Source organism: Pseudorca crassidens, chromosome 2 (assembly GCF_039906515.1).
Source record: "Pseudorca crassidens isolate mPseCra1 chromosome 2, mPseCra1.hap1, whole genome shotgun sequence".
Classification (NCBI taxonomy): domain Eukaryota; kingdom Metazoa; phylum Chordata; class Mammalia; order Artiodactyla; family Delphinidae; genus Pseudorca; species Pseudorca crassidens.
This window is the reverse complement of record NC_090297.1, coordinates 29,823,715-29,895,205: the sequence shown is the minus strand read 5'-3', so window position 1 is coordinate 29,895,205 and position 71,491 is coordinate 29,823,715.

Below are 71,491 nucleotides of genomic sequence, written 5' to 3'. Positions count from 1 at the left end.
GAGAAAAAAAAAAAAAGAGAAATCACTTTGCTCGATGCCTGGCCTATATTACTGAGTATTGTTGATGTGATAGTTCTGGACTTGGACTTCAGTCTGCCTTGCGTTAGAATTATTTATGTCTGTCTTGATTATAGTTAAGGTTATCAAGGGTTGGGGCATAGGGTTGGGGCAGACTTAGCCCAACTCAGGTGCCTCAAATACTCAGTAATTGCGGTTTGAATTTAATTTCTTTTTTAAACCAGTCACTTCTGCCCTATTCTGTGCCTTCCTTTTGTGAAGGGTGGCTCTGCCTGGCGGTGGGGGTGGGGGTGGGGGTGGGTGGGTCCATGTTGGCTGCGTTTTCCTTTTAGTATACTCTTCCTGCAATATGTACTTATTACCACCAGGTGGCAGAAGAGTCCCAGGCCGCTTTTGGAAACCAGAACACAGCAGAGGATTTTCATCCTTGGGAGACATTTAAAAATGGATTTCTATGGGCTTCCCTGGTGGCACAGTGGTTAAGAATCCACCTGCCAATGCAGGGGACAGGGGTTCAAGCCCTGGTCCGGGAAGATCCCACATGCCGTGGAGCAACTAAGGCCGTGTGCCACAACTACTGAGCTTGTGCTCTAGAGCCCATGAGCCACAACTACTGAGCCCACGTGCCTGGAGCCTGTGCCCGCGCACTGCAACGAAGAGTAGTACCCGCTCGCCACAACTAGAGGAAGCCCACGCGCAGCAACGAAGACCCAACACAGCCAAAAATAAATAAATAAAATAAATAAATTTAAAATGGATTTCTATTTATTAAATCAGTTCAGTGAGATTAACCTACTCACCACCCCAACTTTAAGGACGGCAAGGTAGTTAGACAAAATACAAAGTGTTTGGTGCACTCAATTATCCTTTCTTTATTTTTATTATTATTATTTTTTTGCGGTACGCGGACCTCTCACCGCTGTGGCCTCTTCTGTTGCGGAGCACAGGCTCCGGACGCGCAGGCTCAGCGGCCATGGCTCACGGGCCCAGCCGCTCCGCGGCATGTGGGATCTTCCCAGACCGGGGCACGACCCCGTGTCCCCTGCATCGGCAGGCGGACCCTCAACCACTGCGCCGCCAGTGAAGCCCTATCTTTTCTTAACTAATCCTTAAAGAGCGTCTGATCGAGTGCTTCCATTCCTTTAGGCAAGGCTTTCTCCTCCTTACACACAAGTTTGCTCCACTTGGTCTTACCACTCCCTGGAGTTTCCTCCAGTTCTTGCTTATATTCACTCACTCAGCCAACATTTACTGTTCCTCTTCTCTGCACCAGGCCCCATGAGGGTTGCTCTGACCTCAGGAAGCTCACGGCCTTGGGGGGAGGGCAGGGTTATGGAAATAGCAGGAGGTCACAAGCCCAAATGCTCACAGTGTCCAGGCAGGTAACAGGGATGAGTGAAGCAGGTCTGGAGTAAGAAGAACAGGGAGTTGGGGGTCTTTGGCCATCTGGAGACTTGAGGCTCATCTAAAGAGGGGCACCTACCACTCAGCTCCACCTGATTGTTGCCAGATCTTCCTATTCTTCAAGAGAAATTACTGTATTGATTTTTTTTGTGTGTGTGTGTGGTACGCGGGCCTCTCACTGCTGTGGTCTCTTCCGTTGCGGAGCACAGGCTCCGGACGTGCAGGCTCAGCGGTCATGGCTCACGGGCCCAGCCGCTCCGCGGCATGCGGGATCCTCCCGGACCGAGGCACGAACCCATGTCCCCTGCATCGGCAGGCGGACTCTCAACCACTGCGCCACCAGGGAAGCCCTACTGTATTGATTTTTAAAATACAAAATTACTTACTTTAAATCTGTTGCTGAGCCAGACTTGGCTCTTGAGCTGTGAGTTTGAGACTGTGAAAGAGAGACGTGAGTATGGGGTGATAGGGCAGTGAGGACGTTATGTCCAGGGGGCTACAGGGGCCCAGAGGAGGGTGCCCCAGCTCTGCCCAGAGCATACGTTCATTCATTCATTCAGCAATTACTGGTTGCCTTCCTATCATGTGCAGAGCTCTGTGCTGAATGCTGGGGATTCATGATAAGCCCAGCTCCCCTTTCATGGGGCACAGTAGGGGGGACAGATGTCCAACACTGTGTCACACTATTTATGGTTTGGCTGTAAACTGGTGTTATCTGAAGGACTGGTGTGCCGTGCAATCAGAGTCTGAGGATGAGTCAGGGAGGGCTTCCCTGAGGAAGTGATGTTTAGTCTGAGATCTGGAGGATAACTAGGAGTTTAACTTATTCATTTACCAGGCCAGCCATTTCTTCTTCTAGAGGTGAACTAAATGTCCATTGGGGGAGGGTCATGGTCTTGAGAAAGGGCCATTTCTCAGGCAGGAGTCCCAGATGGTCAGTGTTGGATCCTTTTCCTCCCCTGGAATGTGCTGGACAGAGCAGCAATCCACTGGGGATGAGAAGAGGGACGAGAGAGGTTTCTCCTGCGCTGATCTGGGGCACGTACTGTGGAGGAGGGCACCTGGGAGAGGCTGGGAGGAGCAACCAGCTCCTTCAAAGAACCGAGAGAGGGTCCCTGGTCAGTGTTTTGGGAAGGAGGACAGGGCAGAGATGGAAGCATTGACCCCTGGCTCCCAGGGCAAGGAGATTTCAGGTTCTGTGATGAGTGGCGCTTGTAATGGAGCCGAAAGCTGAGGACAGGGAGGGTAAGGATGCTCAGGGCCCACAGCTGCACCAAGAGGGCTCAGAAGTGGGGTACACAGTACCCCCAAGTTTGACATACGGGAGAAAGAACCCACCAGATCTGGCTGCGTATCCTGTTTCCCCGCTGCCGAGTTGTGCGATCTGGGGTAAATCACTTCAGCTTCCTGAGTCTCAGTGTCCTCATTTACGATGGACATTTTATGCTCTGGGTGGTGGAGTAGGGTGATACCGTAGGATCTTCCGTATGAGGGCCTTGCCCCGGGCCTGGCCCACAGCTGGTGGTCAGTATATCTGCGTTCTCCCCTTCTTCCCTTCTCAGTGGTACCACTGTTGGCAGGAAGTTCCTGCCTTCTGCTGTCCTCACATCCACCAATCCAGAACTTGTGTTTCTACCCCCAAGTCCTCAAGGTCACAAGGGACATCCTCAAGGTCAAAGGTCTCCACTCCCACCCATACCTCCTCTCCACCCCCAGCCTCATCCGGACCTTATCCTGACCACGTTTTTTGCACACATCTCTTTAGAAAACAGACTAAACATTCAAGAGATGACACAACCATACATTTTCCAGTACGTTCTCTTCAGAACTGAGAAAAATAAGTCCATGCTCACTCCCAGCCTGGGATGTCTGGCACAGTGCGTGGTAGAAGGAGGTTCAGCCTCACCCTGGCTCTGACATCCCCTCTCTGTGTGACCTTGGCAGGAAAAAAACTTATGAAAGTGAAACGCTTTGGGAATGCTACTGTTTGTATTGTGTAGAATATAAGGATCAGGAGCTTTTCCTTGGCATTTTCCTACTTTTCTCGGTTGACGCGGAGGACTCGGGTCATTTCCACCCATCTGATTGTTTAATGAGCACAGTCTCCATCAGTCCGTGAACCAGCGCCCTAAGCTTCACCTTCTGCTCGGCTGTGTAAGGCTCCAGGGTGAAGGCAGGAACAGGAGATGATCCTGCTGGAATACTTGCCTCAAGGACGTTCCTTGAAGAACCGCCAGAGTTCAGTGTCGGGTCCTCAGCTTGTTGCTTGTGGGACCGGGGGGCATTCAGCTGCCCTGCCCTGCCCCTCACCCCTCAGCGAGGTTTTAAGATTATTGTAGGTACAAAGCCTCGTGCCTGGCATGTGGGAAGCTCCCCTCAGGCCCTCAGTGGGCCACTGTAATCACTAGGAATTGTTATTTATAAATGAGACTGTGCGTGTGAAGCACATGCCCATGCCTGACCCACAGCAGCTATTTATCATCGTCCTGCTGTGGTCATCATAAATAATGCACACCACACGCTTGGGGGTTCAGAGCTGGTCCTCAGTAAAGATCTGTAGGAAGTCCTGGGAGATTCTGACTGTAAACCAGTCTCTGAGGGCCTCTGCATGCCGAGGGCTGAGCGCGCAGTGGTGTGGACGCTACTGACGGTGTGGCTGGCCCGGGGCTGGGCATGTGCTGATGCCCAGGGCACATTTCCTCCCATTGTTGCCCTCCAGCACATTCTTCAGATCAGAAAACTGGGGAGCCCCAAGCTGTAGTGTCCCTTTTAGTAACTCCTGGGCATGCAGCTGCCGTCCTCTCCACCATCCGAGCTCCCTCCTCCTCCGTGGCTCCTCCGAGCCCTGGGTCTGGGCTGCTGCTGGGCTGCTGCATGGCTCCAGCGTGGCCGACTTCTCTGGGCTGTCCTCCAAGCCTCCTTACTCCTCCCGCCCCATGGCCGTCTGCAGATGCACAAACTCTTGCAGCCTCTGGTTTCAATCTGGAACAGAGCGCACCTGAGGCCCTGACTTTGCATCCAGAATCTAGGCTTGGGGAGGGCCCCTCTGGTCTCTGAAAGCACCCCCGTCCGTCCCTGTCCCCCAACCCTGGCTCAGACTGAATCCCCAGCTTCCAGGTGTTGGAACAGTCTTGGCCTGAAATCTGAAGACTTAAGGGTGTGTGCTCAGGGCCCCTGTTTGTCTTCCCAGGAGGCCCCGGGCAAGCTGGTCGTGCTGTTAGACCGCGCCCTGACCCTCTTCAGGTGGACGCACGCAGGCTCACACACACCTATGCTCCCTATCATGTGCCCAGGAATTCGAGCACGCACACACACGGGTCCTCACCCAGGCACACCCATACGCAGGGCTACTGTTGCACACTGTGGGAGCTCCAGGTCCGATGCACATATGTGAACACACACCCCTGGGCGCTTATCCTTCCTTACACACTGCAGGTTTCATACACCTCCTGCCCTTACTCGGGGACACACATTTGCAGTCACACCCATGCACACACCAAGGGCTGAGTCCCCCCGGGCACCGCTCTCCACACGCTCCCCAAGCACAGACACATGAAAATATGACTTGCGCGTCTGTGTGACCCTCCCCACTCACCCCAGAAGCAAGCAACCCCAGCACACCCCCTCCGCCCAAACTCAGCTCTGGACTGGCAGAACACCCCGTAAGTGCTCAGACATCCCAGCCACGCACTGCTGTTCGGCCCCTCCCTCGGGGACCCCTCACGAGCACGCTTATGAAAACATTCCTCCCGTGATGGAGTGCTTCCTTTGGGCCTCTTCGGCTTGTAACAGATTAAAAGCAAACAGGTATTTGTCACGGGGAAGTGTACCCAGTTGTGCTGGAAAATGGACTATTTGATGAGTGTGAGAACTTGAGCATGTCACAGAGGGGAGAACCTGTGTTATTGCAGACTGCCAGGCCGAAGTGGCCGCCGGCAGCGTTATCGGCTGTGGCAGGCATCACCTGCAACTGAAAGGATCCCATTACGGCAAGTAATGGCTTAATCACAGCCAGTTTGTAATGGAGATGACCTCTCTGTGTCCCGCTGGCCTCCCCCAATGGATGGTACCGCTCTACACCGTGACTAACAGCGCTCCGTTCTGCTCTCCTGCCAAAGGGCTACTGGGCCCAGCCGGGACACTGAACCAGGCAGCTATCAGGGGAGGCTGCAGGCAGGAGCGAGGGCAAGAGCGGGGAGAGGAGAAGGGTGCTGAGACCATGGGCCCCATCGGCTTGGACAGGCGGGGAAACTGAGACCCGGAGAGGATGCCTCACAAGGCCCCGTCTTACCTCTTTTCCCAGAACCTTGCATTTAAAGCAGAAAGCTAGTGAGCAACAGCTTCCATCTGCGGGGCGCTAGAACCTGTGTTTGGCACTTTCCACACCTTATCGTGCTCCAGCGCTAGGAGGTATGGTATTATCATCGTCCCACTTTACAGATGAGGAAACGGAGGCTCAGAAGAACACTTGACTAGCCCAAGGTCACAGAGCAGGTAAATAACAAGACTGGGAATTGGCCTCAGGCTGTGAGCCCTGAAGTCAGCGTTCTTAGCCATTACGTCCGGAGAGCCTCCCATCAGCCTTTGGGGGTCCCAGCACCGTCCCCCTTCCCAAGCAGGGCAGGAGCTGTGTGTTCTGCACCCACGTGTTCACATGCCAGGGAGACTTCTGTTTTCTGCCTGGAGGCTGTGTGTGCCAGGCGTTCACCACCCACCCACAGCTTCCCTGAACATCTCTTAAGTTCAGCCCTTGTCCCTCCAGCTCCCCGCAGCCCCTCACCACTGCCCTGAACAGGAATGGTGAGCACACTGGCGCGCAGAGGCCATGGGGAGGTGTTCCCATTATAGCTTTTTTTTTTTGGCGGTACATGGGCCTCTCACTGCTGTGGCCTCTCCCGTTGCGGAGCACAGGCTCTGGACGTGCAGGGTTAGCGGCCGTGGCTCACGGGCCTAGCCGCTCCGCAGCATGTGGGATCCTCCCGGACCGGGGCACGAACCCGCGTCCCCTGTATCGGCAGGCGGACTCTCAACCACTGCACCACCAGGGCAGCCCCCCCATTCTATCTTGAAGGCAAAGAGGTCAGGCTGGCTGTGGGGCTTTCCAAATGTCCCCAACGTGGTAGCCAGCTGTAGTGGGGCCCTGAAGGTCACTTCAGCTGCAGCCCAAGGTCAGGAAGTCCCTGGTGAGCACAGGAGGCTGCTCTTTGCTTCTGCCCAGACTCTGTGTCCCTGGGGCTGACTCTAGGGGAATCCTGGGGTTCAGGATTCCAGGGCACCACCCCCTTTCCTTCAAGGGGTCCCGCCTGTGCCACTGGGGCAGTTACCAAGCAGAGTCCGGGTTGGACCATCTGGAGACTCGAGCAGGAGGATCAAAGGGCCCTTCCTTCCCTGCCTTCGCTTAGGTCTTCAGCGTCACATCCAGTGCCTGGAGAAGAGGCTGGGGCTTAGGCAGATTTGGGGTTGAGACCTGGTTCCATCACTTACCTGGACAGGTTTCCTTATCTCCCTGAGCCTCAGTCTGCTCACCTGTACAACACCTAAACCTGCCTCGTAGAGGTGTGAGGATTAAAGGACATCACATGTGTGTAGTATCGAAAGCGAGCCTGTGACCTGGTCAGGACTAGCTAAGATGTGAAAGACTTTCAGCAAAGCTCCCTGGAGGGAGGCCAGATGGTGGCTGAGTCGGACCCCAAGAGTGTGGTCTGCGTGCTCTTGATAACCCACAATGAGATGGTGGTGACAATGGTAGTTAACACTTGTTGAACTCGTACTGTGTGACGGGCACTAGTGCCTCCCACAGATTTCTCGTTTAATCCTCCCAAACTCTAAGCCATAAGTAACCTATTATTGTTTCCACTTTAGAGATGAGGCAAATGAGGTTAGGGGCCTGGTCAGTGTCACATAGCTAGAAAGTGGAGCTCCTGGATCCAGACATAGGCTGTCTGGCTGAGAGTCTCTGCCTTAACTGGTGCTCTCTACCACGTTGGGGACATTTGGAAAGCCCCACAGCCAGCCTGACCTCTTTGCCTGCGAGATATAATGGGCATACCTCCCCGTTATATCTGGTGAGCGCACCAGTGTGCTCACCTTTCCCGTTCAGGGCAGGGGTGAGGGGCTGCGGGCAGTTGGAGGGACAAGGGCTGAAGGTAAGTGATGTTCAGGAAAGCTCTGGGGCCACTGAGAGGTGGGGGCATGGTGGGAGGCCCTGACGCTGAGAAGCTGGCGGAGGGGCAGCAGAGAGAGCAGGTTGGGAGAGTCAAGAAGTGGGGCTACTGGGAATGTAAATGGGTACAGCCACCATGGAAAACAATAGGGTGGTTCCTTAAAAGACTGAAAATAGAGGTACCATGTGATCCAGCAATCCCACTCCTGAGCATGTATCCGGAAAAGACAAAAGCTCTAATTAGAAAAGATGCACGTATCCCAACATTCATAGCAGCACTATTTACAATGGCCAAGACATGGATGCAACCTAGGTGTCCATAACAGATGAACGGGTAAAGAAGATGTGATATATATATATATACACACATACACACACAGAAGGAAATGTTACTCAGCCATAAAAAGAATGTAATAATGGCCTTTGCAGCAACATGGATGGGCCTAGACATTATCACGCTAAGTGAAGTCAGAAGAGAAAGACAAATACCATGTGATATCGCTTACATGTGGAATCTAAAAAAATGATACAAATGAACTTATTTACAAAACAGAAACAGACTCACAGACATAGAAAACAAACTTATGGTTACCAAAGGGGAAGGGGGTGTGTGTTGAATATATTAGGAGTAGGGGATTAGCAGACGTGCACTACCACATATAAAATAGATAAACAACAGGGATTTACTGTAGAGCACAAGGAACTCTATTCAATATCTTGTAATAAACCATAATGGAATAGAATCGAAAAATAAGAATACAGATATATACATATATATGTATAACTGAATCATTTTGCTGTACACCTGAAACTAACATAATATTGTAAATCAACTATACTTCAATTAAAAAAAAAAGAAATGGGGTTGCAGAGGTGCTTTTTTTCGCAGGCTGGTCCCAGCCAGTATGCTTGTCTGCAAGGTTCCCTGAGACAAGGCTGCTGCTACCAACAGCAGGGAAGCAGCCACTGAGTTTCATTCACTTAGCAACATTGATTCAACAAATATTTATCAAGTGCCCACTATGTACTGGCTGGATGCAGTGGTGAGCTAGACAGACATCATTCCTTCCTTCCCGGAGGTGAGCCCTGGAGATGCAAAGAAATTCTGGCTCAGCGCCCTCAGGAGTGTTCGCTGAGGACGTACTCTTGTGCCAAGGACGGACGCATCCCCTCCCGTCATCCTCCTAACGACTCCATGAGGAGATATTAGAGTGTTGCCTGTGTTTTCAAATGAGGAAGCAGAGTCTCAGAGACCCTAAGTGACTTGCCCAAGGTTGCACAGCTGGTAAGTGATGGAGCTGAGCCTTGAGCGCAGATCTGCCGGAAGCTTGTGCTTTTCACAGCTACCTGCGTGGCTCTGCTCTCTTGTCTACTGGCAATGCTCCTGCCCATCTGGGGCCCCACTGGGCAGTGGGGTTGGGATTGGGGGCAGCCCTGCCCTCTCCACCTGGAGAGCTGCTTTCTTCCCTCCCTCCCACCTCTCCCCCCATCCCCCAGCTTCCCCCAGCTCCCACTGTCTGGACCTTGCCTGCTCTGCAGTGGGGGAGAGCTTATTCTCATGCTAATTGCAAAACTAATTGTTCTTATTGCAAAATCCATTATATAGTATATTTATATTGCAGATAATGAGCTGTTTGGATTAAATAGCTCACTAAAAGTCAATAAAAAGAAATTTGCTTCACTGTTCCTCCCCTCATTTTTCACCGGCACCGTTAACACAGCCGTCCTTCTCCCTGAAGGCTGGAATTCATTAAAATGCCTGGAGCGGCAAGGGGGTGTCGCTCTTGTCGCTGTGTGGTTTTCCCCTTCTCTTTGAAAAGGCATTGGGAGGAGAGGGTTGGAAGACAAGAAGCAGGTTCTTTCCCTGGTTTTAGTGACAGGGGTGACTAACCAGGGAAAGTGCATTGTAATTTCTAGCAGCATCGAAGAGCGTGGTATCTTCAGAACAAAACTTGGGGCTTGATGGGGTGGGGTGTGTGCTGCGGATGGGTGGGGACTGAGGAATGAGCTGTCAGTCACTGCCACCCCTCAAAGGGGTGGAGGAAATAACCAAAGGCCTCAGTGCTGGGTTCTGCAGGTTGAAGCCCGTCTACGGGGCCTGGCTTGGGGACAGGAATGAGAGTGAGAGAAGACAGCCTGGGTCATGTTTTGAGAGGGTGAATATCAGGTTTGAAATCAAGGGTCTGGATTTCTAGGTTCTGGTCCCTCTTAGCACCACAACATCTCTGTGACTTCCAGAATTTTCCTAGTCTATTTTTCTGGCCTTGGTTCTAAACCTGAAGCTGGCTTGTTTAAGTTGAGTCCTACCAGGAGGTGGGCTGGTCTGTGAGGTTCCGGGATTGTTAGCTCTGGGGCTTCTGCAGTCATTGTGTTTCATGTCGTAAAGGGTGCATTGCTCAGGAATCCAGTCTCACACCCAGGCCCTTGCCCTTGACATTCTATGGCACTGAGCAATCAAAGTGGGGCTGCAAGGAAGGGTCTGTTTCTTATTTCTTTTCCCAGGAGCCACGCTCCCATTTGGTCTGATAAAATGGCATGATCTGAGAACTGGGATGGCCTGGAAGGAAGCTGCCGGCCCCCTCATACCCGCAGAAATGAGCATCTTCTCAACCATCCATCCATCCGTCCATCCAATAAATGTGTACTGAGAGCCCATAATGGTCAAGACATTGTGTTAGGTCTTGGTGATGACTCTGAGTAAAAACACACAAAGTCTTTATTCTCATGGAACTTACAGTCTATTGGGAATGTAAGGGCAGGTACTAGTCAAATAGTCACAGAAATGAGTGATTAATTAAAACCAAGGCAAGTGCTTAGAAAGAAAGAACAATTCTAAGACAGCAATCCTAGGAGGACCTAGCCTGGATGGTGGGACCAGAGAAGACTTCCTAGAGAATGCAACACAGGAGCCGAGCTCTGTAAGGTGAATGTGTTAGACAAAGAAGGGGAGGGGCAAGTTTGGACAAAGACCCACCCCAGGGAAGGCCAAGGGATGGTAGCAGGACAGCAAAAAGCCAGTAGGGGTGAGGCTGGGATGGTGGTCTAGGACCAGTGCATGCGCGGCCTTGTACGTCAAGAAATTAAGGAATTTAATGTTTACTGTAGGAGCAAAGGGAAGCCACTGTGTGTTTACAGCAGTGGGGTGACATGACTTGCATTCTGAAAACTTCACTCTGCTGCCACTGACAGACTTACCACTGGAAGGTTTGAGCTGCAGGGAAGGATGGCAGGGCCAATACAGAGAGCAGGATGGAAGACAGAAGCTTGGTAAGGGTAGGGGAGAGGAAATTTGCCCAAAGGAAGTCAAATTTGTACTAGCAAGGGAGGTGAGGTGCTGGCCATCTTCCCACAGTGCAGTGCTGAGCAGACCCTAACCAGGAGGCTGATTTTAAACTCTCAGATGACGGAGGTGTGGAACCTGTCTTCAGCGCCACAGAGGGCTCCCCAAGCCATTCTTGGGAGCCCATGTTGGGGACCTTGACAGCATCTCCACAGATGCCCAGCTCGGTGCTCACAGGGCCTGTAAAGTCATTGCAAAGTTTCCTGGGAGGATGGTAAACAAAGAGATGCCTAGTCATTCCTGCACAAATGCACATGACTTGTGGGAGGGAGAAGGCCTGGTGTTGGCCAACCTGGAGCAGGGACTTCAGACTCCCTTCCCCCCCAACAGAGCAACAGGCTAATACCAAAAGGGGAGGCAGCCTGAGAAGTTTCCACTCCAGGCAGCTGAAATGGCTGTAATCTACAGCCATCTTTATTTAACGACTTCAGAGGGAGATGGGAAGAGAGAGGCAGCAGGCAGGATGCTGAAACAACTTGAGTGTGACTGAGATGAAAAGCAGTGGAATCTGGTGCCACGTACCCCCCTTCTGGACCTCAGCGTCCACAGAGGTGCTGGAATGAAAGGGCTCTCCAGGGAGGAAATAGAGGCTCCAGGAAACTGAGTCCAGTAGCAGGGGCACCAGAAGCCCCTTTCAGCCCAGCCCAGACCAGCCCAGCTCAGCCTCTCTGGGAGAGGCAGGGTCTGCGGAGCTCAGGGTCCCTGCATTTTAATGCTTGTAAAGCCCCTGGCAACGAACAGGCATCCCCTGGAGGAAATAACTATCTCTGTGCGCCTCAGTGGAGCCCTCTGTGTGGGTCTGTGTCTGCTCTTTGTTCTCATCCAGTCCTTCAGAAAGTTAAGAAGCTGGTGTGTCATTTGGTACGCAGAGTGTAAGCAGGGACCAAACAGACAAGGTCAGGAAGGGCTGATTCTTTCTGCTGCATCTCTGGGGTTGCAGTTGGAGATCGCCCCCCTCTGCATGGCAGGTTTGTGATCCACCACGCTTGGGAGCGGGGGCAGAACTCGTTTGCCATTTTGTTGTAAGAAAGCTCTTCTTCGTAAGTCTTGAAGGGGACCCCGGACCTGGGCCGAGGTCGTTGCCTGCTGACTTGCAGCCAGCAGTGCCCTCCTCCTGCTCTGAGCTATCTCCCTGCGCTTGGACTTGGCTCTTCTGAGTGTCTGGGTCTCTGTGGATGGCAAGCTCCATGGGCCGGGCCCTTGGTAGAGGTACTGCCCATCCTTTCGGGCACAGTGCAGAGCGAGCAGTGATGTGTTTGCTTAGTAAACAAATGAGGGAATAAGTGAATGGATACAATAACTGACATTCCTGTTGGGCTGTGACCAGTGCAGTGAAGTGGCCCCTACTGGGAGTAGGCGGAGACCCGGGTGTCTGGGTCTTTGGGCTTTGGGGAGGGTGGGGCATGTAAGGGGTTTAGTTTCCAATAACAAGAAGTCAGGATGGTAGATTGGAAGAGGGCCAAGAGCCATGTTCCCTGGCAGCACAGGGTGAAACCTCAGTGTTTCTGCAGATGACCAGCACAGGGAGTGTGGGGAAACCTGAGAGTTAAGAGGGCCTCAGAGTGACTAGGACACGGCTGAGTGTCTTCAAGTGTTGTTGAGACAGAGGGAGCCCCAAGATGACCCTATGGGCTTCAGGGAACTCAGAGCACTTACATGGCTGGTGGGTATGGAGCTTGGGGGAGTGTGTGTGTGTGTGTGTGTGTGTGTGTGTGAAATAACTACTCTATAGTTTGGAGAGATGCATGAAGACGCTGGGTCTGTGGCCCCAGGAGGCATTTGCGGGGGTGGTCTTTGGGAGGTGTTGGAGTAGAGGGTGTGGCCCTGAGAAGGGAGGAGATACCTCGGGCCCTGGGTGCCAGGGGAGGGACCTCTGGGACAGCAGGTACAGGGCCTATTGGATGTTGAGGGGAGCGATGTCCTTTGACCCTTATCTTCCCTGCAGTAAGCAGACTGGCTGGCCAGGGAGAGGCTGGGGCTCTTCCCTCTTCATTTGGGATGAAAGAGAGTCTGTCCCTTTTCAATTTCTTCCTCAGCAACTCTGCATAAGACAGGAAGCAACTCACAAGGCACATGTAACCCACACGGCGAGTGGAGAAAACCAGGGGCTTCACTCTGAGTCTACCTGCCTTCTCCTCTGTCCTTCACCTATGATGTAGGGGATTTGATGTGAGGATACAGGACACAGTTCTGGAGGGGACTGCTGGGGAGCAGCCCAGTGGCTTGGATAGCTGGGTCTCGGGGGTGCCCAGAGAGGTGATGTCTGTGTTCTCCCCTGGAGAAAAAAGAGAGAGGGCTCAGTGCCCCAGCCTCAGTCCCAGAGGGACTCTGTAAGGAAGACAGAGGGGAGCTTGGAATAAGGTGAAGACAGTAAGGGCAATGAGAGAAGATTTGTGAGTGTGTGTGTGGCACCGTAAGTGTGCACTTCTCGCGCGCGTGTGTGTGTGTGTGTGTGTGTGTCCTAGGTGGCAGGGAAGCTGTGAATTAAGATTCGGTGCAGAGTGTGTGTCTGAATTTGTGTGTTTGAGGGGTTTCGTGATGGACACACTTGCGTGATGTGTCTCTCTGCATGTGTTTATGTTGCTGTGTGTGTGTGTTATGAGTGTGTGTGCCCCTGTTGCAAGGTCCAAGGCCAGGATGAGTTGTGCTTCTTCATGGGAACGGGGAGGTCCGGGGAGGGGAGGAGTGTGTGTGTACGAGTGTGCCGAGTGGCAGGGATGACAAATGATTAATCTATAGAAATCTATACTCTATTCTTCCACGCATCCACTATGCCCTTCTCGTGCTCCCATGCATCACCTCTGGAAATCCATCACCCGACTCCCAGTCAAGGACAGGCTGTGAGGAGCGAATGCTTGCCTTATTGATGGACTTGCCTGGGCTTTTTGGACATTTGGATATACGGAGGAGAGCCCCTTCTGGCCTCATCGTTCATTCTCTCATTCATTCATTCATTACATCAATCATTGGCCCAGCAAATAGTTCTTGTGTGCCTACTGTGTGCCAGGAATGGTCCTGGGTGCTCAGGGTACAATGATGAATAAGGTAGACACAGTCCTCAATTTCTCTAAGTTCTGGGCCATTGGGGTCCCCGACAACATGCTAGTGATTTCAGTAGATGTGATGCAGGAGAGAATAGAGGGGCGTGGGAAATTAGCGTGAGCTGGGGCTCACAGAAGGCTCCTAAACGAGGTGACACCTCAGGGTGATGGAACCAGATAAAAGGGAAGGGAGAGGGTGTACCAGGCAGAGGGAACAGCGTGGGCAAAGGGCCAGAAGCAAAGAGAATTTGCCCCTTGGGGAAAACGAAGAGTGGTTCTGATGGCTGAGGCTGGAGTGTGAAGATGAAACAGCAAGAGATGAAGGTGTATGGAAGTGGGTGGAGACTGGAGAGAGCCTGGAGTACCTTGTTAAGGTGGCTGGGTTTCACCTGGAGGGAAACATGGAGCCAACGATGCGTTTAGGTGGGGCTAATGCGATATTGCATCTTATAAGTCAGTCTCTGGTTGATGGTGGGGAGACTAGACTGGAGGCAGGGTGGCCAGCCAGGAGGCTCCTGTAGCAGTTCCAGGAAGGATGGTGGCGTCTTGGATTAAGGCGGTGGTTAGGATAGAGGGATGTGGGCTGAGTCCAGAGACTCAGAGCTTGATGATAGATTGGATATTGTGGTGAGACAGTGGCAAGCATGGGCCTACGTTTCTGGGCAAGGTATTCTATCTCTCTCAGCCTCAGTTTTCCATCTCTAAAAGGGGGGCGACAGTTCCTGCTTCGTAGGGTTGATGTGAGGCTGTCTGACTCATTCTCCGTTTCTGGCCAGCATTAGGATCTCCTTTGGCAATGGCACGTCTATTTTTCCTCTCCCACTGGATGAGCCATCTCCTGATTTGCTCTTTTCTAGGAGGTTTTGGGCTGATCCACCCCAGGTGGGTGTTTCTTAACCCAAACCCCAGGCCATCCTTGCACTATGGTGCCTGTCCCAGAAGCCCGCTCCTTTTAGCCCCTGAGCTCCTCCAGACCACAGATGGGCAAACAGGCACTCAGAGAGGAAAGGACCTGTCATCGACCCTTGTTGGTGTCCAAGAGGCCACAGACACATCCTCAGGCAGGCTGACTCTCTACAAGTCACCACGTCCCACCCCCGCCTTCAGACCCAAAGCATCTCTGCTCAGCAGGCCACTTCCTGTTCTTAGAGATTATCAGGGAGACGAGCTTCCTTGGCCGAGGCATGAGGTTCTAGGCCCTCCTGGGGGAGAGGGCGCTGGTCAGGCCCTGAGGAGTCCCTGAGGGCCTGCTAATGTTTCACCTGACCCTTGTGTGGTGCGACGAAACATCTAAAGAAGAGCTTTTCCTCTGTTGCCCCCCGGGGACAGCCAAACAATTTCTGATCTGGGAAAACTTGCTCCACTGTACAGCTTCCGTACGTTTGGATAATGATGCATTTTGCAAACAACAGTCCTCTTAAGGTACTGGCAGAGTTGACGCTTATCACAGCAAAAACATTTTTTTTCTCTTTCCTCTGTCTCCCTTCTGAGCCAGCATCGTAATGATACTGTAAAAATCTGCAGAACGAAGGCCTCTCCTCTGGGGAGTGGCAGCAAGAGGGGCTGTGTGATGGGAGAGCCCGGCGGGGCAGGGAGGAGAGGCAGGAGGGCGTCTGGGCTTGTGTGTCCACCTGGGTCTCTGATGCATTGCTGTATGTGCTGTATTTGCAGAGGAAATGAGATTGTGGACCAAAGGGATTGAGGCGCTTCTCAGGCAAAGCTGGCAAGTGCCAAGGAGAAGGCCCCGAGCACTTAGAATATTTTCAAAATTAAGTGACAGTGGGCACAACACGATGGGAGAGACGGCTTGTGTTTCTTTGGAGCGTTCAGTCACAATTTATCATTATCCAATTTTTTTTCCCTTGGGTTTTTCTCTCTCACACATTTTTTATCCTGATCTGACAGCTAAATGAGGAATCGCACTGCCTACGTTATCTGTTTTGTTCAGGAATTAATCCCGTTGTCGAACACGAACTGTCAAGCGGTTAGCGGGGGCCGGCTGGTTGTGTCAGCCCAGGACAGCGCAGTGTCCGTGGGGCCCTTCTGGCTGGTGGTCCTGAGGACCTTGCGTGGGAAAGGCTTCCTCTGGGAGACACACAAGCTTCTGGAGAAGCTCTACGTGTCCCTGAGCACTGGCCATAGGCTCCTTGGCCGGAAGGGCGCCCTGCGGTGGTTCTGCCGCAGTCTCTTGTCAAGTTCACGGAGTCGTTAGATATAAAGTCAATGGTTGGAGGTCATGGTGTCCCTCCCTCTGCCTCTGGCAGCTTTGGGAAGAGAGGCGTGGACCCCAGACCTCTGCAAAGGGGTTAATTCCCAGTTGTCCTCTTGGGAAACCCATGGAAGACCTAACTCTTTCCTACTGCAGCTGGTCTCCTGCTGTTACCATCTTGGCCAGTTCCTGGCAACCAGGTCAAACTTCAGCCCAGGATGAGAGGAGAGCGTAGGGTCTCTGGGGGTGCATCTGGTCTTTCAAAAGTGGCCCAAGTTTCTTCCCCTTCTCCCCATTTCTCCCCTTATTCTTTCTTTCTCCTCCGATTTCACCTTCTCTCCCTTCCTTTCCCTCTCCTGTCCTTTCTCCCTTCCTCCCTGCCTTCCTTCTTTCCTCCTCCCTCAACTTTATTCTCTCCTGCAGTGACGCCTAAGATGCGATGGTGAATAAGACAGACCTGGTCTCTGCAACCCAGTCGTTGCGAGCAGAGCGGGGTGAGTTCTTGGAAGGGGAGGCACAGGGCAGTCCCAGAGCCCATAGCACGGTGCCTCGGCTGAAGGGCGAGCTGCAGGAAGCTAGGTGACCAACAGGGGGGGCTCAGGGATGAAAAGAGGGCGCCAGGCAGAGGCACGCTGTACCAGGACCCTCGGCTGTGTCTGCAGACACACCTCCATGGTGTCACTGTTTGATGTCAGTCTCGCCTGTAACACAGTTCGTCGTATGAGGGAGGGACCGTGCCGGGTTTTGCTCATCCGTGCAGCCCAGCTCCGAGCACAGAGGAGGTGGAAGTTAGGCATGAGTCCCCAAAGGGGTAGAAGAGGGAGGTGATGGCTGTGAGCTGAGGCACTGACCCCACCCGAAGTCCCCAGGTTCCTCTGCGGCTGGCAATTTCCTGCCAGTAACTGGTGCTCCTGAACTAGTCTGGTTTCTAGGTGTCACCTTAAATGGCCCCCAGCTTGTGTAGAGCAGGAGAGGACTATTGCATAATGGAGTGGGGGATAGGGCAGCCCAACAGCTAAGAGCACAGACTCGGCAACCGTGGGTCCTGTCCCCAGTCCAGCATCTGCTACTTCTTATTTGTGGGACCCCAGATCCTCAGTTTCCTGCTCTGCAAAATGTGCATGATAAGAATAGGCTCTGTCTTGAGAAAGACAAATATCACGTGACATGACTTGTATGTAGAATCTAAAAAAATGATACGAAAAAACTTATTTCAAAACAAAAATGGACTCACAGACAGAGAAAACAAACTTACAGTTACCGGAGGGGAAAGGAGGGGGAGGGATAAATTAGGAGTCTGGGATTAGCAGATACACACTACTGTATATAAAATAAACAACAAGGACCTACCGTAGAGCACAGGGAACTATATTCAATAATAACCTATAATGGAAAAGAATCTGAAAAAGAGTGTATATGTATATCCGAATCACTGTGCATTGTAATACAACACTGTAAATCAACTATACTTAAAAAAAAATAGTATAGGCTCCGTCTCTTAGAGATGCAACCAGGATGAAATGTGATGTCGTGTAGCTGGGACTTGACATGTTGCCACCCGCTTATGACTGTTCCAGCCCTGTTTTAACAGAGGGCTGAGAAGCTTGTCCGGGCCGCCTCTGTCCTGCTCCAGGCCCCAGAGTGTTCTTCTCTTTGTCCTTCTTTGGCCAGCATGGTGACTGCCAGGTCCACGCTTCCTCTCGTTCCTTCCAGCCTGGCTACGTGGGGATTCTGGTGAAGAAGCAGATGGCAGCTGGGGCTAAGTGTGACAGTGATTACGCTGTGAAAGGGCGATAATTTATTCTGTTCAGCCTTGACTCGGAGTTGGAAGGAGAAATCTATTACTTCTGGAAGGCAAGGCTGAGGGTGACCTCCACTCTCTGACATCCAACAGGCAGCTGGCCCCTGTTCTTCTGGCTCCTTAGCGGGGGGAAGCTGGAGGGCAGGCCTGGAAGGACCCCAGGGAGCATCCCTAGGCAGGGACCTCCAGTGGGAATTGGGGGTGACGGATGAGCTGCAGGTGGCCTGGGGGAGAGGAAGCTGGGAAGCAGCAGGACGCCAGCCCCATGCAGAAGGGACGGCCCAGGAGTGGTGCTCTCAGTTTCTCTGGCTTGGCTGGGGTACCAGGCCCAGCCCGTGCTTAAGCCTTTCCTCCATTAATCTACTCATCTTCCTCGTGACTGGCAGAAGCCTTCTAAGTGGTGGGGAGAAAGATGTAGAACTATCCCCCCTTTAATAAAAACAGCCTCCCGATTAAATATGCATGAACACATATTGATTTGGGGATTAAACAGCAAAGAAAACTGGGACTATAATTGAGCTGGGGAACATGTACAGGGTGACACTTGGGTTGTACTTCTCCAAACACACCTGCTGGGTCTGGGCCTGGGGCTGCCGGGACGGGGAGCAGGGGCACCTGCAGGTGTGGAGCCAGCCAGCGGCAGGAACAGGCAGCTTCTGAGAAAAACCAAGAAGCTGAGAAGAGATTCAGCTCACTGCCTTCTGACTCCAAGTGTAAGGTCGTGTTTACCACGGGCCAGCCTGGGCAGTCTGATTATATAAGAGCTTGCAGAGTTGTAGAATCGTGTATCCTCCAAGCTGGAAGGGCTCTTGGCCTTGAGCCCAGCCCCTTGCCTGAAATTGATCACCTTCCCTCACTGACACAAGGTCATCTCATGTCTCCTTGGATGTCTCCAAGGATGGGGAGCTCACCACCTTTCATGGGGAGCTGAGAGCTCTTGGAAGGAGCCAAAGCCTGTCTGACTACCATGTCCATCTGTAGGTTCCATATCACTCCATGGGTTGGAAAGAGGACAAGGACACTGTGACGTAGATCTGGTTACTTATATTCCACAGACTAGAAAACAGACTCAGAGATCGTAAGTAATTTTTACATAATCCTCACCATTTTACAAAATCCTCACCATCCTTATCATAATGGAAATGGTTTATTGAACACCTATTATACTCAGGCACTTTACATACATGCTGATCCTCACAACAGCCCGGGAAAGTAGACGTATTTTCTCGATTGGACAGAGGGAAGACTGAGGCTCAGAGGCTGGAGGTGTGGCACGGCGCTGGCCACTTCTTGCTCTATTCCAGAGAAGTGTGGTCTTCTGGTTCCTTGCTGTTAACACCTCAGGATCCCCCCCGCCACAGCCCAGCCCTGTGTGGTCCGGCCAGGATGCCTCCTGTCTCCCTGAGCCTGGCTCCGGCTCTTGCCTCACATGTCTCTGTGTGTGCCTCTTCCCTGGAACCTGCTGGGACTCTGTCATCCTTTCCCAGCCCGCATCCCCTCCCCTCTGCTCTCCCCTGCTGCTCCCAACCCCCTGCCCTAACATCTGCTGAGGTCTGCCTTTCCCCATAGCCCTAGGCTCACACATCCTCGAGGTGCACTGCACTTTACAGTGTACAGAACAATTTTACATTTGTTATCTCATTCAAGGTCCATAATGACCTGATAACCCGTACAACAGCTGAAGAATTTGAGCAATAGACAAATGAGGCAATTGGCCCCAAATCACAGTGACATTGCTAGGTATGTTTGTCCAGGTGATGCTACACCTGTCCCAGGAATAGGTGCCTTTTTCAGCACCCAGGCAAGACACACTGAGGCTGTGTGATGGAATGGAAAGAGTATATGGATGTGGGTTCAAGCCCCTGTGCGTCCTCTGGCTGGCTGTGTGACCTTGGACAAATTATGTAACCTCTCTGAGTCATATTTTTTTCAAGCTTAGCTTGATCCCATCTCTGGGGCTGGAGCCAGAACCCATATGGGCATACTTTTCAGAAGCGCCTCCAGAACCCAGTGTTTGTTTTGTCCACACGGCTAATTGTGAGAGAGACACCAGCCAAGACAGCTCCCCGCTCCCTGTGGCCTTGGGACTAGGAGAAAGAAAGGCATATAATGTGGAGTGAAGGGACAGGAGTGCCCCAGTGCCATGTGACAATGCCCTGCTCATCAGGACTCCCGGGGACGGCTGAGAGCCCACAGGCCCCCAGCCGCAGCTGCCTCCGCCCTGTGGTTATTAAAGCAATAACTTAGTTTTAATAAGAGTCTGAAGACTTCTTCAGGAAGCTGCTGCCACCACTCTGTCCCTGATTAAAAGAATGAATCAGGCAGGATCCAGCCTCCACCTAGCGAGGCTGGGAATGGAAGCACCGGGCTGAGCTCTCTCCAGAGACTCCAGCATCTTCAGAGGGAACCCAGGCTTTGGGGCTGTGTCCTTCTCCCTACAGATGGGAGGGACGGTGGTGGAGGGCCCAGGCTTATACCATCAGAGTCCTGGGCCTGCCTCCTCTGCTGACCAGCTGCAGGGCTGGCAGGGAGGGACTTAGATTCTCTGAACCTCAGTTTCTTCTTCTGTGAAATGAGCATCATAATATCTGGCTCAGACTCTGGGTGAGATAATGTGAAAAAGGACCAAAGGGACATAGGCAGAGCCCATGCCTGGCTCACATATGGGTGGGATGAGAACGCACGGGCTATTATCCTAGTCATCGGGTTTCTCTCTCTTACCTTAAATCAGCATTTCTGTGCACCTGTTACATGCAGGTGATGACTCGAACCCTGGGCTTCTGAGTCCAAGTCTAGGAATTTTCCTGACCCCAACGTAGAGGCTATGGAAAATTTAAGCCCCAGATCCTTCCTGGTGGTCTGTAGAATCTTGGGATTGTAAACTCCAAACACTCCTAGGACCCAAGGAGGTCATTCAGTGTATAGTTCATCCCCCTGTCTCATAGACAGAGTACAGGAAGGTGGTAGCCTCTTCTGTCTCCTGCATCCCTGCCGAAACCTCGTGATGGTTAGAGAAAGAAACACGCGGGCAGGCTTTCAAAACCAGCCTCCCATTTCTCAGCCTGGCAAGTGTGGGTCTGGGGGGGACTTCTGCCCGCTTCCTCAGGCTCTCCTCCCCTGTTCCCCTCAAGGAAAACCTTGGGCATTTTCTGGTTTCTTAGGGCTGGTGAAATTCCATCATATTTGAGATGGTCCTGTATGCTGAGCTTGTGGGTTTGTCCCCTGCAGGCTGGAGGTCCCTGAGGTTCTTGAGCTGTTTGTCACCACAGGCCTGCCCTGGTGGCTTAGTTCTCAGGACACTCCCTTAACCTCCTCTTGTCTCCCAACCACCACCACAAAGTGCTTCTGGGAGGTGTTTGGTCCAGGATGTCAAGAGCAGAGCTTGTTCCATCGCCTCCCCGTGGATGGAGAAAAAGGGTGCAAGTGAGATTCTGTGACTCTCATTCCCAGTATTCTTCCACTCTGCTTAGCCTGAAATCCTAAACCTCTTACTGTGACTTTCAAGGTCTTACCTATCAGAGAGCTGGAAATTTCCCATTTGTCTCCTAAGATCCAGGCTTCAGGCTTCTCCACACTGTTCTAGATCTAGGACGTGATCCATCAGGATGTTCTCTGGCTCCTGGGCGGCCATGGCCAGTGGGTGTCGCCAACAGGAGGGTGGGGGGAGGGAGAGAGTGAGGCTGGGTGTCGATGTCATGGGTGCTCTCCCCGTGGGGCCACTGCAGCTTGGGTGTGTTCCGTTCCTCTCTACACAGCTCTGTCTGCATCTGGCAACTGCTCTCTCCTGCACCCTCTTGCTGGGGATTCTGCAGTCCTAGAGATCCGTACCATCCTTGTGATGTCCCTGCACACACCTGTTTAAACAGTCCCTTTATTAAACTGTCCTCACGTGAGCCCGCGCACGTGCAGCATCGTTGTTCTGCTGGGATCCTGGCTGGTACACCCCTGCCCACCTGTCTGATCACCCAGGACTCCTGTCCAGCAGGTGTGACAGCCCTTTAGAGCTGGGAGTCTCCTCTGGCTGGATTATGCCCGTGCCCAGCCCGTTGTTGAATACTATGAATGTCACCCCTGACTTCACCTTCTCTCTGTCTCCCCCTCACCTAGTACGTCCCAGCCACATTGACTGTTGTTCTTCTCCTTGAACAACCCGGGCCTGAACCCGCCGCTTCCCTGACCACCCCTATCTCCCAGCACCTTCTATCGCATCTGCCTGTATCAGTCAGGGGCCCAGCAGGAAGGGCCAAGTCCCGTTCAGCTGGGAATCTGAAGAGATGTGACAAGTATAAGGGAATCTGGTGACCAGCAAATGAGGAAAGCTGTTAGCACCCAGGGACCTTGGCGACCCTGGAGGAAGGGGTGCTGTCAGAGCCTGGAGACACTGGAGGCTCTGTCACAGAAGGATCAGCGCTGCAGACCCAGGCAGCAAGGCAGGGAGGGGGCAGGAGAAGAAACACTGTACCTCTCTCCTCTGGAGCCCTCGTTTCCTGCCCGGTTCCTTGTTGTCTGAATCCTCGAAGCCGCCAGCAAGGGAGCCCTGGGATGCAGTCCACAGGGCTCGAACCCCAGAGCACAGAGCAGGCGTAGGGGTCTGAGAACGGAATCGATTTCAAGGGAAGAAACGGAAAACCCAGCACACCTCGTGTTGCCTTTGTTGTGCTTATCACCACCTGAAATAGTCTTTTTCTTTTGTTGGCTGGTGGTTTACTGACTCTCATTTCTACTGGAATGTCAGCTCCACAAGGACAGGGAACTTTTTGCTTGGCCCCTGTGGGACCCACCCCAGTGCTGGGCAAGGTGTCTGGAACAGGGCAGATCTTCCATAACTCTGTGGAACGAAAGAATTAGGAGAGAATGAGAATCTGCGTGAGGCTCATGTTCCTTCAGGCCAGCAGCTCTGTTGCTTAGGATTCTCTGGGCCATCTTCATCCCCCTTGGGTTCAGCCTGGGGATGGGCACCCCAGGACAGGGAGGGGATGTGTGTGCGTTCTGCCAGATGGGAGGCTGACATTGGCCCAGCAGGCTCCGTGGCCACGGTAGCCATGTAGGAACTGAGCCTAAGAGGTGGGGTGGAAGCCCAGAGATCCCCTCTTCCCCTTGTCCTAGGCGGTAAGCTGCTGGTCCAGCTTTGGAAGGATGGCGGAGCTGGGAAGCTCCAGGCTTGGGGAGAAAATCCTAGCATGGGCGAGGGGACCTTTCTTGTTTTCTTCCAGCCGCAGAGCCAGAGACTGAAAGGGGAAGAGAGAGAGTGAGCAAGAATGAGAGATGGGTTTTTTCCTCTCTTTGGGGCAGGTGACCCATTTCCATTGTATCTGGGGTCCCTGAAGTCCTGGGCGGGTCCTGGGAGCAGTTCTGGGAGGAGCCCTCTGCCATGGGGGGCCATCACTTGGTGCATACGGCTGCAGGCTGTTCACTCAGGTCATCCATTCATTTGCTTAGCAGCTATTCACTGAGCACGTACTATGTTCCAAGCTCTGGAGAGAACCATGAACCAGGCACGGGTCTGCCCCACCTGCACACGGCCCGCGTTTCCAGGGCTCCCTGGTATTACTCGCATCTCCCCAGCTGTTCTGTCACAGTGATGTGCTTGCTAAAACGTAACTTAAGAGAGGCAGTGGACTCTACCGTGGGCGTTTTCCCACATTGCTGTGTCACAGCAGCTCCGAGTGGAGACCTTACTCTGGCAGCGTCGGCATTGCTCAGCAGGTCCCATGCGAGCGTTACTTGCACGACTCCGTGTGCCCTCCGTGCCCTGCTGCTCACCGCTCAGGGTGCCCTCCCAGACATCCTTGGCATCCCTCACATGCTGCTTTACCTTCGCCAGGCCCATCTCCCAGGACCTGGATCACGCACACTCTTTACATTAGCGAGTCCATCACGGGGAAGTGACTCAGTTCACTTTGACCTGGATCTCCCAAACTTACAGGAAAATACTCTCTGTGGTGACTGGTAGTGGTGGAAGCGGACAGTGTCAAGGTCAGAAGCTGGATCAGCAAAGGCAGAAACCAAAGCCCAAACGCTCTGGGAGCAGGAAGAGACTTTGCAAAATGGCTACGGCTCCTTGTAAATGATGTATGAAATGCAGACCATATGCTGTGAGCCTTCGTGCGCGGGAGCTTGGCTGGGTTCCCCGGTGTCTCCCTGCAGAGCTGTTTGCTGCAGCCCTGCGCTTCCAGCCCCCACCATTCTGGGAGTCCTCATCAGACCGCAGACCGTGGCAAGGTCACAGCCTCTCCTTCCTCTGGTCTCGTCCCAGGAGAAGGTGCCACGCACAGTAGGTGCTCAACCTATGTGGCAAACATCGCTTCTGCCTACCCTGGTTCTCCGAAGCCCGAGCAGAGCTGGGGGGGATGAGGGTTGTAATGAGTTGGGGACGTCATTGTGCCCAATCTTGACGTTTCCCAGAGGGGAAAGTCGAGTGCGAAGTGGGATGCGACCTCACCCAAGGTCACACGGGAGAAAGTGGCAGAGCGAGGGCTGGACCCTAAGTCTCTTGACCTCCATCCTGGGGGTTCATAATGAAACCTAGAGGCAAAGGGCTTTGTTTCTCCTGGGTGGTTCGCAGATCTTTAGTTCTAACTGTATGTTTTTGGGCAAGCCCCATAACTTCTGTAAGCTTCTGCTTCCTCATCTGTCAAATAGCATACTAATCTGATTAGCGTTTTGTCACGGTTGGAAAAATTGTACACAGTGAGCCTGGCCCTGTGCTTGGCTCATTGGAGGCATGCAACAAATGTTTTATCTCCAGTCCTGGGCTCTCTCCAAAGCTCCAGCAGCTGGTACCTAGAAGTTAAGATGCTAAAAAGGAAAAGCCGAACGCTGGTCTGAGCCTGTACGTCCCATCAGTGAGGCTGCCGTACTCCCAAGCACCTGGGCTGGAAACCCCAGAGTCGTTCTAGTTCCATCCTGAGACCCCATCTCTGCTACATCCAAGCAGGTACCTTCCCTTGTCTCTCCCATCTGTCCTCTCCTCTCCACTCCCTACCCTGCTACCTCTGGCCTACCTGTTAGTCTCTGAATTAGTCAAGGTTTTAAAAAAATTTTCAAGTGATAAAACTCCAACTCAAATGGGCTTCAGCGTAAGAGGCAATTTATTGGTTCATGGCAACTGCATTCTTCCTGGTGCTCAGGCCAAAACTCTAGGCACCTTTCGTCCTTGACGCCTCTCTCTCTCTCATACCTCACTTTCCATCCATTAGCAAACCCTGTTGGCTCCGTCTTCAGGTTACATCCGGAATCCACGCTCTTCTCCCTCCCCCACGGCTGCTCTTCCAGTGCAAGCCACCACCATCTCTCACCTGGATGGTTGCAACAGCCTCTTACTGAGCCTCCCTGCTCCTGCCCTTGACCCCTGCTGTGGGTCTCTGCACAGCACCTGGAACTGTCCTTTTAGAGCTGAAGTCATATCACGTCACTCCTCTGCCCATAAGCCTCCAAGCCTTCCGCCATCACACAGGGTAGAATCCAAATCCTCCCCACTGGGCTCTCCACCTCCCTGACCTCCTCCTCCACAGCCCCCTCCCTCCTGTCTCCGGAATGTGCCAAGCACAAACCAGCCTCAGAGCATCTGCCGTTACCGCTCCTGCGGCATGGAAGGCTGTTCCTTTAAGTATTAGTGCGGCCCATTCCAGGCTCTCCTCGGGTGTCCCCTTCTCAAAGAGGATTCCAGCATGTCAGATATAAGCTTCGAGTGCCCTGCTCTGTTTTAGTTCTTGCACTCCTCACCGCCTGACGTTCACTGGAGTGAAGCCCCCACGAGAGCTGGCATGCTGTGAATGCCTGGCACATACTAGGTGCTCAATAAAAAATTTTTGAATGAATGGATGGATACATGCCAGGCGCTATGCCAGGTGCTGGGGAACACAACAGTAAGCACAGCCGAGTGGTCCCAGCCCTTTATAGTTTGTTCTTCCTTGAGAGTGACGAATATTAAATAATTTTGATTTAATTACTATTAAATACATTAAAACAAATGATGATTTAATTACTATTGAGAAATATGCTACAGGGGAAAAGCACTGATATGACAGTGAATTAACCAAGGGCCCTGAAGCAGAGGAAAGGGTGTAGGGTGAAGGTATATCTGGGAGGGTTTCCTTGAGAAGCTGATATTTCAGGTGAGACTTGAAGGATGCGGAGTTGTCTCAATGAACAGGGAGGGGGAAAGCCGTCTGGGTGAAGGAAGAGCATGCTCGAAGTCTCTGACTGGGAAAAAGTCAGTGCTTTTATGGAACAGTAGGAAGCCAGGGTGACCAGGGCAGAGTGGAGGGGGAAGGGGTTGGAGGGACGGCGCTCAGGATGGGAGCGAGACTGTGAGCTCCCTGAGGGCAGGAGCCTCTGCTCCTGATTCACATAACTTCAGCCCAAGCTCAGTGCAACGGGGTGCCATGCAAGGAATGCTGGATAAGGAGTCCGCGGACCTGGAGTCTAACCCTCACTTGGTGTGTGTCCTTGTGCAAGTCCTATTGATTCTCTGAGCACATCTGTCCCTCATCTGCTGGCATAGGGACCAATGATAGAACCACACCCTTCCAGGAACCTGCTCTGTATCCTGGGGTGCCCATGCAGCTGACCAGGTTGCCAGCAGCGAGGGTGTGAGGCTGGGTCTTGAGCAGGGGATCCTGGAGACATTTGGAACTTTGGAAATGTCCTTTCCTGGACATCTAGGACAGGAGCCACTATCCTTTGACAGGGCTGGAGCTTCCCCATCCACAGACAGTCAAAAAGAAAACAAAGCACCCTTCAGCTCGAGTCACCCCCACTCATTCTTGCTCTCCACGACTTGGAAAGTCAGGGAACTGCGTCTCATTTGGTCCCTTCCTGTTTCCCCCAGAGGGATCTGCCCAAATGTCTGCCTGTCTCGGACACGGTTTACGTCTCCTATGGAAAGCGTGACACTTACAGCGAAATGAGTTGCTTGCCTCTTGCAAGGCTCGATCGTAAAGGATGGCGATGACAGGCTCGAAGCAATAGGTCATGTTGATATTTTCACATTAGTTTTCTATTCTTATTACATTTTGATGGATGGAGAGAGTGGGGGTTTTATCGTAATCTCATTCCTGTCTTAAACTGCTAACTCATGCCTGAGTTCCCTCTTCCATTTTGTTTCTGCAAATTCAGTCAAGTGCTGATGGCATGAAGATTTAATATGCAGCTGCAGGAAGAGGCATGCGGATAGGAAAAACGTTAGCTGGGGAGCAACGTTTTTAAGAGAACAGTCTAATCAAGTCATTTTGTTATGAAAGTGCCTTGTTACCCTGGGAGGTTGGGCTCCCCATATATAATAGTAATAACTACATAACAACAGAACACTATCTTACACTCATCCGGTGCTTTTTGTTTTTCAAAGTGATCCATTCAAATGTTTGGTTTTTTTTTTTTTTTTTCCCTCTAATCCTCCTAACGGCCCCATGTGGCTGGGAGGGTATAATTATTCCTATTTTATAGGCAAAGAAACTGAGACTCAGAGAAGGGAAGTGGCTTAGACCAGAGCCTCTCATCTCTTGCGTATAGAAGTGAATCACCAGGAGGTCCGGGGGAAGAGCCTGTATCTCTAATTCCCAGGTGAGGCACACTTTGAGTAGCAAAGATTTGATGATGTTTGTGTATGTGCATGTGTGGTTATGGGTGTTTTCATATATTCTGTGGCTTCCTTTAAACTGCCCTCTCCCTGACTCTCCGTTTTGGCAGCTAAAACCTCCTACTCACGGCTTCGCCAGGATCCTAGCATATTTACGGTCTCTCCCTCCCCAGGGTGTCCTGGTGTACCTCAATTGTCTGCCCACCTCCTCTCCCTCTGTCTTTGGTTTTTCCTTTCTCCTGGGGTGGATGTTTCACCTCAGTCCTGCTGACAAACCCACACTGTTCCCTGGACACCCAAGAGTTCTCAGCAGGGCCTCCTGCCTCCCATACCTCAGCATTTGGAGCTATGTGGGCTGGGGGTGGATCTCACTGGCTGCATGGACCAGGGCACTACGTGATGGGTGAAAGAGCCCTTCAAATCAGGGAACAAAGGAGAGACGTGTAGGAATCATGGGGCCTGCAGGGCCTTCTGTGTGCACAGCGCTCTACAGTTACAAAATGTTTTGGCAGCCACGCACACTGGATCCTCACAACCAGCCCAGGAGCTCCCTCTTGGGACACGTGAAGCAACTGAGGCTCCGAGAACCTCTGTGACCTTGCCCAAGGTCACAAGCCACTTCGGGCAGAGCCTGAACTCTAAGCAGGTCTTCCGACCCCAAATCTGATGCTCTTAGTGGAGATCATCAGAAGTGCCTTGAAATACACCGGGGCCAGCTCTTTCTGGGGGCATTTACAGCTTTTTCTGCATTTTGGACCAGGAGCGGAAGTCACACCGCAGAGCCCTTTCTGGCTGCTTCCTGCCAGCTTGCCTCATGTAGTATGAGTTCCGCCAATGTGACCCGAGCTGGATGGCCGGTCAGGAGGCATGTGTGGCATGAAATCTTCAGGCAGATTCCCCTGCTTTCTCTGTTCCCTTCTAGCCTGTTCCGGGTTCTCGCTTCCTTTCAATAGCTTTCTCTCTCCTGCTGCTTTCTCTGTTTCTCTCCCCTTGTCTCTCTCTCTTTTCAGAGAACAAAAATGACTGGACTTGGCATTATCTGTTGGTTTCCATGGTAATAAAATCTGTTTCCGATAATGGCCCTTCCCTGGCTGTGGTTAGTTTTGGTAATTTTAGCAACACTGTTGCACAGGCCACCTGCATTTCAATACGACGCGAGCTGGATTCGACTGCCGCTTTCAGGTTGAATAGAAATAAGGGAAAGTGCTTGCTCTCGAATTTCTAGGCTGGATAAATGCTCGAGAAGAAAAGGAAAAGTTATGTAAACCCTGCAAGCTTGAACGTGAGCGCAGCTTAAGACACGAGTGTGATCATGTCACTTTCCTGCTTAAAAGTCTCCCTTTACTGCGAACTCAGAGCTGGCAGGGTGAGTCCAGAACTGACCCCTAATCCCCCGTTCTGTCTTGTCTCCGGGCCTCTCCTTCTCTAAGGCTTTGGCCTTAAAATGATGTTTCTTGCCTTTGAGTCTTTGCATATGCTCTTCCATCTGCCTGCAACGCCTTTCCTACCTTGGGCTACCTGGTGAGCTCCTACTCAGACTTCAAGAGTCCGTCCAAGCACGCCCACATCCCTCCCTCAACATCTTCCTTTTTTAGGCTTTCCTGTAACTTGTACATTCTTCTCTTATGCAAGTATATCCCACCATATCAACATTTCTGTTTCTTTCTTTCTCTTCCATGCCTGAGTGAGCTCTTTAAGAACAGGGATGCCTGTTGAGTTCAGCTGTGTGGCTCCAGGGCCTGGCACATAGCACGTACTCAGTGAAATAAAAATATATATGGTAACAGCTACCAAGGATGGCTCACTTTCTCCATGTGCCAGCCACTCCACTAAACACTGTATGTGCATCTTCTCACTGCCCCTCACTCTCCTGATGAGTGACCACGGAGGTACCGTACCCTATGAGGTACCATCATTCTCCCCATTTTACAGAGGAGCAAACTGAGGCTCAAAGGGGTCAAGATACTGGGCGCAGATGACAAAGTTGGTTAATGGAATGCGAAGAAGGATGAATTCAGGTGGAACATTTGAATGACTGGCTCTGAGCTCATGGCCTCCTTTTGAATCTGTAGGAAGATTTTCTTGGAAATCTTTAGGGGGAGCTGTGAGGGCTTTGGTTGCAGGCAAAAGTGGTTCTTGTCTATGTATGGCACAGTGGGGAGGAGGGGGTAGGGGGGTGCTGGAAGGAGGGAGGATGGGAGGGGAGCACAGATGTGAGGGAGCTGCAGACACAGATTTTGCTGATGCTGCGAATGTCCGGGGAACTGTCAAGAAGACCTGGGGTAAAGGGGCTGGAGCCTTGAGCAGTCCAGCCGGAAAATGGGCTCTCACCTCAGCCCTTGAGCCAGTCTTGACTCCTCTCGGGGGGTTAGAGAGGGTCTGATGTGTGTCTGGGCCCCATGAAAGATTAAGATGGGCCAGCATTGTCAAGATTCTGGGAAGGTGAAGGTGAGAATAGAAAACACAGGGACAAGTTGGAAGACCCCTCAGCTTCTTTCTGCTGACAGCCGCCTGCCTTGCCGCCTGGACCGGCTGTGCTCTCATTCGTGTGTAAGCCCAGCCCACGGCTCCCTCAGGACCCGCTTAGTGGCGTCTGTACTTGGAGTTAAAATGGTTCCAGAGAAGCACTTAGTTGGGCCTGAGCCTACAAGGGGGGCCTTGGGGACACTCAGAATGTTGGGTTTTTTTTTTAAGTGAGTCGTCGCCTCTACCCCTCTCAGTCCTGCAGGATTGTGGCAGGAGTTTGCTGCAAAGCATAGAGCCCAGGGCAAAGCAGAGCCCTCGGCTCTGTTCAGGGTCAACCAGGATGGGGCCTGCAGGGCCTTTCCACAGATCAAGGTCTGCAGGAGGCTGAGGGCAGTGGAGGTGGCTCCCGCCCAGCCTCTGGCTTCACAGGGGCTGGAGTTGAGCCAGACTCTGTCCCCAACCTCCCTCACCACACAGTAACGGAGAGCAGTCTGATGTTCCTTCCACATTTGCCTTTATGTGAGATTGGGTAAACTGACTTCAGAGGCTCTGGAAAGAGAGATGACAGGAGGTGATTATTAATAATAACAGCCAATGCTTATATAGCGCTTACTACACGACAGTGAAGTCCTAATATTATTCCCATTTTACAGGTTAGAAAACTGAGGCACAGAGAGGTTAAGTCATTTGCCCAAGGTCTCACACACACATGGTGGAGCCGGGATTTGAATTCAGGTTCACGCTCTTTTAACTACCAGGCAAGGAGTGACTGGCGGAAACACGACCGGAACCTTGAAGAACATTCGATCAATAACATTTGTGAGCACCTTCCATGGGCCAGCCTGGGCTCCACTGTGATGATGGGAGGGTAGGATCCCAGAGGAGGAGAGGCCGGTTCCAGCCTCCAAGGATGCCTGCCGGGCTCTCATGCCCCTTGGATGAGTTGCAGGCTGATGGTGCTGGGAACCCAGTAATGACCTGGAGCTGAGTTTTGGGATCGCAGACCAGGGTTTGATTCCCAGCTCCCTTACTTTCTACTTGCATGGTCTCGGGTAAGAGACAAGGATGCCTCCTAGCTTGGGTCCTTCTTCTGCCAAATGGGAAACACGTATTTCACGACGGCTCTCCTGCAGGCTGACCTGTGTTCCCCAGAGGTGATAAACGGCTTCGTGTTTTATAAATGTACTGATCTCCCCAGAGGAGAGGGAGTTTTAGAAAGTACACATTCTAGAAGGAATAGCCCACTTTTACTCAGTGTGGGGACCTTGAGCAGGGACCTCTTATAGGCACACTCCCTGCTCCCGATGTGCCCCGCCTCCACCATCAAGCCTGTGTCCTGCGCATAAGGAACCGCTTCTCTGCTTTGCACATAACGATGTCAATAACTATGGAATCGAGACGTGAGCTTGGAAATAGGACAACTGTTGAAATGGCCTCTTGCAGGCATGCCCAGTCTGGGACTTCTCAGATTCAATTTAGATAAACTTGTAACTCTGGCATCAGGAAGAGCTGCATAAAGTTATCCTTCTTTACTCCCATTTTGCAGGAAGTAAAACTGAGGTACCTGGAAGGCTGGGCCAGCCGGTGGTAGGTCTGGAAATTCTGACTTGCAATACGGGACACGCCTCAGTCCTTGCTCAATATTTTGCCTCAAGCCCTGGGAGGAGTTTGACTCAAACCAGGACAGACCTAGGAATCACCCCAAAGATCCAGAGGAGGCAGATGCTCCCCCCATCCCCCCATGACTCCCAAGCTTCCTCTCCCCTGAGCTGGGCCTTCCCTCTGTTGGTCCATGATTCCTACTTTCCCCCCATGACTCCCAAGCTTCCTCTCCCCTGAGCTGGGCCTTCCCTCTGTTGGTCCATGATTCCTACTTTCCCCCCATGACTCCCAAGCTTCCTCTCCCCTGAGCTGGGCCTTCCCTCTGCTGGTCCATGATTCCTGCTTTCCCCCCATGACTCCCAAGCTTCCTCTCCCCTGAGCTGGGCCTTCCCTCTGTTGGTCCATGATTCCTGCTTCGCAGATGCTCTGAAATGGTCTGCCTGATCCCCTCCCAAAGTCGCTCTGCCACATCATACAGGTCAGAGCTAGAAGGGCATCCTAGAACAAGAGGGGAAACTGAGGCCCAGAAAGGGGAAGAGGCTTTGCCCAAGGTCACTCTCCTAGCGTCCTCAGTAAGTCCAGATCTCTCGCCGATCTCCTAAGCTGATCCTTCTGAAAGGACAACGGCACCCTAATTCCTCTTCCCGTCAGGTAATAACTGTCTTGTTTAAACTGTCTCTAGGATTAGTCAAACAATCAGAGATCACAGCCAACAGCTGCCCTGTTCTCTCATTACCGGGTACCTATAATTAATATTTATAAACCAAGAGGGTGCTTGTCTTTCTTTGCTGAAAAGGAATTCAGTGTTTCCAGTCTGTGACTGCAAACATAAAGCCTCTTGTTACCTGTCAAGGTGGTCCACTTCAGTAGACGCACTTGTAATTGTAGCTGGCAGGGAACAGGACCCGGGGAGTGGGGAGGCGTTGGACAGAACCTTGGGGTGGGTGTGGAGGGGGGTGGGGGAAGGGAGACCGGCTGAGAAAGGAGACAGAGATACAGAGAGTGCTAGAGTCACAGAGACCTAGAGACACAGAGAAAGAAGAAAATAAAAAGCAAGAGCAAGAGAGAAAGGTGGATTTAGCCAGAGACCCAGGTGCAGTCAGAGGTGTGGTGAGGGGCTCCGGAGAAACAGGACGGGGGGAGGCAGAGACAGAGACGTGCACACAGGAGACGGGCGACAGACACACAGACAGAAAGATACAGAAAGGGTCAGAGGCAGAGAAAAGATAGAACAAAAGAGAAAACATAAAGAGGCCGAGGAAAGACGAAAGTGAGAGAACAAGAGAGGGAGAGAGGGCAGAAACTCATTGAGAGCAATAGGATGAAGGCAAAATACCCAGAGAGAGTCAGAGAGAGACAGAGAGGCCACGGGGTGACCTGGAGAGAGAGGCACACAGAGCAGAGTGACTGGCGGGGAGGCAGAGGCAGTCACAGCTCTCGGTCCATCTGCCATCCAGCAGGCGGCACCTGGCACAGAACCTGCACGTAGTAAAGCATTCAGCAAACCCACACACGACCTGGCGCCTGGTTGCTCCCCCAGCACAGATCCTGGCGTAAGCTCCCCAGTACAGGACCTGGCACCTACTAGAGATGCCCCTCCCCCAGCACAGATCTGGCCTATGATAGGCGGCCCCAACTAGGGGTGGGTGGGACATGGTGTTTCCCTGGCAGGCTGGTGGTTAAGACTCAGGGCTTCCACTGCAGGGGGTGTGGGTTCAATCCCTGGCTGGGGAACTAAGATCCTGCAAGATGCACATGTGAATAATGAATAAACAATAGAATCACAGATCGTGAAATTAAAATAAAGGAAATCACAGGGGGTGAGATGGGGAGAAACTGAGGCATCTGCTTTGATGGTCTGGGACAGCCTCTCAGAGGAGGTGGTGTTTGAACAGAGTGAAAGGGTAAGAATAAAGAGATGAAGAGTGTCTCAGACCCAGGATACAGCAAGTGTAGACTTCAAATTCGGTGCTCTCTCCAAGCTACCCTGCTGCCTCCTAGGGGGAGGAGCCTGGGGAGCCTTAGGGTGACCCCTTTTGTCCATCAGCATGGCCACTGTCCTCATCACCTCTGTCTGGATGACTAATAACTCCCCAACTGGGCTCCTACATCTGAACTCTCTCCTTCCAATTGGTACACCCCCATCACAGAGCCCCTTTGTGAACCGTGAGTCTGACTATGTCATGCTTTGCTCAGAGCCCTTTAAGAGCCCCTGAGGGCCTATAGGATGCAGTCCAAGGCCCTGAACCTCGGATTTCAGGCTCTCTCCAAATCAGCCCATCACCCCCCCCCAGCTTTGTTTTCTGCCCCATCTTCCTTGCTCCTTTCTCTCCAACCAGACCAAACATCTTTCTAAAACCTTCCCAGAACTCTCTTGTCTCTGTGACTCAGCCTGTATCGCTCGTCCCTCGTCTGTCCGGCTAACTCCTACTTTTCCTCCAAGAGCCACCTCCCCCATCTGGGATCCCACAGGGCCCCGAGCAGCCTCTGGTGTAGCTCTCGCATGCTGTGTTGAAGCCATCTGCGGAAAGTGCTAGAGGCAGCACTGCAGCCAGTGAGTTCAGTGCCCTTTTCACCACACCAGCTGCCTCGAGGGTAGGGGAACTCAGGATGGCTTCGGATGACCCCTATCCCAATACCATAGTCTGTGTCTTCAACTGGACGGCGGGCTCTTTCAAGGTTGGGGCTGCATCCTACCCATCTCTGTGTCCCAGTTGCCAGCCTGAGGACTGGCTGTCCCAGAGGAAGGATCAGCTGGTGTTTGGTGTGACTATACGAAGGCACTGGTATGTTTTGGGGTAGCACCATGGGCTGCCCGGAGGAAGCTCTTCACCCTCTTTCCTGCTGGAAACTGCATACTCTGTCCTCTACGCTCTGGTCCAGGGGGCAGGCAGGGTTTTAAGGTGGGTAGCGGGGGAGAGAGGTAGGGCTCCTTTAGGAGACAAAGAGGCGTGCCAGCCCCCCAGGGAGGCACTGGCTAAGGAAGATCTGCACTTGCCTTCAAGTCTGAGACAGCAGAATTCTGGGCCATGGTCATGGGTGGGAGAGAGGCTGAGTCTCTGCCAGCTTTAGGGGCAAAACTTTCAGCGAGAAGCAGAATGCCTGGCACACAGTGGGGCTCCATGATGTGCTGAGTGAACTGCAGGAAGATCTATGAATACTTACGAGCCTAAAGCCTGCTTCTCAACCTTGACATTAGAATCACCTGGGGGAGCTTTTAAAACACACCAGAGCCTGGCTCCACCCTGGACCAGTGAAGTCAGAATCTGGGGTTGGGGCTCAAACACACCATTTCCCAAAAAGTCCTATGTTAATTAAGGTAACCTTAGATCTGTAACAGACAAAACTTTGCATCTTTTAAAAAAAATTTATTTTTGGCTGCGTTGAGTCTTCGTTGCTGCGTGCAGGCTTTCTCTAGTTGCATAGAGAGGGGCTACATTTCGTTGCGGTGCACGGGCTTCTCATTGCGGTGGCTTCTCTTGTTGCGGAGCACAGGCTCTAGGCACGAGGGCTTCGTTCAGTAGTTGTGGTGCTCAGGCTCAGTAGTTGTGGCACGCGGGCTCTAGAGCGCAGGCTCAGTAGTTGTGGCGCACAGGCTTAGTAGCTCCGCAGCATGTGGGATCTTCCCGGACCAGGGCTCAAACCCGTGTCCCCTGCATTAGCAAGCAGATTCTTAACCACCGCGCCACCAGGGAAGCCCAGACCTTTACATCTTAACGGCCTAGCGCGGGAGAAGGATTTCTTGCTTACGTAAAGTCCATTCTGCCTGGGGGTGGTTATCTCCCCTGTGGTCATTTAGGACCCAGGTGAGGGAGGCTCTGGCATCCTCAGTTCATGGTGTCCAACGTCATCTGGGTTTCAACATCTAGTCAGCAGATGGGGGACGAGAGAGTGGAGGATTGCTTGGGAAGATTTTTACGGGCCAGCTCTAGAAGTGATGCACACGACTCCCACCCACATTCCATTGGCTAGAGCTCAGTCAGTGGTCCCATCTACATGCAAGGGAAATTGGAAAGTTTAGTCCTTGGCAGGGAGGCCACTTCCTAGCCACCTGAGGAGGGAGTCATGAGTCTTGGTAGCCAGCTGGCCACTCTGTCACAGCTTCCCAGGTGATTCTAACGTGTAGGCAGGGTTGAGAAGCACTGGTCCAGAGCTTCACGACTTGATCAGAATATTGTTCCAAATCCTCGCCACTCAGTCTAGTGTGATGGAGCTGCAGATGAACACCCTCCTGGGTTGCCATGCCTTCCAACATCATGCTGTTTCTCCCAGCCCAGCATAGAGGATGGGTGGGAACCTGCAGAGAATCTCAGGAGGCCGCCCTCCTCCCCTGGGGAGGTCCACACAAGGGAGTGATGGGAGGTGAGGATGACCCCAGAGGGGTCAGCCTGGGAGGCTTGGCCTCTGCTCTGAGCTATCAAAGATTTGGAGGCGGGCAAGCGGCAGGATGGAAATGAGCTTCAGGAGGAACAATCTGGTTGTGCAGAAGCCTGGAGGAGGTGAGGCTACAGGTCCGTTGTGTTTGGACCAGGCTCTCTGAATGGTCCTGCCTGGTCCGGGGTCTCTTCAGTGTCCAAGAGAGTGATGGCCGTGGGTAGGAGAGAAGCTGAGTCTCCGCGAGCTTTAGGGACAAACCCTTTAGGGAGAATCAGAGTGCCTGGCAGATAGTGGGGTTCCATGGTTTGTTTCCAAGAGGAAGAGATGGAGTCTGCCCCCTGCTTTACGTCTAACATGCCCCCCTTCTAGGAGGTCTTCCTTTGACTCTTCGTGATTGGCCATCCTGAGACTATTCAGAGGAATACATTATAGACTCTGGAAGCAATTCTACAAAACTAATTTCTAATGTTTTATGCCATGCGGGTGCCGTGTAAGAACTATTTAGTCTCCCAAGGGGATGCTTTTGTGAGGGAAGCACTCCTTTGTGTATACAAGGTCTGGTGCTTTTGTAAGGGGGAATAAGTACTTCGTGGTTAAATGTATTCACTCATTTATCTAACAAATACTTATGGAGCCCGGGTCGGATGCCAGGCCTTGAGGACACAACAGTGAGCAGGACAGGCTTAGAGTTCCTGGCCCTCAAGGAGCTCGTGGCCTTTCTCTCCTTTGCCTAGACTCAGAAATGTGTTCTTTTGCAGATGATTCTACCTGTTCTGAAATGCCCATTACCGAGCCCCATTTAGGCCTATTCAAATTCAAGCCATCCATTGGCATCCTTTGATAGAGAACTAATTGGAACATAGACACAAAGGTACCTTTACAAAGGCTGTGGAGTAAACAAAGCAATTTCCTCTTGAGAAAGTGTTTGTAGGGCATTCGGGCTTTGAAAATTTTGCCCAGAGATGGTGAAAGTCACAGGACTAGTTTTCGTGGAGGCAATGGTTTGTTTGTGACATTCCATTTCAGTCAGACTTAAGAGTCTTAGCAGTTTAAAAAAAAGGATTTTATTGTGTTTCTGATTATACAAGTAATATATAAAAGTAGAACATTTGGGAAACAAAGAAAGTAGGAGGGAGAAAATAGTGATCACCCATAGTCTTACCTTTGAGAAATAACCAGCAGTAACACTTTGGTGTTTTTCCTTCCAGTTTTTTCCACTAATGCTTACATTAAAAAAAGTCACTATCAAAACATTACATTATAAGCATTGTCTCCTTTTATTAACATTTACTATAAGCATCTTTTTTTTTTTTTTTTTTTTTGGCGATACGCGGGCCTCTCACTGTTGTGGCCTCTCCTGTTGCGGAGCACAGGCTCTGGATGCGCAGGCTCAGCGGCCATGGCTCACGGGCCCAGCTGCTCCACGGCATGTGGGATCTTCCCGGACCGGGGCACGAACCCACGTCCCCTGCATCGGCAGGCGGACTCCGAACCACTGCGCCACCAGGGAAGCCCTATAAGCATCTTTTAAAATGACATCTTTTGAATTTGAATACATGCATATCATAATTTTCAACTAATTTTCTATGTGAAGCATTTAGGTTGCTTCTGGTTTTTTGATATTATAAGCAATGCTGTGCTGTTCATCTTCATGGATGAAGTTTTGTCTGCTCCTCTGATTATTTCCTTAGTATTGATCCCTTTAGAAATTTAGAGTTAGAAAAAACAGCCAGACAATTCAAAGAGACGCTTCACAAGCTGTGCAGATAGCCATAAGCACATGAAAAGCAGTACAGTATCGTTACCCACCATAGAAATGCACATTCAAACCACAATGAGATTACGTGATACGCCAGACGGATAAAATTAAAAAGACTAGCAGCATCAAGTGTTGGCAAAGATAAGGAGCACCTGGACCTCTCATACATTGCTGGTGCAGTTGAAAATGGTGCAACTATTTTGGAAAATGGTTTCTCCTGAAGATAAACACAAACATACACTATGGCCCAGAAATTTTACTTCTAGGTCTGTACTCAAGAGAAATGAGGGTGTGTGTCTATAAAAAATATATACAAGAATACTCATAGCAGTTCCACTCCATCGTAGCCACACACTAGAAATAATCTAAATACTTATCAATAGTTAACTGAATAAGTAAATTGTAGTGCTTTCACACAATGGAATATTATACAGCAACAAAAAGGAATGAACTTCTGGTACATGCAAACACATGGATGAATCTCATAGGTATTAAGTTGAGTGAGAAAAGCCAGAAAGAAAATTCTGTATAACTTTGTTTATAGGAAGTTCAAGAACAGGCAAAATGAATCAATGTTTATTAAAATCAGAATGGTGGTTACTTCTGTGGGGAGATACAGACTCCAAAAGTGCACGAAGGAAGCTTATGCGGTTCCAGAATTATTCCTTATCTTGATCTTGGTGGAGATACACGGGTGTAGAGAAAAGTAAAAAATTTATCAAGCTGTATAATGAAAACAAATACACTTTATATGCTTTTCTGTGTGTAGGTTACATTTCATTAAAAATAAAAAAGAAAAGAAATTGGGGAGGAATTTCTATGACATCAGAAGGTATTTCTGCCAGAAATTCAGAAATGCTAGAATCCAGCCTCCCTAGTCACTGTCACCTGTATTTGAGGACTTAAAGAAGCATAACACCAGAAACGACAGCAAAACTGGAATCAAGTACCGTTTTGTTCATAGCTATGAAAGTACCCGAAGTCCCAAATTCAGTACTCTAGTGCAAGGCGGAGGGGGGTGTGTATTAGTCAGGGTTCTCTAGGGAAACAGAACCGATAGGATATATATATATAGGAAGAGATTTATTATAAGGGATTGACTCATGTAATTATGGAGGCTGAGAAGTTCTACAATCTGCCATGTGCAAGCTGAAGACCCAGGAAAGCTGTTGGTGTAATTCAGGATGAGTCCAAAGGCCTGAGAGACAGGAGATCCGAGGGCAGGGAGAGGTCGACATGCCAGCTCAAGCCATCAGGCAGGAAGTGCTGAATTCTTCCTCCCTCCACCTTTTGTTTTAATTCAGGCCCTCAGTGAATTGGATGATGTCCACCCCCATGGGGGAGGGCAAACCATTTTACAGAGTCCACCAATTCAAATGCTATTTTCATCCAAAACACTGGGACAGACACATTCAGAGTAATGTTGAGCTAAACCTCTGGGCACCTCATGATCCGGTCAGATGGCCACACAAAATTCGCCATCACAGGATGCATAGCTGAAGCTTGAGTCTCGAGCGAGGCCAAGTACTTCCCTTCTCGTTGGATTTAAGCCTTGAGAACAGCATCTTTAGGGGAGCCCACTGATTCCATCCCCCAGGATAGAAGCAGGAAGTACCATCAAGAGCTCGCCACAGGGATGCTGACTTGAATGCACAATGACCTCCTCTGCCAAAGGACATGGGGCAGATCAACACCCACCCAGCTCTGGTCAATCAGATGCAGCTTCTCCTTCTTTGGGGGGCGGTGTGGAGTCCTAAAGGGATCAGGCAGGGGATGACTTGTATGGGGGAGTAGCTGCAGCATTTCTTCCCACTCCTGATTCCAAGGAGGGCAAAGGGAATGAACATTTTGAAGGTTTGGGTCAAACTGTCCTCCAGAAAGATCGCATCAATTTCCATTCTCACCAACAGCACAGAGGAAAGTGCATCTTACCACATCTCTGCCAGAAATGATTATTATTATTTTGTCAGGCAGGCTATGAAGCTGTAAGTTGCTTGCCTTGGACACCATCTCCAGAACTTGTTCTTTCTTGCCTAAGTTGCTATGACTCTGATGTCTGGCTGGGTGAAATGAAACTGAGCGCTTCTGCCACAGTGGATTAGATTTGGGACTGGGGAAATAGCTAGACCTTAGCTAGATCTCAGCATGCCCCCTAGGGTATGGGAGTCCAGGGTGGAGGCTCCGTTCTGGGTGGAGTGCCCATTGAGTCCTCTCTCTGGCTGCCATGCAGGTGGGCATGGAAACCAGAAAGCAGTGGCTGCGGCTTAGCTGCACCCCAGAGCAGGCGGAGCTATTTCTTTCTATTTCCACTGGGTTCTGTGCCCACAGTGGCCGAAAAGATGGTTCCCTTGTGACCCATTCCACTTAGGTGTCTTGATGATGAACCCTCCACAGCAAAGAAATCTGCCCAGGGTCTCGTCTCTGTTTCCCTACAGACCCAAGCTAACATGCACATTTGTTTTTTTTCAAAATCTGTTCTAATTTGACCCACAAAAATGGTTGTTATAATTGGCATTTCTTTGACTACTAGTGAGGTTGAACCTTTCTTCCTAGGTTTATTGGCTATTTGTCCCTCCACTTCTGTGGACCTGCTGTTTCTGTCCTCTGCTGATTTCTCCCTGAGGATTTCCTGGTGGTTTGACCAGCCTCAGAGCATCCTCTTCCTTTGTCGGGTGAGGCACGGTCTCCGTCAGCACAGGCCTTTTGGGTCCTGAGCCTTTACGGGTGCGCTTGGATGTATTTTTGTTGGTGGTGGTAGCGCTTGGCATTTTTGTCTACAAGTACTTTCCTGGGAAGCTGTGTCAGCCCTGCAATTAGCTCCCTCAATCAGGAAAGCAGCTCATCGTGAGATTAGACACAGCTCAGAGGCTGATTGCTGGGAATTTGGGAGAGAGCTGGCGGGCGATACTTTCTCTGTGTCTCTTTTCCTTTCCCCATTTTAAATAACTGCTTGATTGTAAAGAGGGATGATTCACACTTGAGATTTATTCTGTAACTTTGTGGGGAGGTTAAGAGAAAAGAACTACCTCTCCTCTTCCCCCTTCCCTCCCCAAGCTCCCAGATCCCTTCTGTTCCATTTGCTCCCACAGAAAGGCAGGAAGAGGGAAAAAAGGATGCCGCTATGGTTGGTCCCTCCCTACATGGGCCGGGTCAAAATCAGACAGCCTCTCTCACTCTGACCCTCGCTCTGGGAACCCACATTCCTAATTGCAAATCTCCTCCTAACCCACCACCCCATCTAGATCCAGTACCTTACGTCTCACACTGTCAAAAAAATACTTTCTATGTCTAACTCCAGTCCCTCTTAATGAATTTTATTTTGGTTGGTTTGCAAGAATAATTTATTCTCATCTTCTCTGATGCCTTCCTCTGCAAATACTGGCCAGCCTTCCCCTCTCTCCCTCCCAGCATCCCTGTATTCCTGCTTCCCTTCTTCCCTCTTTGCTCCCTCTTCCTTCCTTCTTGCCTTCCTTTCCTTCTCTTTCTCTCCTTCCCTTCCTCCAACAAATATTTATTGAGAACCCACCATGTGTCATGTATTGTTTTAGGCATGGAGGCTAGACGTTGAACAAACCAGATAAAGTCCCTGCCCTCATGGAGCTTACATTCTACTTGGGGAACAAGACAATAAAGAAATACACATACATTCATATTATAATGACAGGTAGTGATCAATTCAATGGAAAAAGGCAGAACAAGGAGGTGAATAGCAATAAGGGATGCTTTTTCTGGTGGGCAGCGACAGCCTCTTTGAGGAGGTAACTCTTAGTAGAGAGCTGAATGAGGTCACATGGGTATCTGCGGGGTGGGGGTGGTGGGGGAATGTGCCAATGCAGGAGCAGCAAGTGCAAAGGCCCTGAGGCAGGAACATATTGGTGTATTGTGGCAGCAACATCATAAGTGAAGAGCAGAGATTTGGCAATGAGGCCGGAGAGATGGGCAAGGACCAGTCATGCAGGGTCTGGTAGGCCATGATGAAAATTTGCTTTTTTATTCTAAATAGGATGGGCAGCTACTGTCGGTTTTTGAGCTGAAGAGTCACATGATCTGACTTAGCCGTTCAATGCCTCATCTGGCTTTTCTCTGCTGATTAGACTGTAGAGGGGCAAGAGTAGAAGTAGAGAAATAACCCAAATAACACTTTTTTTTCTCTCAGTGAAATAACCCCCTCTCTCCAGCTGATAGCGGGAGCATTTCAGCTGGAAGTGTCATAGGCGGCTCACTGACTGTTCAGTGAGGCAGAGCCCAGAAGCCACCAAGGTGTAATTCGTCTTTTACAAAGAGAGGAGCTAAAAGGACAGATTATAAAACTCAGCCCAGTGGCTTTTTTTTTTTAAATAAGCATCTACTGATTTCTTTCCCTTTCAGATGTTTTGTTGAACAAATTATATTCCTGACATTTTGGGGACTTTCTATGTTTTCCCAAATGCTGCCTAATGATACCACAGTGCAACTAAGACTCATTTGTTGGCAGAAATAATGGGAAGTTGTTCATTTCTACAAAAGAGCAAACCTCTGTGCTCTTATTATTATGGTCCTTATTATTGAGGCCATTATTATTGCTAGAAGCTTGTGTCAGGTGGAGAGAAGCAAGAGGGAAGATGAAAAACGTCTGGGAAGGGAAAAGGGGGAGCCTCTGGGGAAGTCAGAGCATTTGGAGTCAACCTTCCAGGGTACAGATTTCACCTGCACCACCTGCTCGTTGTGTGGCCTTGGACAAGTGACTCAACCTCATCAAGCCTCAGTCTCCTTATCTGTAAATTGGGTACATAAATATTATCTACATCGTTGGATTGTTGAGGAGTAAATAAGATATTTAAATTATTTCTAGAGAGATGGAGTATCGTAACATTTCGGATTAAGTCTGGCTGTGACAAACTCAAAGTAACAGTGGCTTAACAAGAGGATGTTTATTTCTCTACAAGTCTGATGTAGGCAATGCAAGGCTGGTGCCAATTCTGCTCCATCAAGTCCTCAGGGACCCAGGCTATTTCTAGGTCCCTGGTCTATAACAGTGGCCAAAGCTCCACCCATCATACCTACTGTCCAGGCAGCAGGATGAAGAAGGGAGACAAAGAGGGTGTCAAAGGACACGTGCCAGCTACCTTTAAGGGAGGCTCCCCAAAGCAACCACATGGCACTTCCACTGATCTCATTAGCTAGAACTCAGTCATATGACCATATCTGACTGCAGAGGACGCTGGGAAATGTAGTCTTTATTCTGGGATGCCTTTTGTCCCACCAAAAACTGGGGATTCTAATGTAATGGAAAAAAGAGAAACTGGATATTAGGCGATAAGTGGAGGCTCTGCCACAGGTGGCCCTGTGGAAGGAAGAAGAGGAAGAGGAAGAAGGCAGGGAGAAAGATCCAGAAACTACCACACACATTAGATTTTGTTTTTCTTTCTCCCCCTGTCTCTCTCCTCCATAACCAGTCAGTCACCAAGTCCTGTTGGCTCTACAACCTAAAATTCTCTTAAATCCACACTCTCCCCCCAGTGTCTGTGGAGACAGCCCTAGTTCAGACTTCATCATCACTCACTAGGGTCATCACTGCAAAGGCTCCTCACTGCCTCTTTTCCCAACCTGTGGTCCCTCCTTTTTGCTAATGAGCTGCTCATGATTGAGATCCAATGGGGTCCCCACTGCCTACAGGATAAAATCCAACCCCTTGAGCTCAGCCTTCAAGACCCTTCAGGATGGTGCCCAATCTCTCGTTGCTTCTGCTCATACGCTCTTCCTGGCAGCCAGGCAGCATATTTTGCTGTTAGCTGAATAAGCCACATTCTCTGTCTTTGAACTTGTCTTTTCCTCTACTTTTCTCTCTTTTCTGCTTGCAAAGATACTATTCATGCTTTAAAACCCACATCAAATGTCCCTTCTCTGTGAAGGTTTTAGAACTGTGCCACTTATTTGACTGTTTGCCCTCAAGTCCATCCTTTGTTCTTCCTCTTCTCTTCTTATCACTGGGGGTAGGGGATTGCTTACTCCTGCAGGCTGTGTTTTCTAGGCTCCTGGCAAGCTGCCTTTTGGCTGGGTTTGACCAATCAGAGGCATTGGCAGTAGACCGGAGGATGGAAGGGAGAAGCTGGGGGCATTTCTCACCTTTTTCTTTGCCAGGAGCTGCCATCTCTGGCAGCAACTACATCTTCTGCCAGACAGTGACCCCTCTGAGGTTCCAGATTCTTCTGTGCAGCCTTTCATGCGGTCGAGCTCTCTGTAGGGAAAATATGGTTTCTGGGATCTCATAAAACCATCTCCTCTCACTGTTCTTTCATTCCTAGGGGTGCAAGAGGCTTCCTGCCATTGCAAATTTTTTGATGGTGCAAATTTGACCTCTCAACTCTTATATCATCTGTGTAACTAATCCCCTGCATTAAATTCCCACTGTGTGAAACACTTAAAATGGTTTCTGTTTTCTTAACCAGACCCTAACCGATTCAAGTGCCTAGCCTAGTACTTGGCATAGAGTATGTGTTCAGTAAATAGCTGTTGAATGAATAAATGAACGGAGCTTTCCCGTCCCCTCTAACCACGGTCTTCCCTGGCTCCTCAGTCATTAATTGACTATAGCATGCGTTGCACTTGTTTGTGGATTCATCTCTCTTGGCCATGAGACACAGCTGGTAGTTGGGTATGCAGACTTGAGAATCCAGACATCCTGACTCGTGGCAATGTTTCTTCCACCTTCTGCAGCTGGGAGCTGGGAAGAAAGGGAGAGGAAAATAGAGTGCAGGGGGTGGAGGGTTCCCTACGAGCCTCTCTGCCTCTCTTATATTAAATGCAGGGCCTTGCTTTTGGTTCAGGCAAGGATTTATGCGTGAGTTTAGGCAGTAACACGAGGGAACCTTTGGTGAGAAATGCTCCTTGTCACACTCTGACAGCCTATGGAGGACGGCAGCTGAAAACATCAGAAAGATTTTCTCAAGCTGGTAGAGGCTCCCAGCCCATCCCCTTCCACCCTCTTAAATGCCACCTGGAAATGTGTGGGGGGAGAGGGGAGGGTCCTGTTTTTTTATTTGTTTTGGGGTGGGATGATGCTTTATCAGAGGGATTGCTGTGAGTGTTCTCCAGTTTTAGTTTGGGCTTCACTGAAGACAGAGCAAGGCAATGAGGTTTACACGGCAGTTAGGACGATTTGGATTAGACATTGGGAGGAACTGTCACCTCACCGTGGACGATGATGTGAAGGTAGATGCAGGTTCAAACCTCATCAGTATTATCTCCTACCAGTCTCCCTGGTCCCTCTACTCCAGCCCAGCTGGTCTTCATTTTGTCCCTTGAACGTGCCTTTACACTTACTGTCTTCTCTGCCTTGCCTGACCTTCCCCCTCACGACTGGCTCCTTCAGATGCTAGTTCCCCTCCTCAGTGAGGCCTTCCCCAGCCTCTATATCTAAAGTGTCCACCTACTAGATTATAAGTTTCACAAAGGCAGGAATCCCTTCTATCACTTTCCCACTCATACCTGCCACCCAGAGCAGCGACTGGATCATACGAGGCACTCACTCATAATTTTATTTTATTACTTTAAATTTTATTGGTGTAGTTGATTTATTCAATACAATGTTGTGTTAGTTTCAGATGTAGAGCAAAGTGATTCAGTTACACATATACATATATTCATTCTTTTTCAGATTCTTCTCCCATATAGGTTATTACAGAGTATTGAGTAGAGTTCCCTGTGCTATACAGCAGGTCCTTTTTGGTTATCTATTTTATATATAGTAGTGTGTGTATGTTAAATAACCTTTTCAATGAGTGAGTAAATTAGTTGACATGCTAGTTATGGTAGCCCAGAAGTGACCCTGCGTGGCCTTAGCTGAGGTCAGTTTGGGAGATCTGGCTGGGAGAAGGGAGAACATGGGCTTAATACTAGGCTCTGGATCACAAGCTGATGCACGGGTTGAATGACATAACGTCTGCAAAGCACTTAGCATGGGGTCAGAACGTCAGTGAGGGTAAGTGTTGGCTGTTAGGCTCAGATGTGCTCCGTGATGCTCCACGTGGGAGACCCTCCTGAGTGCTGGGGGCGGTGCCTGGGCTCTCTGGGCTGAAGATGGCTGGGTACCAGGCCTGCGCTGGAGGTTGCCTGAGTTGGCCCGACTGTGGAGGCTGCTGGGGTGGAGGCCAGGGATAGCTTGCTTCCTGCTGCTGGGAGAGACCGCCTGCACTGCCTGTGAGCCTCTAAGGACCTTGTAGCCAGGCATAGAATACAGTTGCTGAGAGTGTGGACTCTGGAGCCAGCTGCCTGAATTTGAATCCTGGCTCTACCCTTTACTAGTTGGCAGGTTACCGAACCTCCCTATACGTTGGTTTTCACATCTGTGAAGTTGGGACAACAGTAACATCTGCCTCATAGGACCTACTCGGCTCCCTGAGGACTTAATGAGAATGAGTAAAGCGCTTAGACTCACACCCGGCATGAAGTAAGTGCTACATGGCTGTCGGCCAGTTACATCAGCATCAACAACAATGATTTTGTTGTTGATTCTCTGGGTGTTTTGGGCTGAACTGTGTCTTTCTCCCCCTCCTCCCACAGAACTCATCTGTTGAAGCTCCCACCCCTAGTAACTCAGAATGGGACCCTATTTGGAGATAAGGCCTTTAAGGAGGTGATTAAATTAAAATGAGGCATTAGGGTGGGTCCTAATCCAATCTGACCGGTGTCCTTATAAGAAGAGGAGATTGGACACACAGGGATCCACCAGGGATGTGGGCACACAGGGGAAGGGCCATGACAGGACACAGAGAGAAGACAGACATCTGCAGCTAAGGAGAGGCCTCAGGCGAAACCAAACTGGCTGACACCTTGATCTTGGGCTTCCAGCCTCCAGAACTGTGAGAAAATAAATACATCTCTGTTGGTAAAGCCATCCGGGTGCGGTACTTTGATATGGCAGCCCGAGCAGACTAATATACTAGATGAGGAAATTCAGAGACCCAGAGAACTGGGCTGAACGTCCATCACGACCCTCTGGGACGTTCCAAGGACGGGGACAGCCACTGCGCAGCCCAGGCCTCCCTCTGCCTGGACCTCCCTGAGTCCACCAACAGCTCCTGGGCCTCAGCTCTCCCTCCTTCCTGAAGGTCATCATCAATGTGGTTGTAATTGCATCCCTTGATCTGTCTCCGACTCGCTCACCGAATCAGAGCAGCTAAGGAGGCTGAGGTCAGCCTTCCTGAGATCTGGGCCTGGTTGATAAGAAAGCAAGCAAGTAAGAAGGCTGCCTTCCTGGGCAGCTCCATAAACACAACCTCTTTATCATTGGTCTGTGGGCCGGGGCCGAGATCAGCCCTTTCCAAGGATGTTATCAGTTTATTTTGCTTCAGTCCCAAGGATGCCCTGAGGAGACTGAATGGGAGCGTATGGCTGACTCCGTACCAACCTTCCCCACGTCCAGACAGGGGAAATAGCTCGAAGCACCCATCCCTGTGGTGGTGGGGCAGCTGCAGCACCCGAAGTGGGGTTCCTCAGACTGAGAGGCTCTCAGAAAGTGAGTCTGGAGGGCCCGTAGGGACATCCTATTTTACAGATGGGGAAACTGAGCCCCCAAGGAAGCCCCACTGGTTATAATATACCAGGAATACTGATGAGTTTCAGGGATAGTGACAAACTGGAGAGGGTTAGGAAGTGGAAGTCAGGATAGGAAAAGGGGGCTTGAAACTATCCTGGAAAATCAAGTGAAAAGAACAAACAGTTCCGCCTGGAGAAGGTCAGACAGTTCAGGATTGCTGAGGGCCAGAGGATGCAGATGGGGGCTCTAGGGAAGGAGCAGGAAGAACGGCAGGATGGTTTACAAAATGTGAGGACGTCTCTTCCACAAAATAACCATAAATTTGGATTCCAACAGGTGGCGACCCCTTCCATCCACCTCACCCCCAACTCCCAACTCTGCCTCATCCTTGGAGTCTTATAGGCCCCTTCTTCAGTCAGAGCCAATCCCAGAGAAGCAGGCAGGAACAGGCCTACCTGATTGGAGCAGGGAGCACCTGTGGGTGGGGCCAAGTGGCTTACTGACAGGAAGGGTGGACTGCCTCGGCCAGAGCTGTGGCTTCGGGGAGAGACCAGGCACTTACTGCAGGGCAGGGTGGGTGGGCAGAGGCTCCGGAGCAGCTGGGCATCTGGGGGCCTTTGGCAGTGGCGGCAGCTCTGCTCAGTTGGTGAAGTGATGTTCTCTGATTGAGCTAATTATGCTGATTGAATTCCCTCCTCTCTTCAGGGCCTCCTTCTGCCCCCTCCTCTCTCCTGTCTCTCCCCTCCCCTCTCCCTTTAGAGAGAAAGGGAAAGATTTCCTTAATGTGACTGGTAATTGTTATGCACACAGTGTCAGATGTTAATGTGGGCTGTGATTGACAGCTAATCAGCCCATCAGCTGCACAAAAAGAGTGAATAACTCGGTAATTTGATTTCCCCTGATTCCCCTGCGTGGGATGGCAGGAAAGTCTAAATTAGCAATCAGGGAGCCCGTGGCAGATCCTGGAGAAGGGTGGTGGGGATTCAGGGGCTGTGGGTGCAGCTGCAGCATTGGGGGTCCCAGTATCCAGGATGGGGGAGTACCCTTTGGCCTCGACTTGGGTGGGGGACGGGCTTTGTGAGCTGCACAGTCCAAATGTGAAGAGATGCTGGCAGTGGGTAAAGTCCCCATCGCGAGGGTCGCCCCTTCCTTGGTGGAGGTAGGGGAGACAGCTCGGGCCGGCCTCCAGCAGGGTGCTGGGGCCTGGGCTGGGGTCGCGCTTATCCTGCTGTCTAGGAGACCACCATGGAGGCGGTTGGGATGTGGCAGACAGGCGCTCCCACACCCCCATCCTTTGGAGCTGGTTGCCAGGGTTTCCACTGTGTGACCCAAATTCTTCCAATTCAGAGAAATGGTTGTCCCTCCACTCAGCTTCCGGCAGATTCCATTCAGTTAAAATGGAGCACAAGAGAAGCACATGTGGAGTGTCTGGTCCCCGGTGAAGCCATCTCTCGTCCTCTTGGGCAGGCAATAGTAGCTAATCACAGTTAGCATCCACTGGGGACGCGCTGTGACCCAGGAACCATGCCAAGTGTTTCATCTGCATCCGTTGTATGGAGGAAGAAAGATGGAGCGCCTGCTCCAAGTCCCGCGGTGAGAGAGTGGAGGAGCTGGGATTCGACCCCAGGGCAGGGCCAGCTTCTGGACTCTGGTGGAGGAGACAGGCTGAGCAGCGGTTTCCACCTTGGCCTGGCCTTGGGCGGCCACTTCCTGGTTAGAAGACCTCCCATCACGCCCCATGAGGTCCTAGCCCTGGACACCCGCAGCTAGAGAAATGGCTGTGAGTGTCTGCAGTCACACAGACACGTGTGTGAATGTTTGTCCTTTTACAGGTGGGGAAACTGAGACCCGAGGAGGGAAGGGACATGCCTGAGGCCACTTCAAGAGCTATTGACCCATCTGAAGCTGGAGCCAGCTCTGCCGCTCCAGCCTAGCAGTGCCCAGCCCGGGCACTGCCCAATTGCTGTCCCCCACCCCCAAGTGTGGGAGACAGAGAGGAGCTGGAGGTGGGGCTGGGAAGCCAGTGGGGTCTGGAGATGCTGAGGAAGACTCTAGGGGGCAACACACATTGCTGGGGGGGCGGTGAGCAGGCCCCCAGGCAGCTCCTCTTGCTGTGGGAGAGGCAGCTTCTTTGGGGGGTGAGGCTTGGCCCCCCTGATGTTCTGAGAACATGGTGGCCTGGGCCTGGGGTCCAGAAAGACTGGCTGTGCCTCCCATTAAAAGAAAAACTGCTATGCCTGGCCTTGAAGCCAGGCTTGAAGCCCTTGTTCCTACATTGCTTCTCTGGATTCTTCTTGAGCATGAGGGGAAGGTGGGGGCATTGGTGATCTTCCCCGATGGAGACCTATTTACCTGGGTCACTCAGCTGCATTCTTGGGTGGTGCAGCCCATCTCAATCCACACTGTGCATGTGCACATCTGGTCAATCTGAGTGCATGTGTAGGTAGCCACGTGTGTGAACCTTTGTCCTTGTTGTGGGTGCTCACACATCAGTCTGTGTTCCCCTGTGCATGCACTGAAGTGTACCCAAACTTAAGTGCATGCCACAAGCACCAGCCCATCTTGGGTGCTGAAAAAGGGCTGAAGGGTCTGGGAAGAGACATGATGCAGGAGCCACAGTCTTTGTTTTCAAGGGAGCTTGGGGGCTGGGGTTATTAGGGAGCATCATCCAGTTGGAGCAGGAGTTGAGCAGAAAAGATGTGGACCGTGGCCTTGACCTTGGGGTCAAGAGTAGGGAAATGGCCTTGGGAGGGGCTGTGGTCAGATCTGAGTCAGGAAGGGGTAGAATCCAGCAGGGGTGGGATTGGGAGAGGCAACGTGCCTGGGAACAGTTTTGGGGCCTAATTTTTTTTTTTAAATTTTTATTGGAGTATAGTTGATTTACAATGTTGTGTTCATTTCAGGTGTACAGCAAAGTGAATCAGTTATACATATTCATATATCCACTCTTTTTAAGAGGCTTTTCCCATATCGGCCGTTACAGAGTACTGAGTAGTGTTCCCTGTGCTATACAGTAGGTCCTTATTAGTTATCTATTTTATACATAGTAATGTGTATAGGTCCGTCCCAATCTCCCAATTTATCCCCCCACCCCCCTTCCCCCCTGGTAACCATAAGTTTGTTTTCTACATCTGTAATGCTATTTCTGTTTTGTAGATAAGTTCATTTGTATTGGGGCCTATTTTGTTCCAGCCCATGTGCTGGGGAATGAAGGTAATTACCCTCATTGTGCAACCAAGGAAACTGAGGCTCAGAGAGCTACAAAAGGAGCTGTTCAAGGTCACACACGAGGGAGGGGCAAGTCCAGATTCTGCTTTGTGCTGAAGTTCACCCTTGTTTCCCTGTAAGACACAGCAGAGGCTGGAGTGGGGGGAGGTGCGGGGGAGCAGCCATAGTCAGGAGCCCGGGCTTTGAGGAGGGGCATGAAGCAGAGTCAGTTCGCTGAGCTGCCGAACTCAAATATTTACCTGTCGCTCAGCCAGCAGGTGTTTACTGGGAAAGTGCTGTGTATAAGGCTCTGAGCTACCTCGGTGAGCCAAGCAGACTGCTTGCCCACTCACACTTACTGCCCAGTGTGTGAGTGTGCATGTGTGTGTACATGTGTATGCGTGCATGTGCGTGGGCATGTGTGCATGGTGGGAGGAGGTGGGCAATGTTAATCACAATACTGGCAGGAATGATTGTAGCCAGTGCTGATGGAGCTCTTATTACCTCATTTAATCCTCACTGCAGCCCTTTGGTGGTGCTCCTATTCTCCCCATTTTACAGATGGGAAAATAGAGGCACCTCAAGGTTAAATGACTGGCCCTAGACCAGCTAAGAAGTAGTAGAACTGGCTTCTGAACCTGGGCTGCTTGGCTACAAGGTCAGCACGTTTACTAACCATACAAATAAGTATACACTAGCAAATTGTGATGTGAGCCATGGAAGAGGAATAAAGGGACTGCTGAGGGATGCTAGGTAGACCCTGAGCGTACCTGGAGCACTGGAGATTTTGCAAAGCACTTGCTGTTCATCATGTCACTTCGTCACCCGAGTGGCCCCAGAAAGCTGGCTTAGGACCCCCTCTGCCAGATGGGGCAATGCAGCTCGGAAGAGACAAGGCACACGCCCGGCGTCGTGCAGCTTGTGAGACTCAGAGCTGACTTCCTGAGCACCGCACTCCCACCCCCAAGGGGGCCCCAGGGGCTGGCTCCTAGGCTGTTGAGGCCACTCAGTCTTATGCTCACCCTTGGCCCTCTCGGAGGCCTATGGGCAGCAGACCGTGCGGGTCACCAGTCCCAATGTCTCTGAGTGACATTTTCATAGTCTGACCACTCTGGGCTGTGAGCTGTCCCTGAGGGCCACCTGGCACGCATGAAGAGAAGGCTGACAGGGCCTCAGCTGGGAGAGGACTTTAGATTCTGCCCCTGAACTTGCCCATCCTCTTTCTTTCCCTTTTAACCAGCTGCTGCCCCCAGACTCTACCCAAGGTGCTGGCCGGAGCTCTGTGGCTCCTGACCCGTGTCTCCTTGGGGACCTCTGTCCCTCCAGGGAAGCTGAGGCTCTGGAATCCCAGATCCATGAGCAACACCTCTTCACTCTTGACTCCACTAGCAGCCTTCGTGGACCCGCAAGGGCCAACTGCCCTGCAGCACTGGGCATTTCCAGGGCTATCTCACCCACGTCTGGTCTTGACCCTTCCTCTCCTGACCCATCCTGACCCTCAGGCTCATCCTCTACCTGGGTAGCTTCAGAGAAGACCCCGCTGACCCACTGACACAGAGTCCGTGCATGATGCTGGAAGCTGGTATCACATACCCATTTTACAGGTGTGTGGACTGACTCTTGGAGAGCATGAGTGCTTGACCAAGGTAAGAAGTAGAGCTGATCTTCTGGAATCCAGAGTCCACATTCTGGAGACAGAAAGAGGTGCTGCCGCATTGCCCTCTAGCTCACCTCCCCATCCCTGGTTTGGCTGGAACCCTGAGCCCAGGCTATCTGTCTGTGTGGAGGTGTCTTCCTGGTCAAGCTCATCTGAGGAGCTCTTGTCACACGTCCAAGCCTGGATGGCTCGTACGGGGTGAGGTGGGGAAGGGAGAGGGTTTTTAGGATAAACTGAGTCAGAGGCCAGGCACACGGGGATGAAGCTGGGTCAGGACTCTGAGCTAGAAGCCGAAGGGCAGAGGTGCTGAGGGCTCTCTTACACCAGAGTGGGACCTGGGGACTGGTTGCTATTGCTAATGAGCCCTCCCCCGTGGTGGGGCTGCAGTGGCGGTGGGAGGGGATGGAAAGGACAGCCACAGTGGCTCCTGTCCACTTTCACTTAGGGGTGGAAGCTGGGGAACAGAGATGTCCTGTGAACTGCCTGAGGCCACATGGACAGAGGGCAGTTAGTCAGGAACAAGGACCCTGGTGTCCTGGCCCCCAGCCTGACAGCTGACAGCCCCAGAGGACCCTGCTTCCCCAGGGCCAGCCATAGCAGCCAGCCCAGGCTGGGGCTGCGTGAACTGCAAGGTGGGAGACCCTGCTATATGTGGCCGAAGGGCTGTGGACTGGGGGTGCTGGTCAGCAGGGCTGGGCGCCGGCCTGCAGAAACTCTCCTGCACCCAGACACTCACAGACGCAAGGCCACTCCCCGCCCCCACCCGTTTACACGCAACTCCCACACAGACACAGGAGCACAGATGTCCCAGCTCACAGATGTGAACGCTCACACACAGGCACACACACTCACAACCAACAGACTCGCCAACCATGCACACACAGACACACACACAGCTCACACTCACACACACACAGCACAACCAGGTGAGCTGGGGGCCAGGCGCCCTGGAGTTCTGTGTCTGTTACGTCTTTGCTCTGTGACCTTGAGCAAGGTCGCCTGTTACTTTCAAGCCTTTTCTGGTAGCTGCCCCCATCTCCCCCTCCCCCGGAGCTGACCACCCGCATTGTACTGCCCCGGTCTCAGCACTCTGGGGCTCCTTCTTGTCTCCTCCGCAGACTGGACCACCCTCCAGGGGGGCTGCTGGGGCCCGACAGCAGGGAGGTGCTCAGCTGGTGTCCTCCAAACAGGTGACCGAGCCATTCTCTTTTCCACAGGCCTCGCTCCTCCTCCCAGCCCTCTAACCCAGTGCCTCTCACCAAGGATCTTGTCAAACTGGAGATTCTGATTTTGCAGGGCTGGGGGCTGAGATTCCCCATTTCTAACAAGCTCCCAGGCAATAAGATGCTACTGGCCTGTGGACACACTCTGAGTTCCAAGGCTCCTGTCTTCAGGCTAAACCTTCATAGACCCACCATCCCCTCTGCCACTGCCCACCAACAAAAGTGGCTTGAACCCTGCTAAGGACAGGAATGTTACTACCCATAGGGTGAGGTTCCTTTACCATACAAATCCTATAACTCAAATCCTCATTTCTCTGCCAGGTTGAGCTCCATCTCCAGGTAGCCTTCAGGGATTGCAAACAAAGGTCAAGGTCTTCTGCGTTTACCTCCTCCTGGGGGGATGGCCACAGTTCCTTCAGTGGGCCTGGGGCTATATCCTGTGGACATTCAAAGTTGGTAAGTTCCCCCCTGAAGTGTAGTAAGAACCCCATGCAACATTCCAAGGAAGTCTGGCCAGAGCAGGTGCAGGGAGGCAATGACCTTTAATCTGTACCTCATACTCCAATTTTTTTTTTTTTTTTTTTTTTTTTGCGGTACACGGGCCTCTCACTGCTGTGGCCTCTCCCGTTGCGGAGCACAGGCTCCGGACGCGCAGACTCAGCGGCCATGGCTCACGGGCCCAGCCGCTCTGCGGCACGCGGGATCTTCCCAGACCGGGGCACGAACCCGTGTCGCCTGCATCGGCAGGCGGACTCTCAACCACTGCGCCACCAGGGAAGCCCTCTCATACTCCTATTGATATTGCCTAAGAGTGAACGAAATTTCTTCAGCAGTCACTTCACTCTGCTGGCCCATGTTTATATCATGGTCACCTACGGACACCAGAGCTTTGCCCTCACACATGTTCTTATCATGTAACAGTCCTAATAGGTGACGATTTTGTTCCACAACAGTCCTAAGGAATGTGCTAAGTGGACCCCCCCCCCTTCTTCCCTCCTGCCCCTGTACAGACTCAGAGATCTCTGCAGTTTCCATGTTCGATGGCCTGTTGGTACATTCTCTTTAGCACGTGTGGCACTCCCTCTGCATTTTTGTCTTCCTTGTTCCCTGCTGCCCATCACAATTCAGGAACTACAAACTCTACTTACTATTTTGTCTCCCTTGTACTTTGGGAACCAGCTGCAGCAAGAGAATGTCTAGATTAGGGAAACTGCTACAAATGCTAACCTGTCTTTTCCCAAGGAGTCACTTTAGCGCCCAGGCTTTGAAGACCTACCCACATGCCATGCAGCGGGCAAGGCTCTGTTTCCCTGTGTCATTTGCCTGACTCCAAAGCCCTCCAGAGAAAGGGCAGGAGGAGGTGGAGTCAGCTGGAACACTTTATTCATTCATTCGTTGGTTATTCATTCATTCAATAGATATGTATTAAGTAACCACCTTGGCCAGGTACTGCTGTGGTCCTGGGGAAACAGGAGAGAATAAGATAGAAGAGGCTCTTGTTTTCATGGACTAGTGACATCCAACTGAGGTGACACAGAAGATAACCAAATAAAGATAGAGGGGAAGAAGCCACTTTAGTCAGAGATAGTATAGAGCACAATGGTTAAGGACCCAGACTCTGAAGCTAGAATAGCTGGGTTCAAATCCTATTTGGCCCTGGACAAGTTAACAGTTCATGCCTCAGTTTTCTTACTCCCTGGGTTGTTATAATGTACCTGGTGCAGTGTTGGCCCATTGTAAGTTCTTATTACTTGGGGTTCTAAAAGGGATTCTTTGAAGAGGTGATATTTAAGGTTAAGTGGGAGCCAGCTATGCACAGATCAGGAGAACGTAGAACAGCAAGTGCTCAGGCCCTGAGGCACGAAAAATCTTGTCTTGTTCTGGGGAATTGAAAGAGGCCCTTGTGGCTGGAGAGGATAAGTAGAGGGAGATAAGATCAGATTCAGGGGTGTGAGGGAGAAGATCAAGTAGTCTGGTTTGGAGGTCACTGTCAGTGGTTTGGAATATAAGCTAAGGTCAATGGGGCATCACTGAAGGGGTCTAATTAGGAATACAGTCTGGTTTACTTTTTCAGTCTTGTGTGTGCTCTGGTATAGAGGTGGCTTGCAGGGAGCCAGGAGGAGGGGACAGCTGAGGACTAGCGTCCCCATCCTAGGCTGGCTCTGAGCTAAGCCCATGCGTCCAGCCTGGAACTCTTTTGCCAATAAGGGTGTTTGGAGAAGCTCCTCCCCACTGTTCCTGAATCTTCTTAATCCACTAGGGCCTTGAAGGGAGAAGCAAAGAAGCCTGGAGGGGAGCTTTTAAGGGATGTTATTTTGCTTCTTAACTGCATGCTAAGAAGCCCGTGGGCAGCGCCAGCTGCAAAACATTAGCTGCTACCAACTCTGGTGACTCAGGCCACAGAGTCTTAAAATATTTATTTTTCGCTGCATTTGGAATTCAGCATCTGCGGGGGAGCCACTGCCAGGAAGAGAGAAACGGAAGCAGGAACCTGTTGGCAACATCAATCTGGAAACAGTGCAGGGCTGTGCGGGTCCTGCCTCCCGAGCAGGGAGCCAGTGCAGCAGGCAGAGCGATGCTCTGCAGTGGCTGCTGGTGCCTCATGCTTGGCTGCCTGGTCCTCCCAGGCACCTGCGGGAGATCAGATCGTGGCTTCTTCCGTTACAAATTGATCTTCCGCCTTATGGTTTGGGGCTGTAGTTTGAGGTCTGTCATGCATTCCTTCTGGGTCCATTTGAGGGAAAAAAAAATCGGACTTCGAGTCCCGGACACATGAGTATGTGAGTGGGTGTATTCTGGGAGTATATGTGTACAGCTGCAGTGACGTACCCTGACTCTCCCCAGGAACGTTAGCAACGTGGTTAGATGGGGGTGGATTTGCAGTGCATTCCTGCCACTGGCCAGCACTGCGACCTTGGCCGAGGCACTGTACTTCTCGGCCTTTTGTCTAAAAAATGGGACTAAAGCTCCCACCTCACAGGGCTGTCCTGAGGCTTGTATGAGGTTATTCATGGCCCAGTGCCTAGACCTTCTGAAGTCTCCATAAATGGTGGGTGTTAATATTATGGTGCATTCTCTAGGGTGTGAGCCCTGTTCAGGGGCAGCCCCCATATGACCCATGGGGAGGCCGGTCATGGACTTCTGGGTGCCTGGACACGGGGGAGGCTCAGACAACATGCAGCATCATCCAACCCCCTTTCATAGGCGTGACTGCTGGAGGGATGGGGTGATGGGGGAACTTAAATGTTCGATGACTCAGATCCCTCTCTTTATCTTGGAGAGTCTGCCGAGGCTTGGAGCAGGGCTAGATTACCATGAAGTGCTCCTAATTTGCAGAGAGAGATAAGGAGCTCATCATGCCTGACGGAGGGGGTACTGCTCTTCCCCAGCAGCTGCTGTGAGCTGGTCCTTCGTGAGCCAGACTCTCTGGGCTGGGGTGGGATGCCTGAGCTCTCTCTGCCTCAGTGGCCCATCACTAGGCGATCTCAGTCCTGGTCGCCAGGGTGGGAGGTGGCAGGGAGGGACAGATACTCCTAGACAGAGGTGCCTGGGAGAGAGACATGGACACAGAGAAGCCTGGACCCATATTTCTGAAAACTGGACAAGTTATGAGCTTTGTGAATGCCTGTCCTGCCCAAGGGATGCACAGCTGTAAATTGGAGGCTGGGCTGCCATTTATCTGTCCCTCTCCCTTAGTCACTCCCCTCACCCAGACATCTCAGGGGCAGGGGAGAGTGATCCAGCTGCCTTTAATTACTGGGACTTGTTCAGCCTGGGGCCTGGACTCCTGATGCCCAAAGGATGCAGGGCAGATCTTGGGAAGAACTTTCTAAGGAAGCGTCAAGAGGGGCCAGTGCAATCCTAGCTTCTGGTGGTCTGTAAGGAAAGGCCTCTGTCTGATGCCCCACTTCCTGGCTCTGAGTGCCAAGCAGACACTGGCCTTGGGAGGTTGACGGGCCCTAGGAAGGACAAGATGCTGAACTTTCTTAGGCTTAGAAGGAGGTCAGATGGGCAATAGAAAGGTCTAGGGGACTTCATTCTGGTGAAACAAACTCGTCTGAGCAAGTGGAGGGTTTTCACGGACGCTATCCCACAGGCTTCTCACAGCAGTCTGAAAAGGAGGAACCATCATCCCCATTCTGCAGATAAGGAAGCTGAGGCACAGGGAGGGCAATCCCAGGAGGAGGGAGCCAGGATGGGGATGCAGCTCTTCAGGCATGGAGCCCTGAGTGCTGTCCCATGGTGTGCTGGAGCCCTGAGTGCTGTCCCTGGCTGGCCACCAGGCTGCTGCCTGGGGCTATGGCTGCAAGGAGAGGAGGGCCCTCCAGGGTGGTCAGAGCGAGGCTCCCCTTGGCTGTAAACAGGACGGCAGCTCTGCCGGGCTGGGGGTCTTGGAACTGAGAGATTGTGCAGCAAGGGGACTGATGGAAGCCACCTCCTTGCCTTCAGTCCTGTTGCCTCGTGGGTACTGCAGAGGGGCAGTGTTGGGGAGACTGCAGGGCAGAAGAGCACTGGACTGGGAGTCTTGGGTCCTGGGTGGGAGTCCAGCCTCCATTCAGTCAATAAACATTTACTGAGCACCTTGCTATTATCCCATTATTAACTTATCTGGTCCCCACACAGCTCTGGGTGGTGCACGTTCTTTCTGTATTTCATTGATTCCGATATGTACTCTTAGAAATAGGAAACATGATTGATGGGATGAAAAGTGATAGTACTCTTCTTTCTTAGTGGTCTATGCAATAATGGTTTTATAGCCTACAATGAAACAATGAAATATAGCCTTCCATGAAATATGGAGCTATTCCAATTTTACAAATAAGGAAATAATTTAATGGCAATGGTATTAATGGGTAACAGTTGTTAAGTGTCGATAGCATGGCAGGCACTAGATTAAGAAGTTTATTATTTTTGTTATTGTTTCCATTTTGTAGATGAGAAAACTGAGGCTGAAGAGGTTACTCAAGGTCACACAGAGCATAAATGATGGAGCAGGGACTGGAACCAAGTCTGGCCGACTCCAGCTCTGTGGGTTCTTGACCAGCATAGGACTCCACTGGTCCAGCTCCTCTGTGCTGTGCCCTGGGGGGAGCCAAGAGCCAGGCAGATGTGGTCCTCACCTGCTCAGACCTTAGCAATCAGCAATCTGGCATAGGTGTGCGGCAGTGGGGGCTGAGATGGCTCTGCGGGCCTTGAGGAACTGCGGATGAGGGTGGGGGTAGGGAAGGTGAGTGGAGTGGGTACCAGGGTATGCTTGGGAGTGAGAGGTGGGGCTGCTGAGGAAAGTGATGGGGCTGCTTTAAAAAGGACATGGCCTTTGGCTCTTGCACCACTGCCAACACCTCCTTCCTTCGCCTCTTCTTTGCCATTGTTTCTTGTACATGATCACCTTCTCCAGAGTCAGGGTCAGGGTGTCCATCCAAGGTAGCACCAGAAGTCATGGGATCAGTGTGCCTCAACTGGGTCTTGCCAGGAAGTGACTGAAGCCTCAAAACCCAATGAAACCAAATCCCTGAACAGGAGAGGCTTGGACAGGTGGATGGGGGAGATGATGGAGCCTGTGTCAGGAAGGCCACTTGACTTCTGCATTATTGGGGCCTAGAGAGGAGGCAGGAGTGCTTGGTGGATAAGAACTCAGGTTTTGAGGTCAGATCAACTTCGGTTCTAATCTGGGGTCCTCCACTTACTCACTGTGTGGCCCAGGCAAACTTGGTGATTTCTCTGAGCATTGGTTCCCTCATCTATAAAATGGGAATAATAATTGTATTAGTTATCTGTTGCTGTGTAACAAATATCTCCCTAAATTTAGTAGCTGAAAACAATACACATCTATTATCTTGCAGTTTCTGTGGGTCAGGAATCTGGGCATGACTTAGCTGAGTCCCCTTCTCAGAGTCTCCCACAGGCTGTAGTCAAGGTATTACTGGGCTGTAGTTTCATCTGAAGGCTGTGCTGGGGAAGAACTCACTTCCTAACTCATGCACAGGTTGTTGGCAAGACTCAGTTCCTCAAGGGCTGTTGGACTGAGGGTCTCAGTTCCCCGTTGGTGGTTGGCTGGAGACTGACTTCAGTGTCTTGCCACGTGGGCCTTTCCAGCTTGCTTCATCACAAAGAGCCAGAGAGAGTGCAAATGAGATAGAAGTCTCAGCCTTTAATAACCCAGTCTCAGACATGTCATCGTGTTTACCCTATTCTATTCATTAGAAGCAAGTTGCTACACACTCAAGGCAGGGGGATTATTACACAAGGGAATGAATACTGGGAGACAGGGATCATTGGGAGCCATCTCAGAATATCATAATATCTATTTTGTCGGAAAGTCAGAAAGATTAAGTGAGATCCGGCAAGTAAGTAATTAGCATGGTGCCTGGCACATAGTTTATGCTCAATAAACTGACTGCTGTTATTATTGTTGTTGTTTTTATTCTCAAAGCCAGGCTGAGCTGAGGCTGACAGGACAGACTCCAACAACTATCCCCAGTTCTCGCTGGCCCAACACCAAAGGAGACCACCCAACTGCATACCCTTGTTGTCAAATCCTGTCTGTTCCCCTGGGCTCACTTCATATGCCTCCTCCCCCAGGAAGCTTTTCCCCTATCACCTGTGAGCTGCATTTCCCTGAATGCCCCCTCCTTGTTTGCAGGGAAGGGAGCGCCCGCCCCCAGCTGCGCTGACAGTCACGAAGACTCCACCGGCATTGTCTCTGTCTCATAGACTCTAGGCAGGGTGGAACTAGAGTGTTTGAGGTTTACAGATTTCTTGGATGTAGCCGTAGAAGATTGATGTTTTTTATCTGGAAGGAAGAATTGTGAAGTTTACATCATCGCAAAATAAACAGAACTGTGACTTCTGTTTCACGATTGACGTGGTTCCTCTGTGTACTTTGGGCAGTTCTTACATGTTATTGACAGTTAGAAGATCTTCTCTCCCTCTGAAAAATTGCGGGGTTCCAGGGGAGGGTTCATGTGACACCTTCTCACTCTGAATGCTCTGCTTGTGTTAAAGATGAAGAAACTGCCACTCAGGGGGGTGATTGGCTCAAGATCACAAAATGGTAGAACTAGGATATGAAGCCAGTTATCTGGTCCCAAGGCTACGCATGGTCTTTATATTATATATACTCATTCATTTATTCAAGGAATATTGTGTAGTCCCTACTATGTGCCAGCCTCTGTGCCAGGTACTAGGAACAGAGGGATGAGCAAGTTTTTGTTGCAGCCCTAAAATGCTTTTAGTGTTTCCCTTCTTCTCTGACTCCCACTGGATTATAACTTTCCCTAGTAGAGCCCCCGCTCTCTCAGCATCTCTCCTTCCCTGTGTCTACTGCATGGCTTTGAATCTGAAGTGTGACTGTAGTTAAGGAGAGGTTCTATCAGCGATTGGTTTGGGTGGAAACGTAGCAGGAAATGGCCTTAAGGTCCCTCGAGAGAAGAATCTAACCAGATACAGAAGTCGGATGGAAAGTGGTTAGAGGCCCAGGTGGAAAATAAGGAATGAGGTCTACAGAGTAAAGAAGCCGATTGACGTTTTTCTCTCTCTCTCTCTTTTTTTTTTGGCCGTGGCACATGGCATATAGGATCTTAGTTCCCCGACCAGGGATCGAACCTGTGCTCCCTGCAGTGGAAGTGCGGAGCCCTAACCACTGGACCATCAGGGAATCCCAGAAGCTGATTGACTTTTAACAGCAGGTCCTTTCCACCCCTTGCCAGCCCCACATCTCTCCCCTCTTCCCTCCAGGGCCCTCGAGGAGTTGAACCCAAGCCGCTGCTTTCCTGCCCAGTGAGCCAGGTGATGGGTTTGCAGTTAATGGTAATTTGAACAAGTTTGGTCAACCAGAAGTACATAAGGAGATTGAAACATGCAAATGTCCTTGAAATGTACACAATTGATATATTGCAGCTCAGCCAACTGTTAACTCCATTGTATGAAAAATGGCAGAAATAATTGGTAACCAACCTCACATTTGTTTACTGCAACTTTGCAGAGGAAGACATGGAGGAGTCAGCGTGTCACCAGGAATACCCCCCACGTCCCCAGTATGTCCCCCAGAGCAATCCCTCAGCCAGGCACGAATTGTTGCTCGGTGGGTCATTTGTGTGCTCGGCAATCTTCTGGGCACTGGGCATGTGATGGTCAACAAGAGGGAGAGAGCCCTGCCCTCCTGGAGCATGCTCACTAGTGGGAGAGACTGACTGTAACAGATACATGAATACTTGGGTAATAAAGTCAGGTAGTGAGAAGTGCTATGGAGACGAGAAGGCAGGGAGTGGGTAAAGGGGAGGCTAGGAGAACTTCCTGACAGGTCACTGGGGACTTAAATAATTCTTGAGATGCTGTAAGTCCAGGCCTCACCTGGCTCTCTGCTCTACCGCTCCTGTTCTATTTGCTAGCTGTGTATCTTTGGGACAGTGACTTGACCTCTCTGAGCTCCAGATGTCTCATCTGTCAAGTGGGAATAATACCTGTCCCAGGATTCTCTGAGATAAAATGTATTAAAGCTCACTGTTCACTATAAAGTGTTCTCTATATATGAATTGTTAGGATTGCAGTTGCAGTGCAAGGTCATTCATTCATTCATCTATCCTTTCCTTCACCAAATATTTATCATGCGCCTTCTCTATGCATTGAAGGGCACCCCACTCCCGATTTGTTATTCTGGCCCAAGCATAGAAAGACTTTGGCCTAGTTGAGACTGGGCTGGAATATTTAAACAAGACTTTACCAAAGGCTTGGGGATGAGAACAGGGAAATAAACATGGCATAATTTGTAGGTTGTGTGTAAATGAGCACGTGCACATGTCTTTGTCTATGTGTATATGTGCGTATCTGTCTGTGTGTGTGTGTGTGTGTGAGTGTGTGTAGGTGTTAGGGAATCATGCTTCATATATGTGCGTATTTGTGTGTGTGTGTGTGTGTGAGTGTGTGATCATGCTTCATTGCAGGGGGCAAGGTGACTTTGCCCTATTTGGGGTCTGTAATATTTCCAAACCTCTTACATCCATCACCCCATCACCCTGCAGGGCACAGCACAGCCCTCAGGGAAAAGCCCAGAGGCTGCTCTTCCCATTTGGCAGGTGACATGGAGGTTTTCCAGGATCTCTGGCTTAGAGAAAGCGGCGCACACGGCACCACGCTCCTAGCCCAGCCTCCATGTCACACAGCATCCTGTACCCCCCACTTTGACTTCTTGGGGCTCTGAAGACCCTCAGATTCTGTTTCATCCATTCTAGGGATGGGTGAGGACATGGCCTGGCAGGAGATTGGTGGTGTCACCCTCCATCCGAGTGCCTGCCTTTCTGGCTTCAGTCCTGAGGACATACAGCCCACCACAGGGCAGCATGGCCCCTCAGCCTGGGGCCATGGAAAGAGCTTTGCAGCCAGACCCTGGCTGTGACCAAGCTCTCTGAGCCTCAGTTTTCACATCCGTAATTTGTTCATAACTTCTCGTGATTGCAGGGCCATTGTTAGGAGTAACGGGATGATAGACCTGGAGCCCATGCATGGGGCCTGGCCTTTAGTAGGTGTTTGGGGAATATTCATTCCCTTCACCCCACAATGCTGCCACTATTCCCGGTCAGAGGGGCTTCTGGTTCTGACCGATTCTTCCAGGACAGAAACCCAGCCCTGAACTTTTGTCCAGGAGGGTGGAGTCCTGGGTCTTCTGCCCAGTTCCTACCAGATTCCTCCTTCCTCAGGGCAGAACCATACCCCTCCTGGGCACCTGGCAAGTGATCGGGGACCTTAATGTCCTCAGTCTTGGCCTGTAATGCTCCAACCCTTCTAGCCAGTTCTGAGTGTTGCTTCTGTCCAGAGACACCTGTTGCACTTGTCTGCAACCCCCATTGGGCTCTGCGGGTGCGGGAATCCTGGTGACATTGTTGACTCCTCTGTGTTCTCCTTTATGAAGGTTCAGTAAACAAGTGTGGGTTGCAAATTAACTCCACCTCTGCGAGGCTCTCTGATTGTCCTACCTGCTCAGCACTGTGCCTCAGCTGCTAACATCCTCTACCCAGGAGCCAGACCTTGGCCCATCACCGTCCCTGCTGCTCACTCCATCTCCATCCTCTGCTGGTTCACCCACCATGGGATTCCAGTGTATTAGGACAAAAACTTCCATCCACTCATGTGTGTTCTGTTCTCTGGGGTTGCGCATCGTACGTGCCATCCCTCCTCCCTGTGGCATCCTTTAGAGTAGTGGCTCTCAACCTTGCCTGCACATTGGGACCACCTGGGGAACTTTGAAAAAAACACTAATGCCTGGTTCCAGTTGGAACAGAATTTCTGGGGAAGAGGTCTTGGTATTGGTGTTTGCTGAAGGTTCCCCCAGATGATTCTAAGAAGCAGCCAGGGCTAAAAACCACTGCTTTAGAGAATGAATGATGGCTAGCTTTGCTTTTCCCCATCCTCACCTGCCAGGAGCTACCTGCAACTTTCAGAGGATTCAGTTTTTGGACTTTCATCATTCTAGCCACGGTTCGCTTTATATGTGATTGTCTAGGTCAAGACTAAAACCTCCTTTGCTCATGATATTATACCTCTATTAATATGACCCCAAATCAAATGAGCTCTTTCTGTCTACACCCCACTCCATGACTTATTTAAAGTCACCCAGCCTCTTCCCTTCAACAGCCCCTCCTTTATTTTTCTACTGTTTCCACCAACATAATAATGCTTCTTCAAGTAGAGTGAAAAGTTAATTCCACAAACACATGCAATCAATTCCAGGAAAACCTTCCAGGACTTGGTGCAACCTTCTGCAGGGTTCAGAGGATTCCTGGCTCTCCTTCTGTTTCAACAGGTCTATCCTGAGGTTAGCTCCATTCATTGCCCCTGATTTAGGATACACGTACCAGGTATCTAACTCCCGCACATTCAATACCCGCTCTTCTTAAACTTAAATAACAGATCGCATTAAAAGAGCATTAGCGTGGCACTCCCATAATTAATCTCCTCTGGCGAACTAACAGTTCAGAAGGCACGCAGTGGAGCAAGGGCATCGTACATTACGAAGCTCATTTATCCTGATTGATTTATCTAATAATTGTTGGGGCAGCCGGCCTTGTGCTCGCTGACCCATGGTGGGGACCCCATGGGTGCTTGGAGTTGGGAGAAAGGAGTGGTGTGGATAGATCCAGGGCTGGCAGGGGCTGATTTCATCCTGATCACAGGGCAACAAACAACATAATGGGCCAGCCTCAGAGACGGGCCGGCTCAGGGAAGCATTTAGAGGCTCTCAGCAGCCCTCGTAGTGCACCCAGATTACACATGGAGCTATTTCACATCATTAAGGCCCCCTGTTTCGTCCCTGGGTGCTGCACACTCTTTCTGCATCAGGCTGGGCTTCAAAGTAACCGCTTTGCCAAAGCAGGTGTAGCCACTGCAGCAGGATCACTCCAGGGCACAGGGACACATTTACTAGCTGTTTGTTTATTTGCCTGCTGGCCTCCCAGCCCTGGAGCTAGGGATGATGTGCTGGGGATCTGCATCTGCTCAGCCTGCCTGTTTTGGTTCCTACTGCCTTTGGTGCCAGGAGCTGCGGAGTGGGCAACAGTGGGCTCCGAGACCCATCCGAGGCCACTGTGGTGATAATCTCCCTGCCTTCCCCACTCCCCAGCCCCAAACCTGTCCTTCCTCAGGCTAGTCAACAGTGCGTGGGCATTGGGAATGGTCCTCTAGTGCAGGACAAGCCTGGGCTGTGCTTGACCCTGCAACTGTTTTCCTGAAGAAACAGGAAACAAGGCACCAACAAGGGATAGCAGAGCCCAAGGGGACAGACTTCTGTGCCAGGTAATAACCTCTCTGGCCTCCTGGAGCTCTTCTGCTCAGTGTTTTGTGCCTGTACTGACCCTTCCCCAGGCTCATCTGCTCTTCTCTCATAACCTCCTGTCTGGAGCCCTTCCTGATGCCCAACCCATAGTGTTGGATCTCCCTCTGAATCCACCCCCAGCCAGCATGTGTGTCCTGCCTCCCCTGCTTCCAGGCTCCAGCCCATCCTGATCTCCATTCTTCCAGGCTCCATCCTTCCCAGTTTCTCCTTTCACACAGTCACAAGCCCCGTAGGCCCCTGGACTGCGGTCCCTGCTGCCAGCCCCTCTGTTATTGCCTGGGTTTATGTACTGCCTTCTGCATTGATTTCCTGGTTGTGTCTCCCAGGTCCTAGCTGGAAATAGAGTCCTGCCCTGCATACCAGCCCATCTGTCTGGAGCACTAATGCGCCCAGTCCCCATCCAACCTTTGCCAGCTTTGTCCTCTCCTCGGGGCTGAATCCTGTTTTCTGTATCCCTGGCCAAACCTGACCGACCACAAGAAGTCATGATGTTGCTATCCTCTGCCCCATGTGCCATTTTCGTATCCCACCCAATAGACCTGACAGATCCTTGCATATTGGACCAAGGTCACTCCTCCTGGAAACTGAAAATTCTGCCTCCTGTTTTTTTCCCTCCCCTCCTTTCCCCTGCTATAGTCCTAACTTGCAGGAAGGCTGCAGAATGTGGGACATCTGCAGACTCAGTGGCTCATGCCTGAGTGACCTTGGGCAATTCCCTTCCTTCCTGTGAGCTTCAGTTTCTTTATCTGTGAGATGAGATGGTTGGAAATAATGATTCCCAGGGTTCTTTTACCTTTGAAACAAAATGGAAAACAAGAAACCCTGAAGACAAGAGGGATTAATACGATGGTCAAATCAAGCTGGGTCTACTCTCCTCTCTGCCTGGGGCCTCCACATCATGCAGGACTTGGCGGTGGATTTACAGAAGACTCTAGCACAAGGGCTCTGGGCTCTCACCTTTGGAAAATGGTGCAATTTAATGGTAATGCAATTACAGATGTGCTGAGATTGAAACAGCCCATCTTATCTCAAACTCATCTTCCCCACCAAGTATCAGGGCAGGTGCTGATCCCTAATAGCTGCTGAAATAAACTCATCAGGCAGCTGGGGGCTCCTAGAGAGGAGATTTGTGTGCAGAGAAAGACAGGATGGGAGGGGGAAGGGAGAGGGAGGAAGGGAGCAGAAAGGGAGGGAGAGACAGGGAGGGAGAGACAGAGGAAGAGAAATGACACATAGAGAAATGGGGAGAGATAGAAGGAGGGTTGGAGGGAGGGGATGGCTAGGAAAGAGGGGTAGAGAGGGAGGCAAAGAGAGAGAGAGAGAGACAGAGAGAAAGTGACAAAGCAGGAAGAGAAAGAGGGAGCTAGTTAGGGTGAGGGAGGGAAATAGGGAGGAAGAGAAAATGGTGGGAGAGGAAAAGAGAGAGGGAAAGAGGAAGTGTAATGGAGAGAGATACAGAGATGGAAAGACTGAGACAGACCATGAGGGAGACAGCTGGGGAGAGAGAGAGGGGGGAGAGAGAGAGAGAGGGAGAGAGGAGAGGAGGGAGTGAAAAAGAGATTGAGAGTGTGTCAGGAAGTGGGTAGGCAAGAGGGAAGGACCAAGGTAGAGGGTGGAGATGATGATGAGACAGGAAGAGAAAATGAGGAGAGGAAGCATGAGTAAAGGGAATAGAGACGGTCTGTATTTCTGAAATATTGAGCTTCTTGGACCGACCGGAGACTCTGTGCTACCTTAAGGAAGAGTCCAAACAAAAAAGAAAAAGAAAAAGAAAAAGAAAAGTCACGAAATAGCTAGTAAGAATGTGTTCCCCAGGACAAAGGGCAGCCACCAGAGAGCAAGCATGGGAGAAGGCGCCTGAGGGTTGGATCCAGAATTATAGAGAGGATTGGGAGCCCTGCAAAGAGGGAAAATGTAACAATGCAAGACTCTAGAACAGGCACAGCTCCCCTGACAGCCAGCCAGTCCCTCTAGCCTGCACTCATTCCCACTCCCTGGCAATTCTGGGACGGCTTGGTTTCAGCACCTCGGACAGCTCCAAGCATCCCTCCAGGATTCAAGCTCCACAGACTAGGGCAGCAGTACACTGATCCCTCCCTGCAGCCCCCTCCCACGTTGGCCCCTGACTTCCCCTGAAAATGGCTCTTTTGGGCGGTTGGAATGCAGGCCTGCTGGCTGCTGAATAGATCAATTATTTTTCAGAATGGTTTTGATCCCGATGTTGCTTCCCTGGATCACTGAGTAGAAAGGGCTCACAGAGAAAATGGCATTTTTTATAACCCTGGCAAAATGCTCCCGCATTGATGAGATGAGCCACCCAGCGAGTGTGCACGTGCGCATATGATACATAACTAACCAGAAGCATAATCTTCTAAATTGAAAGCCATAATGTTTGCTGTTGGAGCTAAATATTAACAGGGCGTTGTCTCCCAATGACCCTCGGGAGGCAGCTGGCTTAGCGGGAGGCTGTCGTCATATTCAAGCAACTTGATTAAATTCTTTTCTGCCATCAGAATTAAGAAATGAATATTTTTATGAGGGTCATGCCACAAAGGACAGAGAAATGAGATGCTCAAGAGAGAGGGCGGGGCTGGACGCCTGCCAATACCTGCTTTGTAGGTCTGGAGGGTGCATCATCACACTTCCTAGCGTGGGCTCAGGACTGCAGGCTGTCTGCTGGTTGATAGCCGCTATCTCCTTCCTTGGGGCATCCCGGGTGACCCAGCTTTGCAGCCTCCTTCCTCCCCGTTTATCTGAGAGCAGAATGGATATGTGGGATCCTCCTCAGGAGGCCTCTCAAAAGTTCACACAGAATGCAGTAAAATCTAGTAGCTTAAATCGTGGCCCCTGAAGCTAGACTGCCTGGTTCAAATGACAGCTCTGCCACTCACTAGCTGTGTGATCTCAGACAAGTCACTTAACCTCTCTGTGCTGAAGTTTCTTTAGCTATAAAATGGGTTTATAGTAGTACCTACCCTGCAGAGATGTTGTGAGGATTTAATGAACACTAAGATGCTTAATACATAGTAAGCACTGTATAAGCATTTACTATTATTATCATTATTATTTGATTTAGGTTGAACCGTATAAAACTGCTGTTTTGTAGATTAAAAAATTCAATACTGACAACTTGATATGAAGTTTATACAGCAAGATTTGTTTTTTCTTCTGTGGCCATTCTTTCCTACCCTGTGGCCCTGACTCAGCTTCAGCAGTGTTGCAAAGGTTCTGTTACCTAAAGCTATATTAATGATGTGTTACTTTTATACTCAGAAAAAATACTTCAAAAAAAATTGGAAAAATTCCAGCTAACCTCAGACTCAGAAAGTTTGATCTGCATTTCTTTTGGGAGGCGGAAAGCATACGGAATTATTATTTATTGGTACTTTAGTAAGCATAATTCTGGCTGTACTTCGTGTGGTAAGTTTGTTTAATTGTCTCAATAATTCTGTGAAGTGGGCATTGGGACTCCATTTTTTAGATTAAGAAACTGAGATTCAGGGAAGTTGAATGAGTTACTGAAAATCACACAGCCAGGGAGGTAGAACAAGAATTCAAATCTACTACCTCATTCTGGAGAAAGAGGGTGGAATGGAATGTATGTTTGATGAATCCTATCTGACCTCATCCATCCTTCTCTTTGGAGTTCTCCTCCTGCCTTCCTCCCCTTGCATCTGTATCTCCCACACGGGCCTCTTCCTTTCCTCTTTTGTAAAGTGATGAAAATATAAGATCATGCAAACTGCCCCACAGCCTTTCCAGAAAGCCCATTCTGACTTTTCATAACCTGATCTTAGGAAGAGCCATGTTTAAATGGGTGACTGCAAACTTCTGGAGACCTGCTCCTGTAAATAAAATCCTTTTCATGGTAAACAGTCCAGAGAAAAGGGGGAGTGGAGTGGAAATTAATAGAACTTGAGCGAGTCAGATGGTGGGACGGGGGACTTGGAAAATAGCTACCTGAAATGTCATTTGTATTGGAAAAGAAATAGTCATGGCGGAAAGGGAAGTAATGTGTGAAACCCCAGTTTTTCTTACTTTGAATCCATTTTGCCCCCAGAGAGAAGTGGACAGAGAACATTCTGTTCTGACCATGAATACATCATGGTCAGCCTGACCTGGGGAACTATCTGTAGTGGTTCTTAGGAGGGTGAGGGAGAGGGATATCAAGAAAACCTGGGTGGGGGTGCAGCCTGTGAGAGGGTCTGGCTTCCAATTTATAAGGGCGCTGAGCCCCTCATGTGTCTCCCCAGCAGGAGCTCAGTCGAGGAGGGCCTGACCATAAGAAGTACTCTAGGGGTAGTTGGGGACTTAGTTGTGGGTGGAGGAAGAGACAGGTAGTAGCGTTCTTGCTTTCACATTGTTATTTAATGCTCATCACAACTCATAAGATTTGTATTATTATCTTTACTTTATAGAGCAACTATTAATAAAAATAGCAATGATAGCAGTGGGGTGGTCACGGTGTCAAGCAGTAGTAGAAGTAGCTGTTGTGACTACGTACCATGCATCCAAGATATTTCTGTAAGCACTTGTAGACATAAGCAGACATGACAGGGTGTCTGTCCACCACAGGCTTGTATCTCCCCTACACCCCCTCCATACTGTGGAGTTGTCACTGGGAAGTGCTACCCAGCCAGGGACTGTTTCTATTCCTAATCCTTCTTACATCTAGATGAGGACCCTGTCTTGGTCTCATCGATGGAATGTGAGGAGAGATAATACATGTTCCTTCTGGTCCAACGTGGATAAGAATACGTTGTGTCTTCTCCATATTCTCTTTCCTGTCCATTGGCTGGATGCAGAGAGCTTCATGCCTCTAGGGGATGGCAAAGCCACTAGCTAGAAGTAGCCTGGGCCCCCAAGCCACCCACTGAACAGAAACAATCTCATTCAACTATTATGTGAATGAGAAATACACTTCTGTTGTGTTAAGTTACTGAACTATCAGGGCTTATTTGTTACAGCAGCTTCTATTACTCTAACTAATATATGTACATGATCTCATTTATATATTCACAACAACCTTTAGGGGGTATGTATCAAGAACCCATCTTAAAGAGGAAGAAATCTAAACTCAGAGGTTAAGCGATGAATTGCCCAAGACTACACAATTAGTAGGTGATTCAGCCGGGATTTGCATCTAGGTCCCTCCGACTCCAGGTTTATAGCATCAGGTCACCTCACTGACCTTCAAGTGAAAGGATGACAGGACTTCTAAGGTGGAACTATGGTAAGAAAACCTGTCGTTGCCCCAGAATTAGAACCAGTCTTGTGTGTGAATTTCAAAACAGCTTTAGGGCTAATGAGTCAGAAAGAGAAACCTTCAGAGACCACCCGCTGGGCTTAGGTCCAGGAAAAGGGAGGCAGGGAAGAGAATGGCATTTGGTGGGACCTGAACCTGAGAACTCTGCACAGGCTAAAGGGGCCTCCACGAGGCTAAAGTGAGAGCTTGAAGCCAAGAGCAGGAGCTTGGTCTCTCCCTTCCAGGGTCCTCCCTCTGAGACATGGAAAACAAGAACAAGAATGACAATCACAATAATCATAGCAGGAGATGTAGCCGTAGAAGTAGTGGGAGCTGGTACTTATTTAGCACTTACTACGTGCCAAGCACTTTTATTCCACAATGCATGCTCTTCACCTCCCAGAAAGAATGGGGCTGATTACAGAAGCACGACTGGGGCCAGCACTGTCTGGAGATAAGGGTCCATGTCCAGCCTCAAGCAGAGCTACCTCGTAAGACCAGTGGGAAGAGTTAGAACCCCGTGTGCCTGGACTTAGTTAAAGCTGACCTTGGTGGCTGTCTAGATTTGCCTATGAGCCTTCCAACCTCTGACGTAGTTTTCTTGGGCAACTGTCTCTGAAATTCCAGCTGACTTCATGTGGGGTTTTTCTAGGGGCAAAGAGTGGGTGAGGTCAGTCATTGGAATTTACCAGGGAAGGGAGTTTATGGAGTGTGAGGTGGTGGATCAAGGAATATGCCTTCTGCATGTTCTGAGAACAGAAATTCAGAACTGAGCAACTCCAGGTCTTTGGGGTGAAGAAATCACCCAGGCTGGATCAAAGCTAAAAAAAGGCAGAACAGGGAGAGAGGGTGGGCCTGACTACGTATGGAAACACTCCCTGCCAACAGTTTTCCTACAGTGAGGATTAGTGCTGCCTGTATCAGTTTCCTACAGTGAGGATTAGTGCTGCCTGTATCAGTTTTTGTGGTGCGGCAAATCCTGGCGCTTCGTGGCAGCAGGACAAGCCTATGATCTGGGTTTGGCTACTCTCAGCTGAGTCACTTGTGTCAGCTGG